The 53624-nt window shown below is 43.4% G+C and overlaps 1 protein-coding gene across 1 annotated transcript; it reads left to right on the top strand.

The window, feature by feature from the left end:
- The first annotated feature begins 21811 nt into the window (after window positions 1-21811).
- ptgdsa (prostaglandin D2 synthase a) lies at window positions 21812-39463 on the top strand. Its single transcript, XM_073050203.1, has 7 exons — window positions 21812-22018; window positions 22862-22998; window positions 24789-24859; window positions 29671-29772; window positions 30130-30231; window positions 32881-32916; window positions 39327-39463. The coding sequence occupies exons 1-7, from the start codon at window positions 21881-21883 to the stop codon at window positions 39347-39349; spliced, it is 609 nt and encodes a 202-aa protein (XP_072906304.1). The 5' UTR covers window positions 21812-21880; the 3' UTR covers window positions 39350-39463.
- The last annotated feature ends 14161 nt before the right edge of the window (window positions 39464-53624 follow it).

The following is a 53624-nucleotide window of genomic DNA, read 5'->3' as shown; positions in this document are numbered from 1 at the left end:
GCAGTATTTGCTTGCAGCTATTGAGCTCCTGGACAGTTTCACTTGTCTCAGCACTGAACAGGCTCTGCAGCTGTGGACTCACTTTTAGGGACCCTGTTGTTCTTGTTCCATATGTTTTTGTATAGTTCTTTTTACTATTTGTATGATTTTATCAAGGCATCAAGGTCATGAGAGAAGGATGAACTGGTGTTCATTTCACTACGATAGCCGGCGAAGAAATGACCCCTTCCCATTAGACTATTTGAGGTAACTTATTTTTTATTTTTTCTTACTTCTCCTAATATTTGTACATCTGTGCACTTGTAATGTTGCTGTGACACTGTAATTTCCTTTGGGATCAATAAAGTATCTATCTACTCCGCAAGGTCTTCTTGCTTTAGCTCTGAACTGATTCTGCAGCTGCGGCCTGCGACCATTGGCACTCGTCTCAGCACCGAACTGGCTCCATGGCTGGATCTCTGCGGTTCATATTCCCCGTGTTATTTGTTTACTTTGTTATTGTTTGCACAATTTGTTTTTTTTTTTGCACATTAGGTGTTTGATGGTCTTTGTGTGTGTGTGTTTTTAATGGGTTCTATTGTGTTGCTTTGTTTTGAGGCTGCCTGCAAGAAGACAATCACAAGGTTGTATAATACTTCGATGATAAATGTACTTTGAACTTTTGCACATTTGTTGTCTGTCCTGTTGGGTGCTGTCTTTCCTTGATTCTATCGTGTTTCTTGTAATCACTGTGATTGCCCACAATAAAATGAATCTCAGGGTTATACATGGTGATATGTATGTATTTTGATAATAAATTTACACTGAACTTTGAACTTTTGAACATTATTTACAATTGCAGCAAATCTCGACTAGCAGGATTCCTTTAGAAGTTCAACACTGGTGACTGTTCCAAAAGCCTCTGGAGTGCAAACCCAAGATACTAAAAATATACCCGTTTCTGCAGTGTTGAAGTATGGCTCCATGAATACACAACTTACCAGAAGGCTAAGTGACAAAACAGATCTGCTCTGAACTCTGCCTTAAGTGACAGGGATAGATCTTTAACAGTGTGCTAATAGCAGCAATATTCATCTATGTAGTTTCAGTGGGACAGGATCAGAATTTCTCACATCCAATGATGAGTTTCAGTAGCCACAAAACATTGGCTGGGGGTAAAATTGTGTACAAGTTTTATTTCCTGAAGGTTGGTTCTCATTTAATCATAATTATGCTATCTATAGTTACAGAATGATCCCTAACACCAACTTACCTGTCAGTAAATCTGCCCTTCCGTGGACAAATCCAGCCACAGGTTATTACAATTGACAAGTCAGACTATCTGCTATTAAACCCAATCAGTATACCCAGTAAACCCCAACCTTCAATCAAATCAGACAACCATTGGTAAATCTGATTTTCACTTAGTAAATTGCATTATTTGTCAATAGCCCTGACTGTTAACAATGGACAACAAAGATTTTTCTTTCTGAATACTTTTGGGTGTATTTTAAGGATTTTGGGCTGCTGATCATGAAAATCACCATGAAATTTCCCTATCATGCACTATTTTTTGAAACTGCCTATATTTGTTATTTCAGTTAATAATTTAACTCAGAATAATTGATGCCACGATTAAGGGAAGGCATTTCTGTTGGTCCACAAATCAAACTTACTTTACTTTATTGTCACCAAACAATTGATACTAGAGCATACAATCATCACAGCGATATTTGATTCTGCGCTTCGCGCTCCCTGAAGTACAAATCGAAGTAAATATAATAAAAATTTAAATTATAAATCATAATTAGAAAATAGAAAAGGGAAAGTAAGGTAGTGCAAGTCAAGTCCGGTACTTGGAAGGTATGGCCCAGATCTGGGTCAGGATCCGTTCAGCAGTCTTATCACAGTTGGAAAGAAGCTGTTCTCAAATCTGGCCATACGAATCTTAAAGCTCCTGAACCTTCTCCCAGAGGGAAGAGGGACAAAAAGTGTGTTGGCTGGGTGGGTCGTGTCCTTGATTATCCTGGCAGCACTGCTCCAAACAGGTCATTAATGATAGGCAATTCAAGGATCTTCTAGTGGGACCATAGAAAATTGCATAGAAGGCATTTAAGGATGTTGTTGAAATTTTCTTGGCAAATACAGAGTATTAAACTACTTGCAGCTGGTTGAAAACATGATTCATGCACACAAAACCATGAAGTGCAACCTGCCACTAAAGAGTCATTTTCTGCATTCCCATTTGGACTTCTTCCTTACAAGCCTTGGCACTGTTAGTGATGAGTGTGATGAAAGATTTCACCAGGACTTTGTGGTTATGGAGAAAAGGTATCAGAGCAACTGGAATCCACCAATACTGGCTGATTATTGTTGGCCACTTAAGTGGGAAGTCTTAGACATTGAGTGCCAACGAAAATCATCAACAAAACATTTTAAGCTTAGTTGAACTATTGCAGTGTCAGCACAACGATGCAATTAAATGCACTATGTTCAATAAAAATTAATTTCTTGTTTCTCCAAATTCCTATGTGATAGTAGTCTGAAATTATGTTTGTGTTTAGCTTTAAGTGGTCTATCTTAAACCAAAAATAAATTCTGAGGAAGCAAAACTTTAGAAAAAATGTATTGTCCAGTGTAATCAGTAAACCACTTGTCAGTAACATGATCTTCAGACAGTAAAACAGACCTTCTAGCGCATGATTTGCAAATTGCAGGCAGACAGGTATTGCAAGTTATTGGGAGAAACAACAATGTTTTCATTTCTTTCATGGACAATTGAACATAAATGAAGAAGGCTATGCTTCAGTGATGGGGTATTGGTGAGACAGAATAGTGTTACTTAGGGAAGAGTGTTAATGCATTGGAAACAGTTCAGAGAAGTTTACTAGAAGTTGTCAAGTTGTCTTTTGAGGATACATTGAACTGGCTAGGTTTGAGCTGTTACAGTTTAGAAGAGTGAGAAAACACTTGATTAAAACTTAAGATTTAAGATGCTCCTCAGACAGGATGAAGAGGTCAATACTCCCCAATGCCATTAGGCTTTACAATTCTACCGCCAGGACTTAAGAACTTTTTAAAAGCTATTATTAATGCTTTTTGAGATAGTGATTTAGATGCATATCATATTTTTTACTGAGTTAAGTATTGTATGTAATTAGTTTTGCTACAACAAGTGTATGGGACATTGGAAAAAAGTTGAATTTCCCCATGGGGATGAATAAAGTATCTATCTATCTATCTATCTATCTATTCTAATGAAATCTGACAGGAAGGATGTGGAGAGATGTTTTCTCTCTTGTAGGAGGATTTAGAACTTAGAGCCTTTATTTAAAAGTAAAGGGTCACTTACTTACAATCATGGAGTACAGAAACAGGTACTTATTCCTACCATGTCTGTGCTGGCCATCCGGTGCCTGTGCTTCTTTCCATTTTCCAAGTTCTTTATCTGGCATTTTCCTGCTCATTTTGCAAACTCATCAAAATCATTCTGTAACTGAACGCTACCTCCTCATTATCAACACCACCACCATTTTGTGTGCCCTCTGCAAACTCTCCAATCATTAACTCCTACATTCACATCCCTATCATTATTGTATATAACCGCCAACAAAATCCCACACTGACTCTGGTGGTGATACACCGATCGCAGTCTTCCAAATGCAAATACTGGCCATCTTCTGCCACTATTTTCAAATCTAATTTACCAGGTTGCCCTGCATACCATGTGCTCTTACTTTTAAGACTGGTTTCTCAAATGGGAAATCATCACAGGCCTTGCTGAAGTTCATATAGACTACATGAATCTATCATACTCCTCTATTGACTCAACAAACAATTGCTGGAGCAACTCAATGGGTTGAGCAGCATCTGTGGGTACTACTTCATCTGCAAATTTCATCCAGCAGATTCCAGCAGCTCTCTTCCTTTCTTCTTAAATATATTGCTTGTCAGTACTGGGTCTAAAGTCTGTAACTCACTCCTCAGTAACATTGTAGGATTACCTTTATGAGAAGGACTGTAGCACTTCAGGAAAGCAGCTCGCCACAACTTCTCCATGGCACTTGTAGCTGGACAACAAATCCCAAAAATGAACAAATTTTAAAAAAACTTTGCTTAATTGATTAATGGAGGAATTTAAGGTAGGGGGTTATATGGGAGGCAGGGTTTGAGGGTCGGTACAACATTGTGGGCCAAAGGGCCTGTACTGTGCTGTACTGTTCTATGTTCTATGTTCTATTCCTGAAGAAGTGATCCAGCTAGAAAGCACTGATATCAAATGAGGAGAAGATGGTTAGAATCTGCAATTCAATTAAATGCACAATAGTTCTTCTGAAGATGATCTTGGGTCTGGATGAAGTATTTTTTTAGTTGGTATTGGTGATCAAGGATGATCCTGCTCACCAGGTTTATCTTTTATGGCTCTTCAGGTGATTCAGAAGCCCAATCTTAAGCCCAAGACATAATTATGGTGGCAGATGATACAGGTGATGATGGAAGGTGAAGACACAGTTTTCTTCTCACACTATCCATGCCCTGAGGGAGACAACTCAAAAACAAGAGATTCTACAGATGCTAGAAATCTCATGTAACACAAGCAAAATACTGGAGGAAATGAGCAGGTCAGGCAGCACCTACAGAGAGGAATAAACAGTTTTAGATTGAGATTTTAGATCCATCAGGATTGGAAGGAAAGGGGCAGAAGCAGAATATGTAGGTGGGAGAAGGGGAAGGAGTACAAGCTTGCAGGTGATAAAGTGAGACCAGGCGAGGGGGAAGACCCTTTCCCACCCACCTACATTCCCTCTCACCTATCACCTGCCACCCTCTCCCCCATATTCTTATTCTGGCTTTTGCCCCCTTCTTTTCAGTCCTGATTAAGGGTTTCAGTCCAAAACATTGACTGCTTATTCCCCTCCATAAAAAGATGGAGACAACTCGTTCACTCTCAAGCTTTTGCCAGGAAGCCCTGTTTTACCTTCTGTCTTTGAGTATGTGGTGTCAATGCTGGATCATTTGACGTTTGTCCCAAGGCTATGTTTGAAGCATTTCTTTTGTCTTCTTCATTTCTTTTCTCCAATGATGAGTTGGTGAGTTGACACTCACCAGTTCAGCAATTGTTTTGGCAGGTGTGCATTAGGCATATTCAAGCACTGTATACATTCTACCTTAGTTGATGCTGCATAATCAGAACTCCAAAACTAAACACATTGTCTTCTGTGAGGAGACCAATGTTACAACAGTGATCCTCCCATTGAATGTTGAGAACTTCTAACAAAAGCGTGTGCGCTGTTTTCCCTGGTGTTTTTTTGGTGAGATAACTAAGCCTTGCAGCAGAAGCACCGATTAGGATTCCTATTAATTATAAACTAAAGGTCAGGTATGTTGATCTTGTGGATATTGAACACTGATGAGTCAGTCTGCTGAATGCAAGGCACCATAGATTCTTGCTGAATCTTTACAGCTATATTAAAAGATCTGTAAATAAGTTAAATGAATATTTCTAAAGACCTGATACCTTAGGTGATAGTACGAAGTCTTTAGTTCAGTTTTGATAGCGCTAAATATTTCTAATGAAAAATCAGGGTGTTAAATTGAAATACTTGTCTCAAATTAGATTTGCATGGAAAATCTGTTTCACTTGTATTTTTGCCATGGTTGTAACATCTCAGCTGCATTGTTCAGAGTTGCTCTTCTTCTCAGACTGTACCTCAGATTGTGCCAGGGGGTGGCAGATGGGGTGAGTGACGGGGTGGTTTAGAGGGTGAAACACATCTTTCTGGGCTTCTATGTGCTGTCACATCGGGTCCCAAATAATTCTTATCCATTTGAGTGGTCATGGGCCATCGATTCCCAGGAGACAAAGGGGATGCTGCAGTTTTTTTATGGAGGCTTTAAGAATATTCTTGTGCTTTTTTTCTGTCTTCAACTGGTAACCCCTTGCCTTGAGAGAGCTTGGAATAGTGTACCTGCTTTGTGAGTCTGGTGTTGGACATGTGAGTGATATGCCCTGCCCAAAACATGCAATCCAGTATGTCAGAGCTGGAGATGTTGGCCTGTGAGAGAACTTTGACATTGGTTCCCCTATGTGCGTGAGTGGATATGTAGGATTTTGCAGGTACGCTATTGGTAGTACGCTTAGCAATTAATTGAAAATAAGTGAAAACCGCTGAGAGACTAAGCCAGTGTGTTCAACACTATGACTTGCTTCCAAATAACAAAGTTCCAAATCAATACAAGTTAAGTTTGCTCCTTTATTACAAAGCCAGCAAAGATGAATTATCTTGTAGCAATAAAATAATGAAATTGAATTAGCAGTATAGCGATCTTAGCATTCAAATTAGCGATATTAAATATTCAAATTAGCAATATAACTAAGTGATATTAAGTGTAATTAGCAGTCGAACTAACTTAACATTCCAATTAGTGAAGTTAGCGTATTAAAGCAGTCAACCAAAAAAAATCATTTCCCGTGGCTCACTCTCTCTGGCTAACAACTAACTAACCCAAAGTGTGAATACCTAGCAATAGCAATAGTCCACCGTGGAGAACTTCAGGTTCCTGGGAACCACCATCTCTCAGGATCTGAAGTGGGAGCAGAACATCAGCTCCATCCTGAAGAAGGCCCAGCAGCGGATGTATTTCCTGCGGCTCTTGAGGAAATACGGTCTGCCTCAGGAATTGCTGCTGCAGTTCTACACTGCAGTCATTGAGTCTGTCCTGTGCACCTCCATCATTGTGTGGTTTGGAGCTGCCACCAAGCAGGATAGAACCAGACTACAGCGCACAGTGAGGACTGCCGAGCGCATCATTGGAGCCTCCCTGCCCTCTATTGTGGACCTGTACTCTTCCAGGTTGAAGAAGAGGGCGGGGAACATCATAAAGGACTCCTCCCATCCTGCGCACGGACTGTTTGATCTGCTTCCGTCTGGTAGGCGCTTCAGATCCCTCCAGACTAAGACTAATAGGCATTGGAGAAGTTTTTTTCCCTACTGCGGTCACTTTGCTGAACAGTTAACTGCCGGTTAACTGTCAGCTAACTATTACTTGGATTGCACTACCTGTATGTATAATCTATATTTTCATTTATATTTATCACTATTATTGTTATGAGCAGAGAGACAACATCTGCCGGAAGTAAATTCCTTGTATGTGCATAGGTACTTGGCGATTAAAGTCTGATTCTGATTCTGATACTCATTTGCTTCTACCACACCCAACCCATGTGATTGATTCTATAATAAATATGCCACAAAATACAATGCAGATAGAAAATAGATACATGATTCCTACAGTATTTTTCCAGTATTTTTTCAAAGTACATTTTTTTTAATCAAAGTGTGTATTTAGTGTTTTTTCCCCCTCCCTTTTTTTCCTTTCTCTCTCTGCCCATCACTCTGCCTGTTCTCCATCTCCCTCTGGTGCTCCCCTCCCCCTTTCTTTCTCCCTAGGCCTCCCGTCCCATAATCCTTTCCCTTCTCCAGCTCTGTATCCCTTTTGCCAATCACCTTTCCAGCTCTTAGCTTCATCCCACCCCCTCCGGTCTTCTCCTATCATTTCACATTTCCCCCTCCCCCTCCTACTTTCAAATCTCTTTCAAATCTCTTACTATCTTTCCTTTCAGTTAGTCCTGATGAAGGGTCTCGGCCCAAAACGTCGACAGCGCTTCTCCCTATAGATGCCGCCTGGCCTGCTGCGTTCCACCAGCATTTTGTGTGTGTTGTATGTAGACATGATACAACCTTGAGATTCATCTCCTGTCAGGCAGCCATGAAACAAAGGGACCCAAAAGAACCCTTATTAATAAAAAGAAGACAGTCGAACACTCAACGTGCAGAGAGAAAGAACACATCATGCAAACAATAACTGCAAGCGAATAGCATTCTGAACGGCAGATGGCAAATATCGGCAACACACACAAAATGCTGGTGGAACGCAGCAGGCCAGGCAACCTCTATAGGAAGAAGCGCTGTTGACGTTTCGGGCCGAGACCCTTTGTCAGGACTAACTGTAAGAAAAGATAGTAAGGGATTTGAAAGTGGGAGGGGGAGGGGGAAATCCAAAATGATAGAAGACCCGAGGGGGTGGGGTGAAGCTAAGAGCTGGAAAGGTGATTGGCAAAAGGGATACAGAGCTGGAGAAGGGAAAGGATCATGGGACGGGAGGCCTAGTGAGAAAGAAAAGGGGAGGGGAGCACCAGAGGGAGATGGAGAGCAGGCAAAGAGTGATGGGCAGAGAGAGAAAAAAAAGGAAGGGGAGAAAATAAATAAATCAGGGATGGGGCAAGAAGGGGAGGAGGGGCCCCAACAGAAGTCAGAGAAGTCAATGTTCACGCCATCAGGTTGGAGGCTACCCAGCCGGTATATAAGGTGTTGTTCCTCCAACCTGAGCTTGGATTCATTTTGACAGTAGAGGAGGCCATGGATAGACATATCAGAATGGGAATGGGACGTGGAATTAAAATGTGTGGCCATTGGGAGATCCTGCTTTCTCTGGCGGACCGAGCGTAGGTGTTCAGCGAAACGGTCTCCCAGTCTGCGTCCGGTCTCACCAATATATAAAAGGCCAGACCGGGAGCACCGGACGCAGTATACCACACCAGCCGACTCACAGGTGAAGTGTCGCCTCACCTGGAAGGACTGTCTGGGGCCCTGGATGGTGGTGAGGGAGGAAGTGTAAGGGCAGGTGTAGCACTTGTTCCATTTACAGGGAGATTGGTGGGAAGGGATGTGGGGGGGAACGAATGGACAAGGGGCACAAAAATACAACTGCAGATGCCCAGAAGAGTTGACAAGACAGAAACTTCTGAATTGTGGTTTCGGTACTTATGAGAATTGTTCATTGTCTATTCTACCCATAAATAATGAGTCTTTTTTGCAGTGAGCATTTGTGCGACAGACATATAGCAACAGCAGCCATGAGTTATACCAAGGGATGGAAACGGTGTCCTTTGGAAAGTCATAATTTTGCAATTGGAAGTATGACTTTTGATTTGACTATTGAAGGACGAACTTTACCTCAGCCAGCAGGAGAAAAGGTAATGAAGGAGAATCTAAAAATTCAACGAACTGAAACAGATCGATATTTGCCAAATCCCCTCTACTGCCACTCTCCTCCGTATAGCGGAATTAGTCCTTATTCTCAATAATTTTTCCTTTGGTTCCTCCCACTTCCTCCAAACCAAAGGTGTAGCCAAGGGGACCCGTATGGGTTCCAGCTATGCCTGCCTTTCTGTTGGCTTTGTGGAACAGTCCATGTTCCAAGCCTATACGGGTATCAGTCCCCCTCCTTTCCTTCGCTACATCGACGACTGCATTGGCGCTGCCTCCTGCACGCATGCTGAGCTCATTTACTTCATTAACTTCGCCTCCAACTTTCACCCTGCCCTCAAATTTACCTGGTACATTTCTGAGACATTCCCTCCCCTTCCTTGATCTTTCTGTCTCCATCTCTGGAGACGGCTTATCTACTGATATCTACTATAAGCCTACTGACTCGCAGCTACCTGGACTATTCCTCTTCCCACCCTGTCTCTTGTAAAAATGCCATCCCCTTCTAGCAATTCCTCCGTCTCTGCCACATCTGCTCTCAGGATGAGGCTTTTCATTCCAGGACGAAGGAGGTGTCTTCCTTTTTTTAAAACAAAGGGGCTTTCCTTCCTCCACCATCAACTCTGTCCTCAAACGCATCTCTCCCATTTCCCGCACATCTGCCCTCACCACATCCACCCGCCACCCCACTCAGGATAGGGTTCCCCTTGTCCTCATCTACCACCCCACCAGCCTCCGGGTCCAACGTATAATTCTCCATAACTTCCGCCTCCTCCAACTGGATCCCACTACCAAGCACATCTTTCCCTCCCCCCCCTCCTTTCTGCTTTCCACAGGGATCACTCCCTATGTGATTCCCTTGTCCATTGTCCGTGGCTACACCTTTGGTTTGGAGGTAGTGGGAGGAACCAAAGGAGAAATGATTGAGAATAGGGACTAATTCTGCTATACGGAGGAGAGTGGCGGTAGAGGGGAATTGGCAAATATCGATCTGTTTCAGTTCGTTGAATTTTGAGATTCTCCTTCATTACCTTTTCTCCTGTTGGCTGAGGCAAAGTTCGACCTTCAATAGTCAAATCAAAAGTCATACTTCCAATTGCAAAATTATGACTTTCCAAAGGACACCGTTTCCATCCCTTGGTATAACTCATGGCTGCTGTTGCTATATGTCTGTCGCACAAATGCTCACTGCAAAAAAGACTCATTATTTATGGGCAGAATAGACAATGAACAATTCTCATAAGTACTGAAACCACAATTCAGAAGTTTCTGTCTTGTCAACTCTTCTGGGCAAGCCCAGTGGCCTCCCCTTTGTTGGCAACCTGACAGCTCTCTCCCTTTCCGGGTACTATTTATAACAATAGTAGGTGTAGGTGGGTTACTTAAGGATATCCAAGACTTCTCATGATATTTGCCAACATTGTGAACTCTTTACAAAGGATAGGTTGAATTATTTCAATGTCAGGGGATGTGGAAAACTGCACCAACAGAAAACCTTCCTTCACCATAATCAGTACTCTATTGGTTAGTGTAAGGCTTTTAAAATGACACAAGGGCTTCTTTTCCCAATCCATTCTTTTAGTTGCTCATCTGATACTGAATTTGGTATTTGATGTGCATCAAGTTGTAGTAAAATTGTATCAGTTATGGCAAACAGCCAATAGTACGTGTAGCATAGATCCCAGTTTTATGCAGTTCCTGAGAGGTCGCTGTGGTCAATAATCAGATTCGTTGTGTATTGGGGCTTCAGAATTTTAAGTGCATCCAGAAGAACCTGTAATGCACCCCGGTTTGATCAGTCTTTATCTGATCCTGCTAATTTTCAAAGTTCAAAGTAAAATTTATTGTTAGAGTGCATGCATGTCACCTCACATTCTCCTTCTGTGGGCACACTTAGCAAATCTATAGAACTGTAGCGGTGTGCTACACGCAGCGCTGAAATACCGACACGGAGTTGGTAAACTGTAGTTAAAAAAGATTTTATTCGAACTTCGCGGCCTTGCTTTAAAGCCTCCCTGATCCCACCCTCCCCGGAGCATCAGGAACTGTCAACTGTAAACAAACGGTGCAAATGCAGATGTAAATAAATATCAATAAATAACGAGCATGAAATAACAGTATAACAAAGTCCTTAAATGAGTGTGGTTTTCCCCTTTTGTTCGAGAGCCTGATAGTTGAGGAGTAGTCACTGTTCATGAACCTGGTGGTGTGAGTCCTGAGGCTCTTATACCTTCTTTCTGATGGCAGCTGCGAGAAAAGAGCATGTGCTGGGTGGTGAGGATCTTTGATCATGGATGCTGCTTTTCAACAACAAAGTTTCATGGAGATGTGCTCAATGGTTGGGAGGGCTTTGCACATGATGTACTGGGCCAAATGCACTACCTTTTGTAGGACTTTCCACCCAAAGGCATTGGTGTTCCCATACCAGGCTGTAATGCAGCCAGTCAGCTCACTTTCCACCACACATCTATAGAAGTCTGCCAAAGTTTTCGATGACATGCGAACCTCCGCAGACTCTTGAGGAAATAGAAGAGCTGTCGTGCTTTTTTTTGCAATAAAATTTATATGATGGGTCCAGAACAGGTTCTCTGAGATGGTGACACCCAGGAATTTAAAGTTACTGACCGTCTCCACCTCTGATCCTCCAATAATTACTGGCTCATGGATCTCTGGTTTCCCTCTCCTGAAATCTATAATCAGTTCCTTGGTCTTATCACACTGAGTAAGAGGTAGTTGTTATTACATCACTCAGCCAAAGTTTCATTCTCACTCTTATAGGCTGATTCATCAGCCCCTTTGATACAAACCACAACAGTGGTGTCATCAGCAAGTTTCTATATGGTGGTGGAGCTGTGCTTAGCCACATAGTCATAGGTGTAAAGCAAGTAGAGTGGGGGGGGGGGGGGTGTTAAGTACACATCCTTGTAGTGCTTACTCCTGTGCTGATGGAGATTGTGGAGAAGATGTTTTTGCCAATCCAAACTGAGTTGGGTCTACAAGTGAGGGAATCCAGGATCCAATTGCACAATGGAGTATTAACACCCAGGTCTTGGAGTTTACTGATTAGTTTTGAGGGGATGATGGTGTTAAATGCCAAGCTGTAATCAATAAAGAGCATCTTTGCTGTCCAGGTGATCCAGGGTTGTGTGAAGAGCCAACAAAATAGCATCTGCTGTAGACCTATTGCTTCGGTAGGTGAAATGGAGTGGATCAAAATCACCATTCAGACTGGAGCTGATATGCTTCAACACCAGCCTCTCAAAACACTTCATCACTGTAGATGTAAGTGCCACTAGGTGGTAGCCATCTAAACAGGTTACCATGCTCTTTTTGGGCACCTGTATGAATGAAGACTGCTTGAAGAGAGGGGTACCATGCACTGCCGGAGCAAGAGGTTGAAGGTATCTGTAGATACACCAGCCAGTTGGTCAGCACAGGTCTTCAGTACTCAGTCAAGTACTCTGTCCAGTCTCTAGTAATATCCTGCATTTCTGCTGAAAGGACTGTGTCTAGTTTTCTAATTCTGCTATATCCAAGGTATTGACCATTGCTACCCCCGATGGATAACCTGCTCCCACTTATTCCAATAGTCCTCTCTTTCTTCTATTTTTGACTGGCTTAAACTCACTTTTACTTAGTTTTCTCCCAAGATGATGAATAAGTAACTGTCTCATTGTAGACAAGCAATGTTCAGGCATCATTATTTCAGTTAGATTAAAAATTACCTGAACATGCTGGTAACCTGGTCCCAAAGTCACAAACTCCCCCAAATCTTCTAACACTAATCCCACCCCCTTTGTGTTATTCTGGGTCTCATTACATTTGGGCTCTGGTGTAGTTTCATTTACTAGAGGTTGTGGTGTGGTTTTGAAAACCATGGAAGGGCTCCCCTCTTTACATTTTTACCTGGATTATAGTATGCACAAATCAGGCAATTCTTGACATAGTGCTCCATGTCATCCTTCATCCGAGGCCACCGACACACCTCCTTTATCTTTTCCAGGCTGCTTTTAGCTCCCTGGTGTTCCAGTAGATCATCTGATTTCTTCCTCCTTCTGGGACCACAACCTTCACTTCATACAGGACTACTCCATCCTTAACATGTCCACCCTTGAGCTCTTTGTACATTTCTGACCCTGCTCCTTCGATTAATTTCTAAATTCTTTATCTTTCTGTTTCTCGGTTAAACCCATAACCGTAATCTGTTGTTCCTTCTGCCTTGCCATCTCCCCCAATCTGCAGCTGCCATTCCTACCTACTTACAGCACCTTACATCACTAATTCATCAACCTTTGTATTTCCCTCAGGGGACAATTCAGACTCGGTTTTAACCTTTATGACTCCGTATTCTTTCCCCTTTGCCTCTTCAAACATATACCACAACAGAGCAAAAGATGTGAGGGGCTTTCCATCAGCTGAAACAAGCCCTCTTGATTCCCACAGAGATAAATGTTCTGTAAGGTTATTACAATTGCACGCTTTATAAGAATGTATGACTCATCGGGCAGAGTTCTTTCTTGGTGGCTAACCACATATGCCAAAGCTGCCAACTCTGTTGCCTGTGCACTCATGCTGCTGGCTAACTTTAACGCTGCCTTCTCCCCATAACCCTTCATGCCCTGACCAGTCAAGAATCAATCAACCTCTGCCTTAAATATACTTAAAAATTTGGCCTCCATGTCTGCCTGTGGCAAAGAATTCCACAGATTCACCATACTCTGGCTAAAGAAATTCCTCCTCATCTCCATTCTAAAAGGATGCCTCTCCATTCTGAGGCTGTGTCCTTCGGTCCTAGACTCTCCCAGCATAAGAAACATCCTCTCTACATCAACCCTATCAAGGTCTTTCACCATTTGATGGGTTTTAATGAGGTCACCCCTAATTCTTCTGAATTCCAGTGAATACAGGCCCAGACCCATCAGACACTCTTCATATGACAAGCCATTCAATCCTGGAATCATTTTCATGAACCTCCTTTGAACCCTCTCCAGTTTTAGCACATCCTTTCTAAGATAAGGGAGCCCAAAGCTGCTCGTAATAATTCAAGTGAGGCCTCTCCAGTGCTTTATAAAGTTTCAACATTACATCCTTGCTTTTATATTTGAGTCCTCTTGAAATGAATGCTAACATCCCATTTGCCTTCCTCACCACAGACTCAACCTGCAAATTAACCTTTAGGGAATCCTGCACAAGGACTCCCATGTTCCTTTGCACCTCAGATTTTTGAATTTTCTCTCAAATTAGTAAATAGTCTATCCTTTTATTTCTTTCACCAAAGTGTATGACAATACACTTTCCAGCACTATATTCCAACTGCCACGTCTTTGCCCATTCTCCTAATCTTCCTACGTCCTTCTGTGGCCTCTCTACTTACTCAAAACGACCTGTCCCTCCACCTATTTTCATATAGTCCACAAACTTTGCGTCAAAGTCGTCAATTCCATTATCCAAGTCATTGACATATAACGTAAAAATAAGCAGTCACAACACAGACCCCCGTGGAGCATCACTAGTCACCAGCAACCAACCAGAAAAGGCTCTCTTTATTTCCACTCTTTGCCTCCTGCCAATCAGCCACTGCTTTATCCATGTTAGAATCTTTCCTGTAATATGGGCTCTTAACTTGTTAAGCAGCCTCATGTGTGGCACGTTGTCAATGGCCTTCTGAAAATCCAAGTACAGAACATCAACTGATTCTCCAGTGCACTATACTATACCTCTCCTGCTCAGGCTCATCCTCTACATATATTTTGCACCCAGCTCTCTCACACATCTGTAGTGATGAGAAGCCCTCTGCAAAAGTTTTTAAATAGGGTATTTCTTTTGTGTGTGTCTTTGTTTTTGGGTATTGCTTCCTGATCCCCTTCTACCTCCCCCTTATTATTTTGATACAGATGGTCCCTTGGGATCATTTGCCATCATATCCTGATGCCCATGCAGTTCTCTAGTACATTGAAGATTATCTGCAAGAAACTTTAGTACCTTTTACAACTACATTCTAATCCTGCAGTGCCAAGGCTGATTGACCATGACATTTTAATTCGAACATCCAGCAGGAGCTAAGTAACGTGTGCTTTAAGATGGTGAGGGAATTAATGCTGTTTAGACCAGTCCAACATTTAAATTGAGCTTCCATTTGTAATTTACATAACAAAACATTAGTTGCTTTAAGACTATCTTCCAAGGAATCTCAAACTCAAAATTGATATATCATAAGTCTGGAGCAACATCTTTTATATTCTGTAAAAGAAAGCAATTTTGTTAGTAAAAACAACTTTTAGGCTTGCTCCCCAAATGTTCCAGTCTTACCAAAATGTTAAATTCAAATTCCAACTTTAGCTGTCCACTAATGAGCAATTTCCCCGAATGCTCATTTCCCTCTGAGACATAGGCATCTCATATCCAGAATAGAGATGCATAAATTTCCATCTCAAGCCTGATTACACCTGGCCAGTGTGGAATCTGAGTTTCTCTAAAATCAATTCCATGGAAAACAAATAAATAAAGACAAACCAAAAACACTGACAGATGAACTAAAACCCATGCTTGTAATTTTCTTCCTTCAGAACCTTCTGCAAGTAATTGCAAACTTTAAAATAAACAGTCAATTCTCACTTATAGAATAAACTTTCACACATTTTTAAAAAACAAAGGAAAATGAGAATAAAACTGCTGGGGTGGGGGGCCCCTGACTCATTAACACATTTATGCAACTTCTTAAAGGCACAACCGTTTAAAACAGCCTTTGCACTTTTTCTCTTGGCAGACACACACACACACACACACGCACACACATACATTCTCTCTCTCTTTCTTTCTCTTGAACTCTTCCTCTCTTGAACTCTCTCCCTCTCTCTCTCCTGAAGTCTTGAACTCACACTGTGGCCACATTTCATGTACTTGAAACATGCTAACCATTTACACTTTAAACCATTTCAGAAAATCTTTTCTTTCTAAGGGTTAAACCGTTGCCAAAGTATTTAGTTACCATCTGATAAAGCTGAGGAATTGTCTTACTCTAAGCCTTTCCAACAAAGAAATGCTGAAAGTTGCTCTCATGCTCAAGTAAATATCCTTCAACAAGTTTAAACCATGAAATCCCTTCATTAAGCAAAATACCAACATATTCTGACCTTTCAATCTCCAATTTTTGTTAGGATTTAGATTATATGAATTGTTTGCTGTACATTTCCAGGCATAATGACCCACATTACCACATCGGAAACAGCAGATCCGAGCACTGTACTGCCCGACAACAGCTTCCTTGATTGGGCGAAGGCCCACTCCAGCGCTCTGTTACTTCCCTTCTACAATTTCTTTGCTGGTTTCTGTCCTGATCTGCATTTCCCCACACGATATCCCACATATTTTCTTGAAGTGAAAGGACTTCAGCAGCCTCTGGAGTATCCCTAAAGTTAAAATCTAACTCCCACTCTTCCTTCTCCCATGATCTGATCACTTTGCTAAATACCTTTGCCTCAGTATGTGTGGGGTCATTGGGATCAACAGTTCCAACATCTTTCTACATTCATCAGTGCTTTGAGACACTAATGTTCTTAATTATCTATTTGTGGGCTCTAGCTCTAAATGATTGCAATCTAATGTTGATCTGAACACCCCTCGGAACACCATCCATAAATGGGGTGCAAATGCAGTGGGCTGTCCTCCTTTCCTCTGATAACATTTATGTAATTTCTCCCCCCCCCCCGCCCCCCCAGCATGCCATTGTGTTTCTGGCAAAATGGAATGTATGTTCGGGTGCAAGTACATTATAATCAATATCTTTTATTCAGCATTATCTAGTTCGTGTGCTGCCTTCTGGTAACTAATTGCTTGGAACAGTTCCCTAGGATTGTGCCTGGGCATATATGTCCCGATATCCTTAGCAATATCTCTAAGTTGCTGTACCCCGAACGGTGTATTGTATGTTATATGTTACAATAGTCATGGGGGATTTCAATATGCAGGTGGACTGGGAAAGTCAGGTTGGTGTGGATTTCAAGAGCAGGGATTTCTAGAGTGCCTACGACATGGCTTTTTAGAGCAGCCTGTGGTTGAGCCCACCAGGGGATCAGCTATTCTGGATGGGTGTTGTGAAATGAACGTGGATTGATTGGGGAGCTGAAGGTAAAAGAACCCTTTGGGGAAAGTAAACACAATATGATCGAATCCACCCTGAAATTTGAGAAGGAGAAGCTAAAGTCAGATGTGTCAATATTACAGTGGAGTAAAAGGAATTACAGGGACATGGGAGAGGAGCTGGCTAGCATTGATTGGAAAAGAACACTGGCAGGGATGATGGCAGAGTTTAAATGGCTGGAATTTCTGGAAGCAATTTGGAAGGCACAGGATATATACATCCCAAAGAGGAAGAAGTATTCTAAAGGCAGGATGACACAACTAAGGTGAATAAGAGAAGTCAGAGCCAACATAAAAGCCAAAGAGGACATATAATAGAGCAAAAATCAGAGGATTGGGGAGCTTTTAAAAACCAGCAGAAGGCAACTTTAAAAAAATCATTAAGAAGGTGAAGATGGATTACAAAAGCAAGCTAGCCAATAATATTAAAGAGGATACAAGAAGTTTCTTCCGATACATAAAAGGTAAAAGAGAGGTGAGAGTGGATATCAGACCACTGGAAAACAGTGCTGGAGGGGTAGTAATGGGGAACAATGAAATGACAGACAAACTGAATAAGTATTTTGCATCAGTCTTCACTGTGGAAGGCACTAACAGTATGGTGAAAGTTCCAGGTGTGTGGGGTCATGAAGTGTGTGAAGTTACGATTACTAGAGAGAAAGTTCTTGGGAAACTGAAAGGTCTGAAGGTAGATAAGTCACCTATACCAGATGTGTACACCGGGGTTCTGAAAAAGGTTGTTGAAGTCAAGTCAAGTCAAGTCACTTTTTATTGTCATTTTGACCATAACTGCTGGTACAGTACACAGTAAAAACAAGACAACGCTTTTCAGGACCATTGTGCTACGTGAACAATACAAAAACTACACTGAACTACGTAAAACAAAACAAAAACTACACTAGACTACAGACTTACCCAGGACTGCATAAAGTACACAGAACAGTGCAGGCATTACAATAAATAATAAACAATAGGCACAGTAGAGGGCAAAGAGATCATGAAGGCATAAGTAATGATCTATCAAGAATGACTAGATTCTGGAATGGTTCAGGAAGACTGGAAAATTGCAAATGTCACTCCACTCATCAAGAAAGAAGAGAGACAGAAGAAAGGAAATCACAGGGCAGCTGGTCTGACTTCAGTGGTTGGGAAGATGTTGGAGTTGATTATTAAGGATATGGTTTGGAGGTACTTGGAGAGGTATGATAAAAATAGGCCAAACTCAGCATGGTTTCCACAAGAGAAAATCTTGTCTGACAAACCTGTAGGAATTCTTTGAAGAAATAACAAGTAGGATAGACAAAGAAGAATCTAGTGATGTTGAGTGCTTGGATTTTCAGAAGGCCTTTGACAAGGTGCCACACATGAGGCTGCTTAACAAGCTACGAACTCATGGTATTACAGGAAAGATTCCAGTGTTGATAAAGCAGTAGCTGATTGGCAGGAGGCAAAGAATGGGAATAAAGGGAGCCTTTTCGGGCTGGCTGCCGGTGACTAATGGTGTTCCATGGCGGTTTGAGCTAGGACTGATTATTTTTGCTTTATATGTCAATGATTTGGATGATGGAATTGGTGGCTTTGTTGCAATTTTTGCAGATGATATGAAGGTGGAGAGGCAGGTACTATTGATGAAGCAGAGAGACTACCGAAGGAGAAAGGGCAATGAAGTGACAGATGCAATACAGTGTCAGGCAGTGTATGGTCATGCACCTTGATAGAAGAAATGAAAGCGTAGATTATTTTCTAAATGGAGAGAAAATACAAAAAACTGAGGTGCAAAGGATGTGGAAGTCCTTGTGCAGGATTCCCTAAAGGTTAATTGGCAGGTTGAGACTGTGGAGAAGAAGGCAAATGTGATGTTAGCTTTAATTTCAAGAGGATTAGAAGTTAAAAGCAAGGGATTTAATGTTGAGACTTTGTAAAGCACTGATGAGGCCTCACTTGGAGTATTGTGACCAGTTTTTGAATTCAGAAGAATGTGGGGAGACCTAATTGAAACATATCGAATGGTGAAAGGCCTTGTTGGAGTGAATGTGGAGAGGATGGTGGGAGACTCTAAGACAGGAGGACGCAGTCTCAGAAATAGAGGCACATCCTTTCAGAACAGAGGTGAAGAGGAATTTCTTCAGCCAGAGAGTAGTGAATCTGTGGAATTCGTTGCCACAGGCAACTGTGGAAGCCATGTTTTATGTATATTTAAGGCAGAGGTTAATAGATTCTTGATTGGTCAGGGCATGAAGGGATAAAGGGAGAAGGCAAGAGATTGGGACTGAGAGGGAAAATGGATCAGTCATCGATGGGCCAAATGGCCTCATTCTGCTTCTATATCTTATGGTCTTAAATGTACCAATTTCATCAGAATCATGAGAAATTGGTTAAAGAAAAGAGTAAGCAGTGGGAAGAAGCAAATTTAGCTAAAAGCAAGGTGGTGGAATTAAAGAAACAGTACAATGACTTAAAGACAGATATACATGTGATACAGAAATCAATACACATGAAGAAACGTAACACTGCGGATCGTGTAAACGTGTTTAAAGCAGATACAAAAGCTGCAGGACCAACCTGCTGTACAGAGAGGAATAATGTGTACTTTTGGATCTGAAAGAGGGGAGGAGAAAGAATATGGAGATATGGATTGGAACGATTTAGCAGATAATGGTTATGATGGTGAGTTTCCATCCAGCAACTACCCACCAACGTACAACCAAAAGGAGCCTGTGCTACGGATGGCACAACTGGCCCCCTAGTTGCTATCAGAGAAGGAGGAGCCAAGGCAGGAAGTCAAATCCGGAATATTGGATAGTCCTGATATTTCCCCCTTTGACACCAGAATCAAGTTTTAGAACAATACTCCATTTTTCTGAGTACCTTTCTGCAGTGCTTGAAGTTGAGTACTAAGTGACAGGATGAATACCATAGTGCTAGAAAGTTTGTGAACCCTGTAGAATTTTCTTTATTTCTGCATAAATATGACCTAAAATGTGATCAGATCTTCACGTAAGTCCTAAAACTAGACAAAGGTAACCCAATTAAATAAGTAATACAAAAACATTATCCTTGTTCATTTATTTATTGAGAAAAATTATCTAAATTTACATGTATTTGTTGAAAAAAGTATGTGAACCTCTGGGGTAATGTCTTCTACAAAAGCTATTTGGAGTCAGGTGTTCCAATCAATGAGATGAGATTGGAGGTGTGGATTGTAGGGATGCCCTGCCCTTTAAAAAAGACACACAAAGTCAGGTTACTGGAAGAGGCTGCTCTTCTCAAGGGAGGTCTGTTTATGTGCACCAGAGGCCATTAGAAGAAGAATTGTAGAGATGCATCAAGCTGGAACTGGCTACAAAGGCATTTCTAAAGACCTGAGTGTTCATCGGTCCACAGTAAGAGAAATTGTCTACAAATGGAGGAAACTCAGTGCTGTTGCTACTCTCCCTCGGAGTAGACAGCCTGCAAAGATCACACCAAGAGCACAATGTGCAATTCTGAAGGAGGTAACGAAGAATCCAATGGTAGCAGCAAAAGACCCGCAGAAATCTCTAGAACTTGCTAAAATCTCTGTTCATGTGTCCACTATAAGAAAAACACTGAATGAGAATGGTGTTCATGGAAGAACACAACGGAGGAAACCAGTGCTCTCCAAAACAAAACATTACTGCACATCTCCAAGTTTACAAAAGACCACCTGGATGTTCCACAATGTTTCTGGAACAATGTTCCGTGGACAGATGAGACAAAAGTTGAACTTCTTGGCAGAAATGCACATTACTATGTTTGGAGGAAAACACCAAAACCTCATCCTAACTGTTGAAGCACGGTGGAAGGAGCATCATGGTCTGAGGCTGCTTTGCTGTTTCAGGGCCTGGACAGCTTGCAATTGTTGAGGGAACAATGAATTCAAAATTGTATCAAGACATTTTCCAGAGAATGACCAGGGTGGCAGTCTGTCGCCTGAAGCTTAATAGAAGTTGGATAATACAAAAAGACAATGATCCGAAGGACAAGAGTAAATCAACAACAGAATGGGTTAAAACAAAGAAAGTTTGTGTTTTGGAATGGCCGAGTCAAAGTCCTGACCTTAATCCTATAGAAATGTTGTGGAAGGATCTAAATCAAGCAGTTCATGCAAGGAAGCCCACCGACATCCCAGAGTTGAAGCAGTTTTGTAAGGAGGAATGGCCTAAAATTCCTGCAAGCTGATGTGCAGGACTGATCAACAGTTACTGGAAATGTTTGGTTGAAGTTATTGCTGCAAAGAGGGGTCACACCAATTACTGAAAACAAAAGTTCACATACTTTTTCCAACAAATACATGTAACATCAGATAATTTTTCTCAATAAACAAATGAACAAGTATGATGTTTTTTGGGTTATTGATTTAATTAGGTTCTCTTTTATGTGAAGACCTGATCACATTTTAGGTCCTATTTATACAGAAAATTCTACAGGGTTCACAACCTTTCTAGCACCACTGTAGATAAACTTGAGGGATATAGTGACAGGAAGGTAGGATGATGGTAACAATCAATCTCAAATAAGGTTACATTATTAGCTTTGCCGAGCAGGAGGTTTGCCTGGAATTCAAGTATACCTTGTAGGCTGTCGTTTATTTAATGATAAACCAAAGAGGACCTTGTCAATTGTAAATATTGCTCTATCTGCTGGTAACTCCAAAGAGCCCAGTCAGCAATTATACTCGCTATCTCCAGAGCATGGGGCCTTTCAATCTGATCTTCCTTTTCACGTTAAGTTTGACTTTTCTTTCCGGTGGCAGAGGGGCGAGACGGCGAGCACAGGATCAGGGTCCAATTGACAAGATCCAGGCTCAGCAAAACTTTAACATTCAGCAGGTAACGGCACAGCCTTTTAACTGCAACACATTCTTCAGATGTTCTTATGTCCTTATATGTACGTTCTAACGGTGGTGTGATCAGCATACTGGTGAAGTAAAGCCCCTGACTCACTCTCCTCGGCGGAAATGTAGTTTTCACCCTTTACAGATGACTGATACAGTAGCTCTGCCAGTAAGTTGAAGCCAAGGCTGCTGAAATGGGTAGTCGAGTGGCAGATTGTATTTAATACAGAGTGATGTGAAGTGTGGTACTTTGGTGGACTGAATGAGGAGAGGCATCTTACACTAAATAATACAATTCTGAAGGGGAGGCTGAAACAGAGCTGAGGGTTTTTGTATATCTGAAATAGATCGAGAAAACTATCAAAATAGCAGTTGGGATCTTTGGCTTCATAAATGGAGACTGACAGCACAAAAACATCCATTAGAATGACAGAGGAATTTCAGTTGCACGAAGAGCCTGCAGGAGCTAAGACAGGAAAGAGGAGATTTAATTTCAGGTAACAAACACAAAATGCTGCAGGGGCACCAGAGGGAGGTGATAAGAATGGAAGGGGAAGAGGGGAGCCAGTATGGGAAATTGAGGTGTTCTAAGATGCTGTGCTACAGCAAATTCTCAGAATATTGAGATTATTTAGAACTGAGAAATAAGCAAATCTTGTGGGGACGGAGAAGGACACAATTTAAGGTCATTGGAATAGTGCGGGGAGTTTGAGTTTCACTGACTCTTGCTTTTCCTGCAGTGGGAATGTTTGAGTACAGAGTGCAGAGCAAGCTTTACTCTGTAATTAACCCATAACGTTCCTGCCCCGGGACTGCTTGATGTGATGTTATATTTTAGTTTACAGGTGTGTGGCGCCTCATTGCTGTTGGATCGCAATGTTCCTATTTGAAAACAAATAACCACAATCTGGAAGCGGTTACTGTGCGAGTGAGCGATCAGTCTGAAGCCATGCGTGTCAACACGCTACGCAAAATGTGAGCGTAACCAAGTATTTTTCTCTGCCGATTTCCCAGTCCTGCTCCCCAACCAATCTCTCTGGATGGAAGCACAGGAGAGATCACAAATGGTGCAAATCCAGAGAAACACACACAAGGTACTGGGGGATCTCAGCAGAAATGAACAGCTGATGTTTCAGGCCAAGACCTTTCCTTGGGACTGGAAAGAAATGGGGTAGAAGCCAGAACAAAATGGCGGTGAAAGGGAGAGGAGCAGGAGCAAGGTGATAGGTGAATCCAGAGGAGAGGGTGAAGTTAGATAGGATTGAGAAAGGGGAAATTGATGTAAGAAGCTGGGTGGAGATAGGTGGAAGAGTCAAAGGGCTGGATTAGATAGAATCTGATAGGAAATGACACTTGGCTATGGAATAAAGGGAGGGCGGTGGGGGACCAGAAGGAGGAAGGTGTGGGAGATGGACAGGTCGTGGAGGCAGGGAAAGAAAAGAGAAAGGGTAAAGCGATCAGAGGGATAAGGGAAAACAAAAGAAGGATGGAGGAGAAAATGAGAGCGATTACTGGAAGTTAGAAAAATTGATGTTAATGCCATCAGGTTGGAGACTACTAAGATGTTATTCTCTAATCTGCAGCTTGTCGGAATTTGTCAGCAGAGGAAGCTGTGGACAGACACGTCAGTGTGGGAATGGGAAGTGGAATTAAAATGGTTGGCCAATCCCCCCCACAACCCCAGCTTCCTACTTTCCCCCTTTCCCCTGAATTCACCTATCACCTGCTAGCTCATGCTCCTCCTACTTCTCCCCACCCTTTTATTCTGGATTCTGCCCCCTTTCTTTTCAGTCCTTTTGAAGGGCTTCAGCCTGAAAATTCAACTATTCATTTCCCTCCATGGCCTGACCTGCCGTTCATCCAACATTTTGTGTTTATCGTTTCCATTGGATGGGAATCAGATCTCTTGCTCCCACTGGACAAAAGTTGGTCTTCTTGCTCTGATTGGTTGGGAGTTGAGCCTCCTGCTCTCATTGGTTTGGAGTCAGACACCTCTCCAAATTGGCAACCATAGTCACAGCAGTCAACTTGACAAGTTTAGTTTTTGACACTTCCTGTTATTACGTGTTGACCATTAAGGTAACATCTTTACTTATCAGCAATTGCTCTGTAGCCTTCCGTTTGTGGCAGTTCAAGTGCTCAAATAAAACCCTTGCCTCCACCACCCACCCAGGCAGAGCAAAAATTCTTTCTCATGACCTCTGAACCAGAATGGGATGGATAGGGAAAATAAACCAGCCAGTGATTGAATGGCAGCATAGACTCGATGGGCCAAATGGCCAAATTCAGCTCCTATGTCTTACAGTTTTACGTCTCACCTTCCCAGCTTGTCCAATCTTTCCTCTTAACTGAAACACTCCATCCCAGGCTGCATACTCTGCACTCAATCCTTCCCACAGTATGATGACCAGAACTGTACAGGGCATTTGAGCTGTGGTCTGACCAATAATTTATTTAGATGCACAATAATTTCCCTGTTCTTACATTTTCTGTCTCATGTAATGAACAGAATTATCCCTATACCTTCTCTACCATCTTATCTACCTTTGTTGCTACCTTCAGAGATCATTGGACATGCACTAAGGTCCTTCTGTTCCTCAGTACTCTCTAGGGCCCTACCAATCATTGTGTATGTCCTACCGTTATCAGTCTCTGCAAAGTCAAGATAAAGGTAAAATCAAGACATCTCTCTGGAGTTTCTGACCTCGGCAAAGAATCAGTTTCCAACATGAAATGTAATCAATATTCTCTTCTTTTTCTCCCAGGGATGGGATCTGTTGGGACATTAAGCAAGACTACACGAAGGCTGCAATCCCAGGGAGATTCTCAAGAAAAAGTTTGTGAAATTGTTGTTCTCACCTTAAATTATTCCATCCCCCTCATTTCCCCAGGAGGCACTCAGTCTGCACAGCTGCTGCCTCTCTCTCAGAGCCCCCCAAAGTGCTTGGCCTTGTCCCCATCCTTGTTGGACTGATTCCTGCCCTCCTACCCTGGAACTGCCAACCCTCTCCCCCCAGCACACACGTTACATTTGCTCCTCATGCCCTGAGGGGCTGTGCTTCTGCCCCCTCACTGCCAAAGAGTTAACTCTCTCCTCTTTCTTTCTTTATACTCACTTTATGCTCCTCTCGTGAAGAGTGAAGTGTTAAGGAGTTGGAGCTGGAACTGGATGAACGCTGGATCATTCAGGAGGCTGACGGAATAATAGTTAGGACATATAGAGAGGTAATTGCACTCAGGTTGCAGGGCACAGGAGACTGGGTGACAGTCAGGAAGGGGAAAAGGGCTAAACAGCCAGTGCAGAGTACCCCTGTGGCCATCCCCCTCAACAACAGGTATGTTACTTTGGATACTGTTTGGGGCAGGTGGGGAAAATGACCTAGTAGAGGAAAGCCATAGGGGTCAGGTCTCCGGCACTGACTTTGGCTCTGTGACTCAGAAGAAAAGGAAGAGAAGAGGAGAGCTGTGGTTATATGGGATTCATTAGTTAGGGGAACAGAAAAGAGGTTCTGTGGACAAGAATGAGATTCCTGGAAGGCATGTTGCCTCCTGGGTGCCAGGGCCTGGGACATCGCGGATCGAGTCCTCAGAATTCTTAAGTAGGAGGGTGAGCAGCCAAAGGTCATGGTCAAGGTAGGTACCAATGACATGGGTAGGAAGATGATGAGGTTCTATAAAGTGAGTTCAGGGAGTTAGGTGTTCAGTTAAAGGACGGGACTGCCAGGGTTGTGATCTCAGGATTGCTACCCATGCCACGTGCTCGTGAGTCAGAAATAGGAAGATTATACAGTTTAACACGTGGCTAAGGAGTTGGTGTAGGAGGGTGGCCATCAGATCTTTGGATCATTGGGCTCTCTTCTAGGGAAGGTGGGACCTGTACAGAAGGGACGGTTCGCACCTGAATTGTAATGGTCTAATATCCTAGTGGGAAGGTTTGCTAGTGCTGCATGGGGTGGTTTAAACTAGAGTTGCAGAAGGATGGGAATTAGAGTACTAGAACAGTTGTTGGAGAGGTTGTGGAGACAGGTGTTGATAAGACCTCAGTCAAAGTTAGGCATCAAAAAGCTGAGCATGGTGCGACTAGTGTTCTGTGCTGTGTATATTTCAATGCAAGAAGTATTGTAGGAAAGACAGATAAGCTCAGGGCATGGATCAACACATGGACTTATGATATTGTAGCCATTAGTGAGACTTGGTTGCAAGAGGGTGCAGGACTGGCAGCTCACTATTCCAGGATTCTGCTGTCTTAGAAGTGACAGAGTGGGAAGGATTAAAGGGAAGGGGTGGCATTAATAGTCAAGGAAAATTGTCATGGCAGTGCTCAGTCAGGACAGACTGGAGAATTCATTTAGTGAGGCTATATGGGTGGAACTGAGGAATAAGAAACGTATGACCAAATTAATGGGGTTATAATAGGCCACCCAACAGCCTGCAGGATTTAGAGGAACAAATTCATAGAGACTGTTTGCAAGAAACAAAGTTGTTAAAGTAGGTGATACTAACTATATTGACTGGAATTCCATTACTGTGAAAGGACTAGATGGGATAGACTTTGTCAAATGTGTTCAAAAAAGTTTCCTTAATCAGACTATAGAAGTCCTAACGAGACAGTCTCTGATACTTGATCTCCTTTCAGGGAATGAAACAGGGCAGGTGACAGAGGTTTGTGTCGGGAACACTTTGCATCTGGTGATCACAATGCCATTAGTTTCAAAGTAGATATGGAAAAAGGTAGTCCACAGGTTGAAATTCTAAATTGGAGAAAGTCCTATTTTGATGGTATCAGAAAGGATGTGGCAAGTGTAGATTGCGACAGGCCGTTTTCTGGCAAAGGTGTACTTGGTAAGTGGGAGGTCTTCAAAAGTGAAATTTTGAGAATACAAAGTTTGTATGCGCCTATCACAATAAAAGGTAAAGGTAACAGGTTTAGTGGACCTTGGTTTTCAAGAGATATTAAGGCCCTGGTTAAGAAAATGGAGGAGGTGCATAGCAGATAGGAACAAGTGAGGTACTTATGGAGTAGAAGAATTGCAAGAGAGCACTTAAGAAAAATATCAGGAGGGCTAAAAGAAGGAATGAGATTGCCCAGCAGACAAGGTGAGTGAGAATCCTAAGGGATTTGACAGATATATTAACAGCAAGAGGATTGCAAGAGACAGAATTGGTCCCCTGGGAGATCAGAATGGTAATCTATACGTGAAGCAAAGTCAATGTGGTAGAACAAAGTGATCTGGGAAACAGGTCCATAATTAATTGAAAGTGGCAGCATAGGTGGATAGGGTCAAAAGAAAGCTTTTGGCACATTGGTTTCATAAATCAAAGTATTGAGTACAGGAAATGGGCTGTTATGTTGAAGTGGTTTAAGATATTGGTGAGGCCTAATTTGTAGTGTCCCATCTACAGGAAAAATGTAACTAAGGTGGAAAGAGTATAGAGAAAATTTACAAGGATGTAGTCGGGATTGGAGGACCTGAGTCATAAAGAAAGATTGAATAGGTTAGGACTTTATTCCTTGAAACGTAGAAGATTGAGGGGAGATTTGATAGAGGAATACAACATTATGAGATAGGGTAAATGCAAGCAGGCTTTTTCCACTGAGGTTGGGTGGGACTACAATTAGAGGTCATGGGTTAATCCTGAAAGGTGAAATGTTTAAGGGCAATATGAGGGGAAACTTCTTCACTCAGTGGGTCATGAGAGTGTGGAATGAGCTGCCAGCGCAAGTGGTGCATGTGAGCTCAATTTCATTGTTTAAGAGAAGTTTGGATGGATATATGGATGGGAGGGTATGGAGAGCTGCAATCCAGGTTCCTGTCACCCCCCCCCCCCCAGAGATCTGTTCTCCACTTTCCTTCAGTGCCATCTCCCTGCCACTGCTCTCCAACTTCATCCTCCTCCCTTGAAGGTTTTCTCCAGCCACTAAACATGCTGTATTTGTATTACATCCTTAAGATTGTTGACTCTCTTTCCCTGACTTGATTTTCCCTTTCCCTCTTGAAGCTGACTTTCTTCTCTTCCACACTCAGTCGTTTGGTCTTCCATTCCTCCCCTTTGAATAAGTGGATGCTATATCTCTTTACTCATGCTCTCAAACCCTCCCCTGAAGTGATAATTTTATATTCCTCCCTTGAAGGGCCGACACTCCTTCCTCTGATGTTGATCTGCTTCTATTCATCTATTTTCCCTTAAGCTACAGACACACTGCCACTTCCCTCAGCTCCCTCTCCCTTCAACGACTGGAGCTAATTCTTCCCTGTAGTTGCTCACCCTCTTCCACACCAAGAGCTGGTGCTCAGCTTCTCCCATCGTACTGTGGGAGGCATTGGCAATATCCCTCATCCCCCCGAGCCCCATGATAAACTCCCTCCGGTGTTTAAGATGCTGACGTTCATACCCCACCCCAACACTCCCACTGATGCTGATTCTCTTTGCCGTCCCTTAAAGGTGCTGAATCTATCCCCCTTTTTATTGTCATTGGGCAAACCAAAAAATAATGAGAGAAATCAAAAGCAACAGTCAAAGTGAGGCTGTAAATGCCAGGTGGTTACACAGAACCGAAAAATGCCCATTTTTGACACCTTGAAGGATTTGGCGGAGCACAGAGGCGCCTTAGTACCCTAGGACAAAGTAAGGGTTTCCACTCAGGGTTGAGAAAACCTTCAGTTGTTCTCCTTAGAGCAAAGAAGTTGAAAGAAGATTTTATAAAGATAAGTTTAAGTTCCTGAAGAGTTTAGATGCAAACTGTCAAAAGTCCAAGGGAGCAGATTTCAAATTAGTTTCAACACTGAGTGATGTACTAATGACCACTTCAGGATGTTGCTGTGAACCAAAAGATGTTGAACATCTTTGGAGCTAAAGATGCACCAGTGCTCTGGGGATCAGCTGGGTCAAGTAGAAATAGCATCCAAGGTGAGAGCAGGCTCATGAGGGCATCAGAGACTGATTGGAGATCCAGGAGGGTCTCAAGTTGTGGAACAGGGAGCAATGTGGAAGTGGTCAGGATTTTGAGTCAGGGAGGTAGTTTGGGATTGTGGCAAGGGAGGTGTCAGGCTGTAGGAGGCTGTGATGGTGAGATGAATGGACAATTATTCAGGAATTGGGTATATAATGGTGAAGTGAGGCTATAGATTTGATCAGAGATCAATTCCACTGGAGGGATGGAGGTATTGGGGCCAGGTGTTCTGATGGAGAGGTTGGGGCTGGGGATGGTGTTGGGCAGGAGTTGTTTAGGTGGGTGGTGGGATGTGGATCATGCTCACTGTGTAGTTGTGCCTGGAAACAAAGGATGGTGGAGACTTTGACCTTTGAGAGTTCTGACTAACAGCTGGTACTTGATCATGAATGCTCCAAGTGTGACTACTAGCTGGCCATAATTTGCAGCCCTATTTCACAAAAGAAATATTGCACGTGAAGTCGCAATGAAAGGAGTTTGAATAACTGGGCTGATGTGTGAGCCACCTGGCTGACTCCAATGGACTGAGTAGTCTCCTTCAAGGCCTCACTGTTCATCATTCAGATGGAGTGTATACCAGTAGTTGCTCAAAAACAGTCAGGTTTGACAGTCTGTCCCAAAATTCCGCATTATTATCTTATGCAGAATTTGTAGGAATTAACAACCTAAATGTGTCTTTTTGCTTCACTCTGCAGATCGGGGACTGACCACTGACATTGTAGTCAGTGAAACAGACTACACCAATTATGCAATAATCTTCTTTCAGCAAAGACAGAAAATCACTGTCAAACTCTACGGTGGGTAAAAAATGTGTTAGAGGAAAACCGTGAATCCCAAACCCGGGCGCACACTGACACAGACCTTGAACTCTTCATTACTTTCCTGAATTTTGTGCTATTTAGAGTGAGAGGTGTCAACACTCATGAAATGGTAGATTCTGAATGATAAATCAGGTGTAAGTTAGGCTAGATGGAGACATAAGGTCGCACTGTATGGAGTGGAGCACAGCTTAAGTACAGAGTGAAGCATTCTTCTGTTATCCCATCAAACACAGTCAGGACAGATACAGAACTAACTAGGTACAAGAAAAGCACAGAGTAGAGGCAGACTGTGTGATTCCCATTCACAATAATAATTTCTTTTTCTGTTTCCAGGGAGAACCCCTAATGTTGATGAAGCTGTAAAGATCAAGTTTCAACAACTTGTTACCAGCAACAACATCCCAGAAATATTCATCTACGCGTTCCCTCAATATGGTCAGAATCATCCCAATGATAAGTCTGTCTTTTAAGTAAACTAGCTGTGTTTTTCTCTCTCGTAGAAACAAGAGTAAGATATAAAAACAGGAAAACTGGCCATTCTCAGCCTGTCAGGTAGCATCTATGGATAAAGGAGCCATAATTGAATGGTGAAGCAGACTTGATGGGCTGAATAGCCTGATTCTGCTCCTATGTCTTATGGAGAAATGGAAGTGGAAAAGTTAAGAAATGAACAGTTTCTTTAGCACAGAGACTGAATACAGTGAGCTATATCGGGATGCTGCTTCAACTGGGAGTGTTCGATCCCTTGTTTGAGGAGGCTAGCTGAAAGGACAGGTGCTGAATTTCTGGTAATTGCTTTGGATAAGGAAGTGGGAAGAGGAGTAGTTAGCGGAAATGGAAGAACAAGCCAGGGAGCTGCAAGAGGATGGTCTCCTTTGGAATGAGAAAAGAGGAGGAGAGAGGCATGTGTCCTGTGATGGAATCTCATTGAAGATGGTGGAAAAGCAGACAATCTGTTGAAGCTGGACACTGGCAGGGTGGGAGATGAGGACAAAGTGAATCCCTGATCCACAGCTGCAACTGGAAGTATCAACATTTCTTTTCCAAGATACTGGAGGAACTCAGTAGGTCAAACAACATTTATGGAAGGGAATAAAAACCAATGTTTCAGGCTGAGACCCTTCATCAGGACCAAAATATGAAGTTTATTGCTTTCCATAGATTCTGTGTGACCTGCTGGTTTCCTCCAGCATCTTGCATGTGTTAATCTGGATTTCCAGCATCTCTTGTGTTTAACATTTCCTTTCGTTCCGAGTTCCTCCAGTAGTTGCTTTTTGCTCCATATTATAGTCCTTTGTGTCTCTGCAGCCAGATCCTTAATCTAGATGGAATGAAAGGGGATGGAAATAACGAATGAAGATAAAATATAGGTGGAGAAGGATCTTGCCCCTCCTCTTAACTGTTGAACTCACTCACAGGATTGATGATTAAAGTTGAGCAGGCCAGAAGAAGGAGTAAAGCCCTTGGTAATTTCTTATAGTTTAACCATTAAGAAATGGGTGTGAATTAAAAATGAGTGAATGATGGATCAGCTGCACAGATATGGCAACAATAAAGAAATTGACGAGAGATATTGTTTATTGATTTAATCATTCTTTTGGGATGTGGGTGTCACCGGCAAGACCAGCATTTATTGCCCATCCCTAGTCTTCCTTGAGAAGGCAGTAGTGAGCTGGCTTATTGAATCATTGTACTTCCCCTGGCGAATGTGCTCCCACAGAGCTGTGGGTGAGGGAGTTCCAAGATTTTGACCCGGGATTGATGAACGAATCGAAACCTGCAGATGACAGAGTTCCTCTGCACCTCCAGCCCTCTTCCTTGGAGGCTGAGGGCCGGTGTTTTGGACAGGAGCAGCCTGAAAGAGTAACTGCATTACATTTTATGGATGATATCGCTCTGCAACCATGATGCACCGGTGGTGGAGAAAATGGATGCTTTAGGGTGGTAGATGGGGTTCAATCTGATGGATGCTTTGGTAATTCTTTAGAGTTGGATACAACTGAGTGGGTAACATTCCAAACCACTCCTGGTGGCAGAAAAGCTTTGGGTACCTAGAGGTTCACTCTGACAGAATCAGAACACTGATGAAAGGTCTTTGACCTGAAATGTTGCCCGCTTTCTCTTTCCACAGATTCTTCCAGCATTTTTTTTCCTCATTTGTTCTCCGTTACTCTCTTATTTTAGTGTCTCTTCTCTGATTCTCATTGGTATCTATAACCCAACAATTGTCACTCATGCCTTTTTACGCTCTGTGTTTGCTCTTCTTTAACTTTACATGGACATCTGTCTCAGCTGTAGCCCATTGCTCTGCTAAGCCTGTCTACTTCCAGTTGCTATTAACCTGAGCCAGATACTTCTCATTAATGTTGGCTTTCCTCAAGTGTACGCTTTTTATTCTGGTTTGCTCCTCCTTTTCTATGGCTAACCTAAATATTGCGATGTTATAGTCACTATTTCTTATATGTTCCCTGAACGATCTTGGTATACTTAACCCACCTCTCTTCAGAATCAAATTCAGTAATATTCCTCCTTTGTTAGGTTAGGAACACATTGCTCTGGAAAATTATCCCTGGCACCTTTTAGCAATTCCATCCCTCCAGTCCTCCATTTTACCACTGCAATATCCCACCATTTCATCCTTTCATCTCACCAATCTATAGTATTCCCTTTCACACTGCTCATCTTCCTCCACCCCTGCCCACCCCATCACCCATTTAACCCAGTTGTCCTTACCATTCCTTCTTCAACTTCCCCTCCCATTCTACCATTCTCCTTCCTTCCCTCTATATTAGCTCTCCTCTCCTGTATCCTACCTCTCTATCCCATCGTCTCCATCTCACTGTGCTTATATCTTACCCTTGTCCATCCTGCACCTTTCTGATCCTCTATCCCGAAATCCTGCAACGCTGCATTATTTCCTTTCCCTTCATCATTGTGCTCCCCAGTACAGCATCCAGCAAAACAAAAAATCTGACGAACTCCCACCAATTGGTTCTGTAATAATCTTTCTGAAAGCACTTTGATGGGCAGTGGGACACCACCCCCGTGACAGGTGTCATATTGACTCTCTGTACTCTATTTCAGGGTTCTGTGATGCTGCTGATGAGTTCCATCAACTTGGTGAGTTACTCCACGTTATTGAACACTTCCTCGTGCATTCCATGACCAACAAATACATTACAATATGTCACTGCCAGACTTCATCCTTATCACAAACTTGGCTCCATTTGCTTCAGGTGCTCAAACCATTGCTTGCCTTATACAGGTGACCCTTTGCATTGTGGCCATTTCAATGACAGAAATTTGCCTTTACAGAATTCACAGATTGGAGATAGTACAGAATAAAATTCACTCTCGCAGAATTTGTATGCATAAATTGACAAATAAATTGACGCAACACACACAAAATGCTGGTGGAACGCAGCAGGCCAGGCGACATCTATAGGAAGAAGTACAGTCGAAGTTTCGGGCCGAGACCCTTCACTAGCTTTGGTTTTCTTTTTTTCAATTTGCAGTCCTTGATGCGTCAAAGTCTAAAGCCAAAGTTGAGGTTTGTTGTCACCTCCACGAGTACACGTAAACAAAGGTTCAGTGAAAATCTTGCTGCAGCAGCACAGGCACGTGGCATCACACAAGTAGCATTCACAAGTAAAACATTAATTAAACATAAATTATACATATTCTGACAAGAATACACAATTAGAGCAATAAAGTCCATTTGAGTGCAAAGTGGTCAAACTGCTGCTGATCGTAGTGATTAGGATCTTGCTGGTTAGTTCATGAATCAAATGGTTGGAGGGATGTTGCTGGTGTGGGATTCGCTTGACTTCAGATTATGGAAAAGTTGTGATACAGCCCACTTTCCAGGAATGCCAAACCTCTCACCCCGTAATGTAGTCTGTATTAACCTGCTTAAGAGTCTTGTAAGACACCCTCCCTGCCTACCACCCATTGGTCAATGAATTGATTTTTGTTACTTTGGAAAATATGGCAGATATTTCTGTCTACTAGATCCTAGAGTTGTCCAGTTATATGACTGACAAAGTAATCTGGTTTTGCTGGTATTGGTTGAAGGAAGAATTCCATCAAGGAAGCTGAAGGAAGTTTCTGTAATGACTCTCTGCCTTAGCCTAAACATACCTTAAAGTCGAGAAAATCTGCAGAAGATGAAAATCCAAGCAACACACACAGAAAATGCTGGAGGAACTCAGCAGGTCGGGCAAGATCTATGGAAAAGAATAAACAGTCAACATTGTGGGCCAAGACCCTTCATCTGTCCTGATGAAGGGTCTTGGCCAGAAACGTCAACCGTTTACTCTTTTTCCATAGATGCAGCCTGACCTGCATTTTGTGTGTGTTGCTGAAACATACCTTTCCCAGTTTTCATCCTATATCCACGTTGCCCTACTGGGTCTCTTTTTGCAGGGACCTGTTATCACTCCACATGTCAAATTCCCATCACACTTCTGACCAGAGTGCACTGAGTTCCTCTCTCTTACAACTCTGCTGGCAATTCTCTACTCAAAATAAAACCCTTAGGGCCTCTGCTGTTATAATCTACTTCCTCACTTACCGTCTACTTTTGTCTCTGTGGTATTTGCAAATATAGCTGCTTCTCACAACCATGAGTCATTATTCTGCAACTCAATGTTAGAATCACTCAAGCAGATTCATACCCAACCTTAGCACTGAAATATTCCTTATTTCAATTACAAAGTTGAGAATTCAACAATTCAAAGTTGAGAAGATCAAGCTGCTGTCCACAGTCCTCACCATAATGTCCATTTTCTGGACACTGACTGCATCCCAGCACAGATCTCTAATGCTCCTGAAAAGCTCTCTTGACAGTCCTGCACATCCAATGTTAACTCTCAGTCTTCTTGCCAACAGCTGTTGACAAACAACTTTTCTCCAACCCAGCTATACTTGCATAAATCCATTCCAAACCACCTGGCTGTAGGCAAGACTGACATGTCATTGCTTTTCTTCCCACATCCATTACCCCTGTTTGCCTCCACTGTTGCTGATGTTGAAATTTCTAACAATTCGAAGCTGAGAAGATCAAGCTGCTGTCTACCGTCCTTACCATAATGTCCATAATCTCAGCACTGATCTCTAGTGCTCCTGAATGGCTCCTTCTTGAGAGACCTGTGCCAATCACAAACTAATCCTTTGCTCTGCCTCTTGGAGCTTCGTATCAGACCCAAGTATATTTGACTCTGCTGCTCTCTCCCCTTAGCCCTCCATCGATCCCATATAAAACCAACTGCTTTCTACCCTTAGCCCTCCATCGATCACATATAAAACCAACTGATCTGCTTTCTCTCCATACCTCTCTGCCTTGCTCTCTCCCCGTGGTTGTGCATTGATCCCATATAAAACCAACTGATCTGCTTTCTCTCCATACCTCTCTGCCTTGCTCTCTCCCCGTGGCTGTGCATTGATCCCATATAAAACCAACTGATCTGCTTTCTCTCCATACCACTCTGCCCCGCTCTCTCCCCGTGGCTGTGCATTGATCCCATATAAAACAAACTGATCTGCTTTCTGTCCATAACTCTGTCCTGCTCTCTCTTCTTAGCCCTCCATCGATCCCATATAAAACCAACTTATTTGCTTTCTCTCTATAACTGGATCAGTACTTGGAGTTATGATGTTGTGGCCATTACAGAGACTTGGATGGCTCAGGGGCAGTAATGGTTACTTAGAGTGCCAGGCTTTAGATGTTTCAGAAAGGACAGGGAGGGAGGCAAAAGAGGTGGGTGTGTGGCACTGTTGATCAGAGAGAGCGTCACGGCTGCAGAAAAGGAGGAAGTCGTGGAGGGATTATCTACGGAGTCTCTGTGGGTGGGAGTTAGAAACAGGAAGGGGTCAATAACTCTACTGGATGTTTTTTTATAGACAACCCAACAGTAACAAAGATCGAGGAGCAGACAGGGAGACAGATTCTGGAAAGGTGTAATAATAACAGGGTTGTCTTGGTGGGAGATTTTAATTTCCCAAATATTGATTGGCATCTCCCTACAGCAAGGTGTTTAGATGGGGTGGAGTTTGTTAGGTGTGTTCAGGAAGGATTCTTGACATAATATGTAGATAAACCTACATGAGGAGAGGCTGTACTTGATCTGGTATTGGGAAATGATCCTGGTCAGGTGTCAGATCTCTCACTGGGAGAGCATTTTGGAGATTGTAATTACAATTCCATCTCCTTTACCATAGCATTGGAGAGGGATAGGAACAGACAAGTTAGGAAAGCGTTTAATTGGAGTATGGGGAAGAATGAGGCTATCAGGCAGGAACTTGGAAGCATAAATTGGGAACAGGTGTTCTTAGGGAAACGTTAAGGCAGAAATACGGCAAATGTTCAGGGGATATTTGTGTGGAATTCTGCATAGGTACATTCCAATGAGACAGGGAATGGATGGTAGGGTACAGGAACCATGGTGTACAAAGGCTGGTAAAAATCTAGTCAAGAAGACAAGAAAAGCTTATGAAAGGTTCAAAAAACTTGCTAATGATAGAGATCTAGAGGATTATAAGGCTAGCAGGAAGGAGCTTAATAATATAACCATATAGCAATTACAGCACGGAAACAGGCCATCTCGGCCCTTCTAGTCCGTGCCGAATGCTTACTCTCACACTCTAATGAAATTAGGAGAGCCAGTAAGGGCCATGAGAAGGCCTTGCTGGACAGGATTAAGGAAAACCCCAAGGCATTCTACAAGTATGTGAAGAGCAAGAGGATAAGACGTGAGAGAATAGGACCAATCAAGTGTGACAGTGGAAAAGTGTGTATGGAGCCAGAGGAGACAGCAGAGGTACTTAATGAATACTTTGCTTCAGTATTCACTATGGAAAAGGATCTTGGTGATCGTAGGGATGGCTTACAGTGGACTGAAAAGCTTGAGAATGTAGATATTAAGAAAGAGGATGTGCTGGAGCTTTTGGAAAGCATCAAGTTGGATAAGTCACCGGGACTGGATGGGATGTAACCCAGGCTAATGTGGGAGGTGGGGGAGGAGATTGCTGAGCCTCTGGTGATGATCTTTGTATCATCAATGAGGATGGGAGAGGTTCTGGAGCATTGGAGGGTTATGGATGTTGTTCCATTATTAAAGAAAGGGAGTAGAGATAGCCCAGGAAATTATAGACCAGTGAGACTTACTTCAGTGGATGGTAAGTTGATGGAAAAGATCCTGAGAGGCAGGATTTATGAACATTTGGATAGGCATAATATGATTAGGAATAGTCAGCATGGCTTTGTCAAAGGCAGGTTGTGCCTTATGAGCCTGATTGAATTTTCTGAGGATGTGATTAAACACATTGATGAAGTAGAGCATAGATGTAGTGTATATGGATTTCAGCAAGGCATTTGATAAGGTACCCCATGCAAGGCTTACTGAGAAAGTAAGGAGGCATGGGATCCAAGGGGACATTGCTTTGTGGATCCAGAATTGGCTTGCCCATAGAAGGCAAAGAGTGGTTGTAGATGGGTTATATTTCGCATGGAGGTCGGTGACCAGTGGTGTGCCTCAGGGATCTGTTCTGGAACCCCTACTTTTTGTGATTTTTATAAATGACCTGGATAGAGAAGTGGTGGAGGAATGGGTTAGTAAACTTGATGATGAAACAAAGTTTGGGGGGGGGGCGTTGTGGATAGTGAGGAGGGCTGTCAGAGGTTACAGCAGGACATTGATAGAATGCAAAACTGGGCTGAGAAGTGACAGGTGGAGTTCAACCCAGATAAGCATGAGGTGGTTCATTTTGGTAGCTCAAATATGATGGCAGAATATAGTATTAATGGTAAACGTGGAGGATCAGAGGGATCTTGGGGTCTGAGTCCATAGGACACTCAAAGCTGCTGCGCAGGTTGACTGTGTGGTTAAGAAGGCATACAATGAACTGGCCTTCATCAATCATGGGATTGAGTTTAGGAGCTGAGAGGTAATGTTGCAGTTATATAGGACCCTGGAGAGACCCCACTTGGAGTACTGTGCTCAGTCCTGGTCGCCTCACTACAGGAAGGATGTGGAAACCATAGAAATGGTGCAGGGGAGATTTACAAAGATGTTGCCAGGATTGGGGAGAATGCCATATGAGAATAGGTTGAGTGAACTCAGCCTTTTCTTCTTGGAGCAACGGAGGATGAGAGGTGACCTGATAGAGGTGTATAAGATGTTGAGAAGCATTGATCGTGTGGATAGCCAGAGGCTTTTTCCCAGGGCTGAAATGGCTTACATGAGAGGGCACAGTTTTAAGGTGCTTGGAAGTAGGTACAGAGGACATGTCAAGTGTAGGATTATACGCAGAGAGTTGTGAGAGCGTGGAATAGGTTGCCGGCAACAGTGGTGGTGGCGGATACGAAAGGATCTTTTAAGAGACTCCTGGATAGGTACATGGAGCTTAGAAACATAGAGGGCTATGAGTAAGCCTAGGTAATTTCTAAAGTAAGTACATGTTCGGCACAGTTTTGTGGGGTGAAGGGCCTGTATTATGCTGTAGGTTTTCTATGTTTCTATAACTCTCTGTCCTGCTCTCTCCCCTTAGCACTCCATTGATCCCATATAAAACCAACTGATCTGCTTTTCTCTCTATAACTCTGTGTCCGGCTCTCTCCCCTTAGCACTGCATCGATTCCAAACTAACCTCTCCTGTCTCCTCTCTCTCTGGAGGTCTTTGGCTGAATAACTGTCAGTAAGTGGTTCATAACCTGAATAAGGTGGAACTCCACTCATGAAATAACACTGCTTTGAGAAAACAGGTTGTTGGTAAACACGTTAAGGACCCCAACAAGCAGGTAGTTTGGTACTAAGCTTTGCAAATGAGTAAGACTATAATTAAACCAAAGTGCCCATGGTAAATAGGTGCGGCCTGCAGTAAAGCAGTCATATCCCAGATAAGTGGATAATGTCTCTCATAACTGGGAAATGGCGTTGTGAATAGATTAACATCTCCACTGAATATGACTCTGAGTAAATTGGAAAGTTCTCCAATCATGGCCTAATTGACTGCATAATCAATCTAATTCATTGATAACTAATACCCTTCATTGCCTTGAGGTTGGGTGACAATGATTGTCATCTCCAAGCTGCTTCCCATGGGTTCCAGTCTTCCAGTGTGGTCCTCACCTGTCTCTCCCGTCACTTTCCCATCACTGCAGGACTTCCAGCACAAACACGTTCAACTATCACAATGCAGAAGTTGTGAGTTCAGGTGGTTGCTCTCTTCCTGCACAAAGCAATGCATTTAAGGATGAAGGATTTGTGATTTGCATGTTCAAAGTCATAGCGAATTGACCAAGGTCAACACCGAGCTGTCACCTGGAGTGAAAGATTATTGCTGTCAGTTTCTGGCCATCTTTATTCCCCGAGCTTTTGGTTTAAAAACCGTAAAATATAGTAAAAATATAAAACCCATATGTGGGAGGACAAGCAGTTGTTGGGAATACCCAAGTAACGGGGTCCAGCTACAACTCTGTGGCATTGCTATGTTATTTTTTTTGAGTTGTTGCTTTTGTTTTGCCTCAACAGATGACGATTTTGGAAAATCTTAAGCCAGATGTGTTGAGCCATGCTCACTCTGCCCACAAAGGGTTTGTGATTTCTCTACTGATGGATCTGATCAACATCCTGCCAATTGATCAAATAAAGTTGGGCATGGCATTAAATCCTGGTGGTCTCCTTTACTCCTGTGGTCACTTACTCTTCTGTCTGGAAACTATGGCAGAGGGATTTCCTTTAGTCAGGAGTTCCTGACCATCCCTGTGGCTGACAGAGCTGACGGAGGAAGGAAATCTGGTAACAGAATCTACTTCTGAACTTCTATCGAGGCATGGACTGGACCATTAGTTTCTGGTACATTGCAACAGTCTCTGCCCCATGCCTGCTGCTGACGGTTCTCAAGCTGATCCTGAGGAAGAAGCGGTGGAGATTGTGCCGCTCGGTAAATTCATGACTAAGCTACACGGTTCATCTTTTACAATTACAACTCCACCACTTCTCCAAAGTTGCCATCTTATCTCTTCCACTTTTGACCTCATTAAGAACCACTTTTTCAATCACCTTTCTCAACCATCTTCCTTCCTCCATCTCCAACACTTCCCTAACCTCAGACTTCCCTTGACTCACTGAGCAATGATAATGAGACAGTATCAGTACATACAAGCATTAAAGAATACTTCCAAGTGAGACATGGAGCAGGGAAATAGTGGTTAAAAATACACTTGATTCAAGATTCAAAAACTTTATTGTCATTCTAACCGTACATCAGCTCTGCAGGGCAGAATGAGACAGCATTTCCCAGGAGCAGTGCAATCATAACATAACAAACGCAACACTAAATAATAAACATGACAATAAATAGTAAAACACAACAGCCGCATGTCAGTTAAAAACAAGTTATAAGTGTCCAGTGCAAGTTAAAAGTGTCCAAAGCAGAGTCAGGTAGAGCAGCTATTTAGCAGTCTGTCTGCCTGTGGGAGGAAGCTGTTTAGTAGCCTTGTGGTTTTAGTTTTGATGCTCCTGTAACGTTTACCTGACGGCAGAAGAACAAACAGTTCATGGAGAGGGTGTGAGGGGTCTTTAATGATGTACCATGTCTTCTGGAGGCATCAACTCTGAAAGAGGTCTTGGACAGAAGGTAGGGAGACCCCAATAACCTTCTCTGCTCCCCTAACCACCCTCTGCAAGGCTTTTTTGTCGGCAGCACTGCAGCTGGAGTACCAGGTTGTGATGCAAAGGGTCAGCACACTCTCAACCACGCCTCTGTAGAATGTAGTTAAGATGTTAGTGGGGAGTGATGCTTGTTTAAGCTTCCTCAGAAAGTGCAATCTCTGCCGGGCTCGTTTCACAATCCCAGTGGTGTTCCTGGACCAGGTGAGATTGTCCGAGATCTGCACGCCAAGGAAATTGATGTTTTCCACTCTCTCCACTGTGGAGCAGCTGATGCTCAGGCTGAGACCGTCTGAAATCGACGATCATCTCCTTGGTTTTGGTGACATTAAGCATCAAGTTGTTGTCACTGCACCAGCTCTCTAGTTGTTTGACCCCCTCCCTGTACATTGTTTCATCATTTTTGCTGATGAGCCCCACCACTGTGGTATCATCAGCAAATTTAATGATCAGGTTCTCCTTGAATCTGGCTGTACAGTCATGTGTTAGCAGTGTAAACAGCAATGGGCTAAGCACACAGCCTTGTGGGGATCCAGTGCTCAGTGTGATGGAGTCAGAGATGTTCCTGCCAACACGGACTGACTGTGGTCTCTCTGTCAAGAAATCCAGAATCCAGCGACACATGGCAGTGTTAAGGCCAAGCAGCAACAGTTTCTCCACTAGTCTCTGCAGGATGATGGTATTGAAAGCTGAACTGAAATCAATGTACAGGATCCTGGCATTAGTGTCTTTGTTGTCCAAGTGAGAGAGAACTGTGTGCAGTGTAGTGGATATTGCATCCTTCGTAGAGCGATTTGGACGATAAGCAAACTGTAGAGGATCCAGCGATGAGGGGAGGCTGGCTGTGGTATGAGGCTTGACAAGCCGTTCAAAACATTTCATCACTATGGGGATCAGGGCAACGGGACGGTAATCATTCAGACAGGCTACAACCGATTTCTTTGCTACAGGGATGATTGTGGAGGTTTTGAAGCATCTGGGGACAATGGCTTGACTAAGGGAGATGTTGAAAATGTCTGTCAGGACATCTGCTAATACATCAGCACATTCCTTGAGCACACGTCCAGGGATGTTGTCAGGATCTCCCGCTTTTCGTGGGTTAACCCTGGCAAGGGTCCTCCGTGTTTCCTCTGAATCAATGATCGGAGCCGGCTGGTCAGATGGTAAGAAGGGACTGGCTCTCCCCCTTGCTGTAGTGTTTGATGCTTCGAAGAATGCAAAGAATTTGTTAAGCCTGTTAGGAAGAGAGGCATCGCTGTCATCAGTTTTCTGCCTGATCTTGTAGTCTGTCAGAACTTTAATTCACTGCTGCATCCGTCTGGTGTCACCTGTGTCACAGAAGTGTCCGTGTATTTTGCCCATGTAGGCCCTTTTCGCTTTCCTGATCCCTAGTGAAAGCGCAGTCCTGGCTGAGTGAAGCGCACTCCTGTCTCCCCGATCTGTAGGCTGTGTCACGGGCCTTCAGTAGCGAACGCACCTCTGTTGTCATCCATGGCTTTTTATAACCACGTGCAGTGAAGTTTTTCACCACAGTGACATCCTCCGTGCATTTGGCGATGTAGCTGATTACTGCCTCCGCATACTCCTTAATGTTTGTATGGTCATCATAGGAGGCTGCTGTCCTGAATATGTCCCAGTCTGTGTGCAAAAAACAGTCTTGTAGTGCTGAGGCTGTTTCTTTTGGCCAGACCCTTATCTGTCTTTTCTCTGCTTTCACACGTTTAAGCAGTGGTTTATATGCTGGTGTTAACATGACAAATATGTGGTCAGAGTGGCCAAGATGGGGGCAGGGGGCTGCTTTGTATGCCTGTGGGGTGTTTGTATAAACCAAGTCCAGTGTGTTGTCTCCCCTGGTTTTGAAATCCACATATTGCAGGAATTTGGGGAACAGAGTCTTTAAGCTGGTGTGGTTAAAGTCCCCAGCAATCACCACAAAGCTGTCAGGATGTGTAGTCAGTAGCTCACTGATGGCTTCATGTAGGCCTCCCAGTGCTTCGTTAGCATTAGCCTCAGCATTGGCACTGGGAGCTACGTAAACAGCTGCCACAAGCACGATGGCGAATTCCCTCGGCAGATAGAACGGCCGGCATTTCACAATGAGAAATTCAGCCAGCGGTGAGCGGTGTTTAGCAGCTACTGTAGCGTTCACACACCAGTCTTTGTTTATATAAACACACAGACCTCCTCCTTGGCTCTTGCCGAAGCTAGCTGCCTCTCTGTCCGCACGAAACGATGTCATTCCCTCTAGCTGTATCGCCACGTCCGGTATGTTGTTATGGAGCCAGGATTCCGTTAAGACATACACACAGTAGTCTTTAAATTCCCTGTGTGTTTCTCTCAGCAGATGCAGCTCATCCAGCTTGTTGTCGATGGAGCGGAAATTTGAGAGCAGGAGGGACGATACCACTGGCCTGGTGGGGTTGTATCTGAAGTGTTCATAACAAGGCAAATGTCATAAATAGAAACAAATGAATACAATCAAATTTACATTGTGCAGACTGATGCACCATGAATAACTCTCAGAGATGGGAGGCGAACGATAGGCTTTTATTAGCTGCAGGAGACCACCGCACAACATCTCGGAGACTGAGGGAGGAGCAGTGCCTCCATTCGCCTTTATACAGGGGTTTGTGGGAGGAGTCACAGGAGCAGTCAGCAGAGGGGCGTGTCTAGACAGGTATATGTATTTCACCACACAGACATAGTTACAATTGACCAAGGTTGGGAATTAAATATTCCAGGATACTTTTGGAAGGGAAAAGGTAGATGTCGGGGTAAGTTTTTTTTTGTAATTTATTTTTTTATTGAAGTTCATCATTAAACAAACATTTCCATAAGATGTATTTCAGACATTGTACATATATATCATATAATCATATATATCACAAATCTCCACAAAGTATTTATCTGAGGTACACACTTATAGAAAAGAGTGGAAAGAAAAAACAAGCAAAAGGAAAGAACTATGTACAAGTAGGGAGTGATCTTTTTTTTTACAACAGATTCATTGATTTGTGAGGATAAAATCAGGCCTTTGAGGCATTATGTAGTTTAACCATTTTTCCCAGTATGAATCAAATTGTTCCAGCTTATGATTAACAGATGCTGTTATCTTCTCCATTTTGTAAATGTCCATTGTAATTTCCATCCATGTATTTAAAGTTGGGCTCTCCTGTGATAACCATTTCCTAGTAAGAGTCTTTTTACCAGCCACCAACAGTATATTCATCAAATATTTATCTCTTTTCAACCATTCTTGAGGTATATATCCAAAATATATGGTCTTACTCTCTAAGGGCATTTCACATTTAAAAATGTCTTGTAGGGCATTGTGTATCCCCCTCCAATAGTCTTTGATAACAGGGCAGTCCCAAAAATTATGATAATGATTTGCATTTTGATTTCCACAATTTCTTCAGCAAACAGGGAGGTTACTATCATAATGGGATTTCTGAGAGGGTGTAATAAAATATCTTATTAAGTTTTTCCATCCAAACTCCCTCCATTTCTGTGAACTGGTACACTTCCATTGATACCTCCATATTGTTGTCCATTCTTCCTCAGATATAATTATCCCTCCTTCCTTCTCCCATTTTGTTTTAATGTATGAAGTCGAATGTGTTTTAAGATTTGACAACCCCTTATACATGCTTGAAATGATTCTACTGCCATTATCTGAATTATATGCTTTTCTAAAGAGCTCTATCAAGCATGTATTTGCCTTGGTTACATTTTTAAGTGTTTTATGCAGAGAGTGGTGAGTGCGTGGAATGGGCTGCCGGCGACGGTGGTGGAGGCGGATATGATAGGGTGTTTTAAGAGACTTTTGGATAGGTACATGAAGCTTAGAAAATAGAGGGCTATGGGTAACCCTAGGTAATTTCTAAGATAAGGACATGTTCAGCATGTGGGCCGAAGGACCTGTATTGTGCTGTAGGTTATCTGTGTTTCTATGTAAAATGCAAATGGAGGGATGTCCCTGGAAAGAAAGGTATTTGAAGGAATGATCTTGGATGGAGAATGAAGTTTAATTAACTTGGGAAGAACTAGGAAGCAGCAAGGGCAGAAGACATTTGTGTACAGGCTCCCGACCAGGAGTGAGAATGCAGGGCAAAGTATAAAGCAGGAAATATAACAGGGTTAATGCAATCATTGCCAGGGACTTTAATGTGAGCATAAAGTGGACAAAGCAAAGAGTGTAGAAGTGAAATTTATCAAGTGTGTATGGGGTAGTTTCTGTGTCAGAATATCGAACATAGCTTCCCAGTTTAAGATGGTGCTGGTGAAGCTCGGCAACTACTTGCTGAGGCCAATGAAACAAAGAAAACAACTAAGTACTTTGTTAATCGCACCTCTTCTGTTAAAAGATCACCGCAAACAATAGCCTGCGACTTCCCTTTGGACTTGGAGGCAATTCGATGCGGCAGGACTGCAGTGGGAAAGATGCGAAGTTCGATGGATTTAAGCTGAATTGGAAAGGTTGGGTACAGTCTGAATTGAGGTGGCAGCGTCCAGACATCAGAGTATATCAAACCAACATAACCCGATGCTTGGATGATGATTTAAGTGCCCGGTAACCAAGTTTGGAAAGGTCAGGTACAGGCTGAATCGAGGCAGCAGGGCCCAGGCCCCAGAGTGCATCCAAGCCTCTGAACCCAATGTTTGGATGATTTAAGTGCCAGGCCAGACTGAAAAGGTCAGGACATCAGGGCCTGAGGCGAGGGTCAGGCTGGTTCAGCTAGCTACAGTTATGGGATGCTCCAGGATTTAGACGCTCTAACTTCCCAGAGTACGGATAACTGCCGCGGCCCCTTTAAGGGTTAAGGACGGTCCCACTAATCATGGGCACCAAGAATCATGTATTTAAGGAACACCTGAACTGAGGTTGAGTGCTCAGTTGTAGGCCCTACTAGTGATTTTATCTAGTGATTCTTTAATGCTCAGTTCTCGATCCTGGCTTCGGACACACGGGCATTTGGGTCCTAACTGTCCTCATTAAGCACTCTTGTCACAGTAAGATTGAGCCAACAATAGCAGGGTATTGGAGCCTTGCGTCAGCTGTGGCCAGCCATAGCAAGACGATCTCAACACAGAACCTGGAGATGCGTGAGCCCGAGGTCACTGTGTGTCAGCTGATGCAGGGAAGAAGCCAAAGTCGCTCTCATGAGGCTGTCGGTCGCACTGCTGAGCCTCATCTTCCAACCCCGGAGAGCTTCGATGGTGACCCAGGTTCCTGTCACCACTTCCTCATCCAGTGCTCATTAGTATTTGAGCTCCAACCGCCCGGGTTCCCTTCGGAGCACAGAAAGGTGGCCTTCATTATCTCTCTTCTGCCTGGGCCACTGCGCCTTGGGAATGTAGGTCAGGGATTTGCTCGGATTCGCAGGAATTCGTGGCCGCCATGAGGAAGGTGTTTCATCACCCCGCCAGGGTTAGTTGAGCCACGGACCGCCTGATGAAGATACAGCGGGGGGAGTGGTCAGCTGAATTGAGGTGGCAGAGTCCAGACCCCAAAGCTTATCAAAGCAACATAACCCTAGCGTGCCAGGAGAGTGGTTGGAACAGGGAAGCCTTGGCTATGCTATACCACCACGGACGTTGAGATGAACGGAAGGATGCCTTTGCCTTGGGAGAGCCAGCAGATAATTTGGAAGTTCTTATCGGCCAGTCTATCTGTCTAGCAGAGCGAAAGGGGGAACCGCTTCAGGAGATTGAAGCCAGCCAGACTGAGCCCAGTCCCTACGTATTGCAGTTCCACTCCAAGCCTTGGACCACGACCAGCCCATGGCCTACTCAAGATCCAGCGATCCCATGCAGGTCAGTTGCACTAGACTCTCTGCCGATGAGAGATCCCCGCATCGGAGTCAAGGTTGCTGCTTTTACTGCATGAGCAGGTCACCTGTAGGCTGAATGTCTGAAGCTGCAGTCACCTGGGGAACTATAAGACCATCCAGTGTTAGGAAAACTGACAGTAGCAGCCACTATGCCCAATCCCCACAGATTCTGGTTTCGTACTGAAGGTGGAGTTCACCTGGGGAAAGAACCTGAGGCAGGTGAAGTCTTTTGTGGACTCTGGGGCAGCAGATAATTTTCTGGATTTAGGAACTGCCTGTTGGTTCGACATGCCGCTGAGAGAGTTGAGCCAGTCCATTTCCGTAACTGTCTTGGACAGTTGCCCCATAGGTTCTGGGCAGATCCAGCAACAGACTGTGGTCTTGCGGATGAGGATAAGAAATCATGTGGAAGATTTTAGTTTCTACATTACTGACTCACCACTCACATCCCTGATCCTTGGGTACCCTTGGCTGTCCCAGCATAGCCCATTCGCGGACTCGAGGGAGGGGAGGATTATTGCCAGGTGCAGTTATTGTAAGAGGGTTTGTTTGCGGCCTGGTGTTCTGACAGCGAGACACTCCCGTGACCCACACACATGCTGACCCTTGCTGGGGCACAGCCCCACGCACCGTGGACCTGCAGACATACCCCACCGCTCTGGATCCATTTTCAGGAACACTCACTCCAACGGAGCAGGATAGCAGAGGTACTAATTCCCAGGGACGGCCTGTAAACCAGGGGAGATTGTGGGGAGAACAAGAAAGGGGATGTGAGAAGGACTTTGCAGTATCAGGAAGTGTTGAAGTTCAGTGGCCGCTGCAGTGTCACAGCCACAGGCTGTGCGTTACTCAGCCCTGACAATGAGGGAAGTGGCCAGTGACTGTGTTGGAAAGGTTGGGTGATAAACTTACTCTTGTGGCATGTGTATCTGGACATTAGGGTGAGTGAGCGGCGTCTTAGGTGAAGGGAAGTTATGTATTGGTCAGAATGCACTCCAATTGTTAAGAGATGATTACTTTCTGACTTGATGGCCATTGAACTTCTGGCACAGATCGATGTCCTTCACTGTGACGCTGACCCCCAGTTCATCCCAGACTCACTGCCTCCTGGCTTGGAGCTGGATGATGCTCTGGCCCCTTCTCTCCTCCTCTCTTTTATTCACACTCCTGTGTACCGTCTGGCCTGCCCAGCGTACTACCCTGCACTGGGTAGTATATCCCACCCTCTTGTCACTGCCGATACACTGTACCTTCACAAGCTTTCTTGTAAAAATTTCCTCTCCCTCCCCAACCTGAGTCTTATTGTCAGTGATGCACCATCAATAACTCTAGGAGACTGGAAGTGAATGATAGGCTTTTATTAACAGTGGAAAAGGGACCACGACCATGTTGAAGACTGAGGGAGGAGCAGTGCCCTCAATCACCTTTATACAGGGGTCTGTGGGAGGAGCCACAGGAGCAGTCAGTGGGGGGGGGGGGGCGTGTCCAGACAGGTATACATGGTTTAGCACAGTTGGTCTAATCTCATTTCCCGTCCCTCTTCACCAGCCCCACGATATCCCACCCAGCACACATCCTGCCATTCGTTGTTTTATTTTACACTTTTCCGCATTTGCATTTGTCTGGTTCACACATTCTGCGTATTCAATAAATATCACAGTCACTCCAGTTTCGCTTTCCACTCACTTCCCCTGTCCTCAGCATTTTCACTATGACTTCCTGATTTCCCCTTCTGTCCTTAAGCACAAAGGATCATTTTACTTCCTGGCTGCTCCACGTTTCCTCAGCTCCTTCCCCACTGCCGTCAGACTTGTCAACCAATCACCTCTTTCACATCCCTTCCCAGCGGTGCCCCACTTTCCCAGATCTGAGTTCCGCCTCTCACAGTTGCTCCGATATTGTCACTTCAGCATTTCTTTTTGCATTGCAATCTTTGGCCGTTCTGTTGTGCTGTATTTGTCAGTTGTGTTTATTATTACCAGAGCATTGTTTACTCTGTGAGTTTCACCTGAGAAATGAATTTCCTTGCACCCACATTACTAATCTGTAATCTGCAGATTTTATCCCATGTAATTCCGCACTCAAGATAGTTGTCCAGACCCCTCTCATTCACACTCTTCTTTTACCCCCACCCCAAACTCTCCACTTTCAGCAATGATCGCTCGTCCATGATTCCTTTGTCCATTCGTCCCTCCTCACTAATCTGCCTCCCGGCACTTATCCATAAAAGTTGGTCCTCTTGCCCATTCACCTCCTCTCTTACCACCGTTCAGGGTCCCGAACAGTCCTTCCGGGCGAGGCAGCACTTCGCCTGTGAATCTGCTGGGGTCGCCTGTAGGGTCTGATGGAACCTCCTTTACATTGGAGAGATCTGTTATGAATAGTGGGACTGCTCTGTCGAACACCTCTACTCCATCCGTCAAATCAGAACTTCCCAGTAGCCAAACATTTTCATTCCAATTCCCATTCCCATTCCAATATGTCAGACCATGACTTCCAACTTGACGTCTTCCTGAGATCTTCACCGTCACTGACGCCAATCCCCAGACAATTCAATCACTCTGCGTGATATCAAGAATCAGCTGAGATCACTGGGTACAGCAAAGACTCCAGAACCTGATGACATCCCAGCAGCTGTACCAAAGACCAGTCCTCCAGGACTAGCTCCAACTGCAGATAAAACTGCAGGATTATACCCACCCCCCCATTCAGCTTACACTGTTATCACACTGATTATGGAAAGGAGGCTGACTGGGCAGTAAACTGGTAAAAGCCCAATGTTGGGCCATCGAGCAGCACTCACTCAACAATAACCTGCTCATGGATGCTCATTTTGGGTTTCATCAAGACATTTAGTCCAAACATAGATCAAAAAGATGCATTCAAGACATGAGACGAGAGTGACTGCCCTCAGCAACAATTCAACCTTTGTCTGTGTGGCAACAAGGAGCCCTGATCCAACTGGAATCGATGGGCATCGGAGGGAAAACAGTCCAATGGCTCACACAAAGTACACTGCAGATGCTGGGGTCAAATCAACGTGTACAACAAGCTGGAGGAACTCAGCAGGTCGGGCAGCATCCTTGGAAATGAACAGTCAACGTTTTGGGATGAGCCCCTGCACCCCCCCTCTTCAGTCCTGACGAAGGGTCTCGGCCCGAAACATTGACAGCTCATTTCCACGGATGCTGCCCGACCTGCTGAGTTCCTCCAGCTTGCTGTACAGTCCAATGGCTGGAGTCTCAAAGGAAGTTGTGTTGTGCGTGTTTAACACCCTGGTTACATTTTTACTGCCATGCTGTAGGTATTTCATTTTAGCAGGTCAGTAAGAGCAGTCCGTTCTGCTTTCAGCCTGTCCGGGTTACTGTTGAAGATAACCGAGGAATGAGTGTCATTCATTCAGCAAGGTTGGTCTTGGTTTTCCTTTGTTCGGTGGAAGATGAAGAGAGAAGACGCTGGAGAGAACCGGGTGCAGGATTTGGCCCTGTGGGGGACCATGATTCGATGGAGCCAGGTGCCGGGATCGACTGAGAATCAGTGAACATGAATTTTGGGAAGAGTTGAGCTCCAACTGGTGCACATTTGATTGTCTAATTATAATAGGCCCTTCCTGTTTTTTTCTTTCTTTTCTTTACTAATCCTTTAGTTAAGTGAAGATTCATAAATATAATTCCTTTAATCGTATGCAGTGTGCTGCCTGTAGTTTCTCGGCACTGAGTTGTAACAGGGCTGCAAGTTACACAGCGTCCACACAAACTGGGTTTGGGGTGGGAGAGCCGTCTCAATCTCACAGGTTTGGTGAGACCGGAGTGTGACTTCCCTAGACTTGTGCAACCAAGGAAACCAACGGGGTTTCATGTATTTAATATAACAGTGGTGATGAGGTAATTTTAGGATGAACCTGAGATGACTACCTACCTGTTGAAGTGCAGTGAGACATTCGAGTTTAAAATAAAGGCAGAAAAAGGCCAAATTCATGAGTTCATTAACAGTGAGTATCGGTCGAAAATAATGATAAATTAAAAATATTCAGAAGTAGCTAACGACGTCAGAAAGATACTCATGTTTGATTGCACAAGAGATAACTGGATATTGAATGCTAAGCAAATTGAGCAGTATATAAAAGCAAATGAAATATCCAATTAAAAACGAGTGCCAATTTTGGTGAGAGCATTTGATGACAAAGCATACAGTTTGCTTAGAAGTTTGTCTGCTTCGAGCAAACCAGCCAAAATTAACACTGCTGATATCATGAAAGTAACGCAGGAACATTTAGAACTGAAACCATTGTTGATTGCAGAACACTTTAGCTTTCATAAGCAGAAAAAAAAAGGAAGGGGAGTTCATTTTCAGCATATGTGGCTGAATTGAAGAGATTGTCAAAGCATTGTCAGTTTAATAATGGGCTTAATGATGCACTGAAAGGTTGTTTAGTTTGTGGAGCCTTACAAGAGTACATTCAAAAATGGCTCCTAACTGAAGCACAACTCATATTTAAAAAAAGCAGTTGAAATCACTGTTTCAATGGAAACAGCAGACACAGTCGAGTAGTAGTCAGGAATGAAAGTGAGCATGAGCAACTTTGCAACGCCTAACCAGAAACCAGCCTGGCTGAACAAATTGTGTTACCATTGTGGCAGGACCTCACATACACCAAACCAATGCAGATTTTAAAGGTGAAGCTTGCGGTAAATGCATCAACGTAGGACATATTCAAACGAGCATGTTGGGTCGACAAAAATAAATGGACTGCACAGGAGAAAGAAAAAGATAACGTCAAGTTGCAGTTTGAAAAAGAGCACTAACTTCATGCTGTTGATGAAAAATCTGATAATGATGACAGTGACACAGGACTTGGTAGCCTTGAGATTTACATTGTGAAAACTAACAATAGACCAACAATATGGCTTACACCAGAAGTAAACAGCAAATTAATTAAAATAGAATTGAACACTGGCTTGGCTGAATTTGAACAGCATTTCAAAAATACTGAACTGAAGCTTGTAGATCTCTAACTAAGAACTTATTTTGGAGAAAAGATACCACCTGTGGGAATGACATTTGTAATAGTGAAATACAACAACCAACAAATCAGATTGGGCTTGCATGTGGTAAAAAACAGGAAGGCCAGCATTGTGGGGACGCGATTAGCTGAGATAACTGCAACTTGATTGGAGATTTACCCACCATTTGCATTCCACATCCCCTGCAGTAGAGTTGACTGAAAGCAAATTAAGAAAGGTACTGGGTGACGCCATGCCAGTGTTCAAGGATGGCATTAGAAAACCTAAGTGTATAGGTAAAATAGTATTGAATGAAAATGGCATACCCAAGCTCTATAAAGCCATCTGATTCCTTATATCATCCATGATAAAGTAGCCAGTGAGCTAGATCACATGAAGGCTGAAGGAATTCTTTCCTAGGTTGAGTGGAGTCTGTGGGCAATCCCAGTGGTCCCAGTGACCAAGAAGAATGGGTCTGTCAGGATTTGTGGTGATCTTAAAGTCAAACCCAGTACTGAAAATAGATCAATACTTTCTGCCCAGGATAAAGGATATCTTTGCAGACTTTCCTGGAGAAAACCCTTTTACAGTAATTGACAAATCCCAAAAAGGACCACAACACTGACATGTCATGTCACCAAATTTCTTGGTATTCACCTGACGGAGAATCTCACCTGGTCCCTCAACACCAGCTCCATAGCAAAGAAAGCCCAGCAGCGTCTCTACTTTCTGCGAAGGCTGAGGAAAGTCTATCTCCCACCCTCCATCCTCATCACATTCTACAGGGGTTGTATTGAGAGCGTCCTGAGCAGCTGCATCACTGCCTGGTTCGGAAATTGCACCATCTCGGATCGCAAGACCCTGCAGCGGATAGTGAGGTCAGCTGAGAAGATCATCAGGGTCTCTCATCCCACCATCACGGACATTTACACTACACGCTGCATCTGCAAAGGAAACAGCATTATGAAGGACCCCACGCACCCCTCATACATTCTCTTCTCCCTCCTGCCATCTGGGAAAAGGCTCCGAAGCATTCAGGCTCTCACAACCAGGCTAAATAACAGTTTCTTCCCCCAAACTATCAGAATACCTGAAGCCTGGACTGACACCTTGCCCTACTGTCCTGTTTATTACTTATTGTAATGCCTGCACTGTTTTTGTGCACTTTATGCAGTCCAGTGTAGGTCTGTAGTCTAGTGTAGCTTTGTTTTTTTAAAAAAAGTAGTTCAGTTTAGTTTTTGCACTGTGTCATGTAACACCATGGTCCTGAAAAAAGTTGTCTCATTTTTACTGTGTACTGTACCAGCAGTTATAGTTGAAATGACAATAAAAGTGACTTGACTTGATGTGGCCTTGGGGCATCCATACTTGTGCAATTCTTGTGCTTCAATAGTGTGACCACAGTAAGCCACACTTGGTTTAGAGAATTTAAGTGTTGTGCTCTGAGCCTATAATCTTCTAACCTTTTTAACCCAGTCTTGAGATTTTGGAGATAGTATGTGTCCGACAGGCACTGATCACTGCTTGTTGTGATCTTCAAGGCACTGGTGAATTCTTGGTATGGTTTCTATGGGCAATTCTTATTTCTGGGATGGTTTCCATTGGCACTATTTGTTTTGTTATTATTTCATGGTACAAAATGAGACAGAGCACACGTAGGCCATTCAGCCCCTCAATTCTACACAATCATGCTGCTCTTCCAAATTCAACATCCTTTCTCCACTTTCCTCTCATATTCCTTGATCACTTTGATTGATAATATTAGATAAGCTCCTTCTTGAATATATTTAATAATTTAGCTTCATCTGCTTTCTGTGGTAGAGAATTCTGTAGGATTGCATCATACACGAAGGAATTTCTCCTCATCATAGTCCTAACTGGCTTACCCCAAATCCTAATTTCTGTCTCTGGACCTCCTCATGATTGTGAGTATTGTTTCTGCATCTAATCTATTCAATCACCTTCCAGGCATTCTAGGAATGGATAAGTTTCAATAGGTAATTTCATCCTCCAAAACTCCAGTAAATATAGGTGCAATTATTCCAATCTTTCTTCAACATTAGTCCTTCTATCCCACATCTAGGATCTGGTTGGTGAATCTTTGTTGATCTCCCTCTATAGCAAGAACATCCTTCCTCAGATGCTGTGCATTCAAAACTGCACACGGTAGTCAGGTGTGGTCTCACTAAGTGTCATAAGTCGGGTGTTGAATCAGGACCCAACTGCAGGACACAGACACTGGAGTCCCGGAAACAGGACGAGACGGAACCCAAGGACGGGATGGGATGCAGTCTAGGCAGGGGAAGCAGGACCAGGACGAG

This window comes from Hemitrygon akajei, chromosome 7, assembly GCF_048418815.1.
Source record: "Hemitrygon akajei chromosome 7, sHemAka1.3, whole genome shotgun sequence".
NCBI classification, from domain to species: domain Eukaryota; kingdom Metazoa; phylum Chordata; class Chondrichthyes; order Myliobatiformes; family Dasyatidae; genus Hemitrygon; species Hemitrygon akajei.
Note: the sequence above shows the minus strand (reverse complement) of the source record. Positions and strands in the feature narration are given on the sequence as shown.

What these genes read in the sequence shown, in the direction of transcription:
- ptgdsa (XM_073050203.1), top strand. Translation starts at nt 21,881, where the DNA reads ATGGGGCCTTTCAATCTGATCTTCCTTTTCACGTTAAGTTTGACTTTT. An exon ending in AGGGAGATTCTCAAGAAAAA is followed by an intron (nt 24,860 to 29,670) that starts GTTTGTGAAATT and finishes TTCACTCTGCAG; the next exon opens with ATCGGGGACTGACCACTGAC. An exon ending in CTACGCGTTCCCTCAATATG is followed by an intron (nt 30,232 to 32,880) that starts GTCAGAATCATC and finishes ACTCTATTTCAG; the next exon opens with GGTTCTGTGATGCTGCTGAT.